General features: G+C 44.9%; 1 protein-coding gene across 2 annotated transcripts; it reads left to right on the top strand.

Moving 5' to 3' along the window:
- The first annotated feature begins 49,344 nt into the window (after positions 1–49,344).
- Positions 49,345–71,104, top strand: VEGFA (vascular endothelial growth factor A). Of its 2 annotated transcripts, none has more exons than XM_036766430.1 (8): positions 49,345–50,449; positions 54,421–54,472; positions 58,841–59,037; positions 60,447–60,523; positions 61,089–61,121; positions 64,399–64,470; positions 66,491–66,622; positions 66,822–68,939. In XM_036766430.1, the coding sequence occupies exons 1-8, from the start codon at positions 50,384–50,386 to the stop codon at positions 66,943–66,945; spliced, it is 753 nt and encodes a 250-aa protein (XP_036622325.1). In that variant the 5' UTR covers positions 49,345–50,383; the 3' UTR covers positions 66,946–68,939. The 2 variants fall into 2 exon arrangements, with proteins under 2 accessions (XP_036622325.1, XP_036622327.1); XM_036766432.1 differs by lacking the exon at positions 66,822–68,939 and adding an exon at positions 68,948–71,104 and having other exon boundaries at positions 49,346–50,449.
- The last annotated feature ends 341 nt before the right edge of the window (positions 71,105–71,445 follow it).

The following is a 71,445-nucleotide window of genomic DNA, read 5'->3' as shown; positions in this document are numbered from 1 at the left end:
GATACATCTATACTGTTCAGTATTATTAGTTGTATTTTCATCAACCGACAGGCATTTGTTAAGTGCCTACTGTATGCTGGGGTACAAGTTCATGTGTTAATGTCTTGTTTTCCTGACTAGGTTGGAAGCTCGCTGAGGGCTTGAGCTATGTCTTATTCATCTTTCTATTTCTCATAATGCCTTGCATAGGAGTTTCTACACAATAGATATTCAGTAAATATTTGATCACCTTTGTTTTTGTTACTCAGGTTGTCCAAGTCTAACCCAGCTTATGGAAGTTTTCCATATTATCCACATTCCCCTCTGTAGATCTGAAAGGAGTGAATGTGTGTGTGTGCATATATGTACGTATGTACGTGTGTGTATGTGTGTATAGGTGTGTGTATGTATGTGTCTGCATAGATGTGGATGTGGATGTGGATGTGTGCGTGTATGCATGTATATATATATGTGTGTATAACAGTGTGTATATGTATGTGTATATGTGTGTGTGTATATGGGGATAGCTAGGTGGTAAAGTGGATAGAGCACCAGTCCTGGAATCAGGAAGACTCATCTTCCTGAGTTCAAATCTGGCCTCAGACTCTTTCTAGCCATGTGACCCTGGGCAAGTCACGTAACCCTGCTTGCCTCAGTTTCCTCATCTGTCAAATGAGCTAGAGAAGGAAATGGCAAACCACTCCAGTATCTTTGTCAAGAAAACCCCAAACGGGTCCGTGAAGAGTTGGACAGGACTGAGAAATGACTCAACCAGGCTGTAAGATGAATGGGTGTGTGTATGTATGTGAATATGTGTGTGTGTATAAGTGTATATGGATGTGGGTATGTGTGTATGTGTACGTATGTATGGGAGTCTGGGTGTCCAGGTATCCAGGTGTTTATGTGTGGCCACTTCTCAGCACATCTACACACAGTGGGGAGAGAAGGGAGCTAGAGAGAAACCAGTGGTAGGAGACAGATAAGTAGCATGGTTTCATAGAATGATTGACAGATCTTCTCGGAGTCAGGAGAGCTGGGTTTGAATCCTGATGCTGACAGTAACTCTCAGTGTGATCTGGGAAAATTATTTGATCTCCCTGAGCCTAATTTCTTTTCTTGTCATATGGAGATAATCACACTTGTACTGCCTGTCTTACAGGATTGTTGTGAGGAAATCACTTTGTATGGGAGAAATAAATTACTATTACGACAGCATTGTAAAGATTTCTCTGTATCTCAGATAGACTGAACAAGAGGCCAACCTGCACAATCTGTGGCCTGTGGATGTTTTCCTCTATACTTTTCGAGGGCCACCGGAAATCCTCTAGCGAGCCATAGGTTGTGCAGGCCGGTGGTAGCCCAATCTTTTCCTATAAACCTCTGCCCACTGGCCCACTTCTGATTACATAGATATCATCTCTCAGTTTCCTCCCCTGTAAATGAGAGGCTTGCACTAGAATGTTAGAGTGAAAAGAGCACCAGTTCTTAAATTAGAGGCCTTGGCTCCAAACTCTGCCTCTGACATTTGCTGCCCATGTGACCTTGGGACAGTCACTTGCCTTGGAATTCATTTGCCTAATTTGTGACATGAGGGATTTGGACTAGGCAGCCTCTGGGGTTCCTTTCAGCTCCAAATCAAGAGATCCTGTGCCCTACTAAGAAGGTCTTTTTTAGGTCTAATGACCTGTGGTTCTCTGATGCTATCTGGTTTGTGGTTTTGGAGGAGGTGATACCTTCTCAGAGACCCTCACAAGATATGGGGCAAAAGCCCACTGTAGTCTCGTTTCTGCTAAAGGGAGGGTGAGGAGACAGGTCCAGTACCGGAACAAACTGGTTTCTCTCCTACTTCTTACTGTTCTTTCTCTGGCCTCAGTTTCTCTCCCTGTCCAACTCCATGAGACTCCCTGACTGGGAAGGGTTTGATAGCTTTCTCCTTCATGTTACCAGAATGCCAGTCGATCTCTTATTCTGTCTCTTATTCCTTCCTTGCTTCCTAAGCTTCTCAATCATAATATGTTTGCGTGGGGTGGAAGAGAAGAGGAAAGGGGAGAACGTGCCTTCTGCCCCACTGTCCGGAGGGATCCAAATCCCAAATCCCCATTTCCTCTTCCCATTTGACTTTTATCCTGTGGGGAGGGCCAGGGTGGAACATAATATGTACTCTGTGCTAGTGTTGTTGGTGGTTCAAATGCTGACTCCAGGGGCCTGCGGGAGAGAGGCCCACACCTCTTCCCCTCCCACAGTCGCCTCCACATTCAGGACTGAGTTGTCCCCAGCTTTCCAAGAATGGGCCTCTCTTGATGGTTCAGTTGTGAAACCCTCCCTGCTGTGGGTTCCTCTGAGGGATGAGGACATCTATGGGCTGAGCCCCAGTGTCCACCCTGTCCTCTCCCCCACCCCCAATCCCACTTGGCTGCCAAGCCCCTTAAAGTTAGGAGTCAGGAAAGTTGCTGTTTGAGAACACAAAGGTCCTGGAAACCAGGAATCACTGTATGCCAGCCAGTGGTGGTCTGTGGCCTGCTGACAGCATTGAGGAAGATGGGTCCAGAAAAGGAGATGGAAAGAGGAAGTCCCCATTTTATGATCTCCTTTTTTTGCACTGTAACTCCTCAGTATAGCAGAATATGATGCTAGGGGCTGGAAGGGGCCATAAAAACTCATCTAGTGTGGGGAAACTTGATGTCTTTGAGGATGAGGGCCCTTTGGTGATGTCACAAAGTTTCAAGGGGTCTCATCCTCATGTCATTGTGGTATTGTTACATTATTACATATCATATAAGTAACTATCTTATTATTATGTTACTACTAATAATAGCTAGAATTCATATTGTACCTACTATGTTTGAGACACTGTGCTAGACACTTTACAGTGTGATTTCATTTAATCCTCGCAACAACCCTGGGAGGTTACTATTTTTATCCCACTTTATGGTTGAGGAAACTGAGATAGACAGCAGTTAAATGACTTGCCCAAGGTCACATAGCTAGTAAGTGTCTGAGGTCAAGTTTGAACTTAGGTCTTCCTGATTCTAGACCCAGGACTCTTAACTACTATGTTATGTATCTGCCAGTTATTATGTTGATTTGAGAAAAAACAAAACAAAACACATCGTGACCAAAAGTGACTATGAATTCAAGTAGATAAGGAGCATTGATTAAATGATAGCTGTATTCTAGCTAGGGGTGGGAACCTGCGGCCTTGAGGTCTCATGTGGCCTTCCAGGTCCTTGGGTGCGGCCTTTTGACTGAGTCCAAGTTTTACAGAACAAAATCTTTTTATTAGGGGGATTTATTCTGTGGAGTTTGGGTTCAGTCAAAGGGCTGCACTTGAGGCCCTAGAGGGCCACAGGTTCCTCCCTTCCCCCACTCCCCTCCCCCCGTATCTAGGCACTGTGTTAAGTGCTGGGGACATACGTATTGTTATTTGTTCTTCGTTTCTGAAGAGGACCGATGATGTCATGGGGTTATTTCTTGACTCATGAGTGAATTGGATTTAAGTGAGGCAATGTTGTCCAAAGTCATCAGCCTCTTTCTCTCTTCCAGCGTCATTGAAGACCAGGGGCAGGACAGAAGTCAAGAGGACCAGAGGTGGCCCAGGATGCAGTGGATGACATTGGCATCTTCATTGTCTGACCAAGCTCTAAGCACTCTTCAGCCTTCATGGCCAACGAAATAAATTGTTCTCATCTTCTCGTTCTGCTAAGGAAAGTCCTCACCTGCTTGGGCTAGACACCCTCCAATTCGCTGATGGGTTTAAAGCTTGTCAGGTACCTGCAACCTTGTTTAGTCCATCTGCTGAGATGTTTACTGGGCTGTGGCTGCTACATGTGCTACAGTTTCTTGGAACTACAGATGAGAATTGGGTGACCAGCGGACCCCAAAGGTGGATGAGCAGCCCCGAACAGCGTAAAAAGACAGTCACTGAAAAAAAAAAAGACAGTCACTGCCCTCAAGGAGTGTACTTTCTAGTGGTAGATTATACACAAAAGGAATTGAAAAAGCTGGTTGAGGGGCAGAGTGTTAACTGAAAGGGACATTATCTGTGATATAGGCCAACCCTTTCATTTTTCAGGTCAGGAAACTAAAGCCTAGAGATAGATAAAGCATTTATTAATTGCTTACTATATGCCAGGTAATGTGATAAACACTGGGAATTCAAATACAAGCAACAAAAGACAGTCCCTACTCTCAAGAAGCTTACATTCTAATGGGAGAATATAACACATGAAAGGAAGCTGGAAATCGAGGGAGGGGAGGCTGCTGGGAAGAAGGTGGAAAAGTCCACAGTAGAGCTGAGAGTGAAGCAAGAAGGAGTTACTTGTTGAAGGTCATGTAACAGGGTTAAGGTTTCTGGCTAAGCAGAAAGTCATGCGGTACCATCTTGCTCTATCTCTTGGCTGTCTATGTAACCTTGAAGGGTGGGGGGGGGTGCCCTTCTCAGGGCCCCATCTATAAAATGTGTGCATTTTAGTATAAGACCACTGAATTCTTTTGTAGCTCTAAATCTGTGATTCTAAGGCTTTAAATCCAATGTTAAATGTATCATTCCCCCCTTCCCCACCCCACTCTTTGGGGTGTGTGTGTGTGTGTGTTACTTTTTCCCTTTGACGTTTTAAGGGAAGAAAGGTCTTTGTTCCTATCAGTCTGAAAAAGGTGGGGAAATCTGGCTAGCCCTGGGCCCAGAGTGGGATTAGTGGCAGCTGGAGGAGCGAAGTCACTGTGTGGTAGATCTGGGCCCATATAGTCTAATGGAAAGTAAATGAAGTTTCTCACTGTTCCTTGAACCAGAAACTCCATCTCCCATCTCTGGACATTTTCCCTGGCTGACCCTGTGAACTCTCTTCCTCCTCATCTCCACCTCCTGGCTTCTCTGGTTTCCTTCAAGTCTCAGCTAATATCTTACCTTCTTCAGGAAGTCTTTATGGGTGCTCCATCTCAGTGCTTCCCTCTGAGGTTACCTCCAATTTGTTCTGTCTATATCTTGTTTCTGCATACTGGTTCTCATGTTGTCTGCTCCAGTAGTCTGGGAGCCCCTTGAAGGCAGGGACTACTTTTTGCCTTTTTTGTATTTTTAATGATTCTTAGGCACAATGCCTAGCATATAGTAAGTGCTTAATAAATACTAGTTGACTTGTATCTTGCTTGACTATCGTTGTTTTTTTGTTTCTTACCATTAGGCTGTAAGCACCTTGAAGGCAGGGACTGCTTTTTGCCCCGTTATCCCTGAGGCTTAGGCACATAGTAAATGCTTAATGAATGCTTGTTGACTAGGGAGTTGACCGGAGATCAGTGGCTTGTTTTATCTCTCTTTCCTCTTAAGGTACCACTTCAAAGAGTTCCTTTAGGCAGAGACCATGTCTTCTCCTTTCCCATTTCTGTGTCCCCACACCAGTAGTCAACTCTGTATGTGGTGATAGTGAGGGAAGAAGGGTGGTCAAGACTTGCTATGGATGGGTTGGCCTGTCTACAGACACAGAGATTTTCAATGAAATCCATGACTGGCACATTTCCCTCGGCAGATGCTGCTTCTTTGATGGGGTCTAGGGTGCTCAGGAAGCCAGAAGGTGGGAGATGGGAATGAGTGGACAGGGCAGCAGGAGGGGCAAGATGGTCTACAGAGCCGATTCCTTCTCTAGTCCCCCCTGCTGGATTCAGGAACTCAGCAGCAGCTATTTCCAGAGGTGCACAGTCAGCAGCCTTTCTTGAAGCTACGTCATTGCAAAGATAACCTGCTGTCCTATCAGCCCTTCCTCCTTCTTCTGCTCAATCCCTCCTTCACACTCCCTCTTTTTCCATCAGCCTTCACAGCCTTTCTTGCTCTCTACTCCCTTTCCTCTCTATGTGGTTTACCTTATACTGACCCCTAGATAGAACCCCTATCCTCTGTGTCTGTGGGGGAGAGTATAGCAACCTAGGGTCCTTAGCAACCTAGGCCAGTGGGAATTTGGTGGTTGAGGTGGTTGGAGGACAGTAGACTAAGTGGGTGAGGGGTGAGGGGAGAGTGGAGGAGGAGACATTCAGCTGTAATCAGTCCTGGAGATGTAAGTTTTGTGGCATAGGGACAGAGGAGGGGAGAAATGAGGGAATTTGAAGAATACACTGAGTCAGCACCCCTGCCCCCCCCAAAACCCCTGCTTGTTCTCAGAGGGACAGAGAGTTCAGTTCAGGGAGGACTAATTGCTGAGGACACACAGATGGCTATGGCACTCCAGCTCCCTGGTTCTTGGTTCCTGAAGCAAGGAGGGAGTGTGTGTGGGTTCATGTGGCGGTTGGGCGGGGTGGGACTAGTGAGAAGGAAGGGAGCCTTGGCAAGGGTAGAAGCTCAGAGCACTGCAGAGAGGCCCAGCTAGTTACTGTCTAGGTAGGGCTGACCCAACTCAAGAGTATAGGAGCCAGAAAGGATTCTGGGGAGAGAGGAAGGGATTGGGGGGCACTGAGGGAGAGAGGGGAGAAGGCTAAAGGGAAATTGGAGAAGCAGGGTAGAGATTGGGGCAGATTGGGAAGGAAGAGAGGGGGCTTAAGAGAAACTGAGGAAGAGGAAATGGAAGTAAGGAATATGAAAAAGAAGAAAAAGGGTTGGGGAGAAATTGAAAGATAAAAGAGAAGGCTGAGAGATCCTGAAAACATCTAACCTCCCCACTCCACTGGCTAATGCCTGATATTCCATCATTAGAGCTTTATTCCTTTAACTTGTAACTTTCATCCCTATTAAAGGGCAGGTGACTTGGGGGACACTGGAGAAGGGGGTATTGGGAGAGAAAGGAGGAGGCTAGGGATACTGAGGAGGAAGGGAGGGGGAAAGGATCTAGGAGGCATTGAAGGAGGGAAGAGAAGGCTGGGGGATATTGGAAGAAAGGGAAAGGAATATTTTGATAATTATGTAGTCTAATTCATTCAATCCATACCTATTTTCCTTTTTAATTCCATATCTGCTTGGCCTGGGCTTTGTTTACTACCTCTCACCTGGGAGCCATTAACAGGGGAATTCTCTTCATTCACTTGCCCCTTTGTCACCTCTTAACCAGAGGGGTCACCCACCTGGCTGAAGCACTTTTATTTCTCCAGAAGTCATCTTATTTGTCACCCTGTTGCAGTGACAAAGTATAAATAAACCTCCTCTCCAAAGTATAGATGAAGCCCTCCCTGGGTGACATGGTCCAGCCAGTCAGGAAGTCCCACTTATTATCTAATCTCAATTCTTCCTGCTGCAAATAATGTCTTTCCTATTCCCCCTTGCTCTTTCCTCCTAGTGCTCTCACTGGGCTCTAGGAGCCCCCTTCTCAAGCTCTTGAGTCTGTGTTCCTGGAAGTGGGGGCAGGGGGATGCCTTAACTAATTCCTGAACTAGCTCTCTTGAGCTAAGGTTGGCCAGACCAAGGCATCTACTATTTCCTGGTCCCCAGGGTGGATGCTCCTTGAGGAGAGGGACGTGCTGAGAGAGCATTTGTGAGAGGTGGGGGCTGGGGAAGAGGGTCAGGGGTCAGAGTGTTTTTTAATTTCTTGTTAGTGGTGACAGCTGGAGAACTCAGGCAATTAAGGAGGGAGACTCCCCCAGGATGCCAGAAGGCCAGTCCCCACTCCTTTCCTCAGTCCCTCCCCTTATCCCACTCTGTCCACAATGCCCCCCTCCCCTTTTTTCCCCATGGGCCCTGAAGGAAGCTGTCTCTAATTATAAGGAGAGTGTTGGATGCTGAGAGGGACCCAGTCCCTGAGATGGACATGTGTGTGTTTGTGTATGTGTGTGTGTGGGGGGATGGAAAAGGCAAAATGACAACTATTGTTGGGGAGGGGCACCTGAGCTCAGTGTCTGTTTTGACCACTATTGATCTGAGCCTGAGATTGAGAATATGAAGAGTGGGTTTATGGCATAGGGACTAGTGTTGGATCTGGAATCAGAGAGACTTCAAAGCTTAATAAAGTATAATTTATTATTGTTATTATTTATTCTTTCTAGGACTTGGAGGTAGGGATGGAAGGGGATATGAAGAATCTTAGCCTTATTTTATGGAGGTCATTACTTTCATTCCCCTGCCTCCAGGCTGTCTGATCGTTTGACCAACATGCAAACAGATATGAGGGATAGGTGTAGAGGTGTGAGTGATAAGAAGGCAGCATGCTAGGATATAAAAGAGCTCCTATTTTCTGCAGACATTCCAGTGAGGTAGAAATGCACCAGTCTAAAAAGAAATGAGAACACTCTCCTGTGCATTTCCTACTCAGCGCAGGTATCCTTAGAAAGACCCCCCAAATCCTGGAAGAAACAAGCTGGGGTAGGCAAAAAGTGAAGTACTGGGCAGTGGTATGAACCAAGAGGTGGGAGAAATTCCCTAGTCAAGGACCAGTCAGGGGTCTCCCCAAAGTCCATGAAGTCAAGAGCCTAACAGGGAGGAACAGGACTTAGGGGAGCTCCAAGCAAGGTCTAGCACTGAGGTTGAGGTGGTGTGCATTAATGGACCCAAAGGTTGGGGAAAGGACTTAAGTAGAGGCTGGCTATAGGCATCTCCAAAGTTGTGTTGGCACCCTAGGAGAGAGAGTATTCTCTGAGCCCAGCAGCAGGGTCAGAAGACCTCAGGGAAAGCCTAATACAGGAGGAGGGCATCAAGCTTAGTGACAGGAGGGAGCTATTGGGCAGAGCCAAGCACTGGCACAGCCCTGGAGGCCCTTGAAGGAGGGGGCCTTGGACATCATACTCAGGACCAGGCAACCTTACCCATACCATTCAGTTCTGGAGTTTAACCCAAGTACAGCCCCTTCCTCCCCCTGGTCCCCAACCTAGATATTGAAATTGATGAGATGAACAAACCAAGGAAAACTCTAAATACCATGAAGAAATACCATAGTTTGAGAGATGACCAGAGAAGTAAATCCTGAGGAGGATAGTGGCCCCCCAGCAAGTTGAAGCAAAGATCTGAAGGAAAAATATCCTGTATATGAAGGAAAAATATCCTGTACCTGGAAGAAATGAAACAAGATACAAAATTCAACAGCTAGGGAGGACATAATAGCAAGGAAAATTGATACCTTAGAATAGAAGGTAGAAAACATCATCCAAGAATTAAATGCCCTAAAAATTAGAATAAGTCAGACAGCAATGATTCAATAAGACAAGAAATATTTTTAAAAATGAAAAGATTAGAAAAAAGAGAAAAAAGTGTGAGTAATATAGAAAAATAACTCATCTGAAAAACTGGTCTTCAAGAAATGATAATTTACTAATTTTAGGACTGTCTGGAACTCATGACAAAAAAGCTAACTCCTACATTTCAAGAAATTATAAATGAAAACTGCATAGAAATCTTAGAGGTCAAAGTAAAAACAGAAAAAATCTAGCAGTCATCTCCTGAAAGATACCCCAAAATAAAACCCCCCAGTAATGTTATAGCTCCAAACCAAAGCTTTCAGGTCAAAGAAATAATACTACAAGCAGTCAAAAAGGAAGAATTCAAATACCAATGAGCCTCGGTATTATCATACAAGACTTGGCTGCTGCTCTGTAAATAAAAGGAGAACTTGGAACACTTCAAACACAAATTCCAGGTTCCAAAGGTAATATTCCATAAAGCAAAAGATAATGATTACTACTAAGGATGACCTAAAGTAAATATAATCCTATAGGGAATATATGGATCTTTAATGGAATAGAGGATTTCCAACTATTCCTGAGGGAAAGGCCAGAACTGTGTAAATATTTTCAAGTGTAAGTGTGAGAGCCGAGAGAATCATAGAAAAACACACGTATTTGTTTAATTGGAAAGAAATACGTAAGGATGAATTATTTATATTTTAATAGAGAGATGAGAAACAAAAAAAAATCTTCTCTGAGTCCTAATAATTTAAGGATCATAGAGAAAACCAAAAATGACAGAAGACCCATGGATGGTTCTGCTCTATTTTGATGGTCTTTGAAGAAGACAAAAATGGTAGGGACAAGGGAACTTTACTATGGAAGAAAGGAGGAAGAACAGGAGGGAAATCACTATCACATAATGTTGGGTTGATTCAATCATGTCCAATTCTCTGTGACCCATTTGGGGTTTTCTTAGCAAAGATATGGAGTGTTTTATCATTTCCTTCTCCAGCTTATTTTGCAGATGAGGAACTGAAACAAATAGGGTTAAGTGACTTGCCCAGGGTCACATAGCTGGTAAGTGTCTGAGGCTAGATATGAACTCAAGTCTTCCTGACTCCAGGGCCAGGGCACTATCCACTGTGCCACCTAGCTGCCCCATCACATAATAGAAGTGCATAAGGTGAAAGTATATAATTGTGGAGGAAGAAATGTGGAAGGATATCTTATGGACCTCAATTTCATCTGAATAATTACATTCCTTCCACAAAATACAGACATTGGGATAAGTTATAGAAATAATAGAAAATTTCATCAAAAAATGACAATAATGAGACAACATAACAAAATTTATAAGATGCAGCTAAAGAAGTTACTAGGAGAAAATTTATGTTTCTAAATGCTTTCATCAATGAAAGAAAGACCAAATCAATGAATTGGCAGACAACTAAAAAAAACCTTAACAACAAATGAACGATTTCCAACTAAGTAACAAAATAGGAATTCTGAACATTAAAGAAGAAATTAATAAAATTAAAAACAAAACACCAATGAATTAATAAAGCTAGGAGGTTCTTTTGGGAAAAAACAATTCAAATAGATCAACAGTTGATCTAAATAAAAAAGAGAAAAAACTAAATTGCTTGTATAAAAATGAAAAAAAGAGAACTCAATAACTGGAGAGAAAATAAAGGAAATCATTAGAAATTATTTTGCCAAATTACATGCTAACAAAACTGAGAACTTAGATTAAAAGGATACTTACAAGATTATAAAATACCAAGATTAATGAAAGAAAAAATAGACTATTTAAATAATCCAAAGTTAGAAAAAATGAACAAGCCATACAATAATTGAAAAAAAAATTCAGGACCAGATGGATTTTTAAGTGAATTCTATCAAACATTCAAAGAATAATTAATTCAAATATTTTAGAAACAGTTTGTAGTGGTAGTAGTAGGAGGAGGAGTAATAATAATATTAAAGGTACCTTTCTAGTCTCTTTCTCTGGTACAAATATGATCTTGATATCTAGAGTAGGGAAAGATAAAGCAGAAAAGTATAGACTATTATCCTTAATAAACAGATAATTTTAGATAAAATATTAACAAGTGATCTACAACAACATATTTGAAAGATTACAAATTATGACCATGTTGATTTTATACCAGGATGCAGGATAGTTTCAACATAAGGAAGACTATAAATATTATAAAACATGTTAATAACATAAATAATAAAATCATGTGATTATGTTAGCAGATGCTTAAAGGGCTTTTGAAAAATTCAGGACTATTTTTAAAAAATTTCAGAAAGCACAGGAATAAGTGGACCTTTGCTTAATGTAGTAAAAAATATTTATCTAAATCCAAGAGCAAACATTATATGTAAGGTAGAAAAGTTAGAAGCTTTTTCATTAAGATCAGAAATAAGGCAATTATGTTCATTATCACCACTACTATTTAAGATTGTGCTAAAATGCTAGCAGTAACAATAAGATAAGAAAGATAAATTGAGGTAATAAGTCTAGGCAAAGAGGAAACAAAACTATAACTTTTTGTAAATTATATGATGATTTACTTTGAAAAACTTAAAGTCAACAAAAAATGAAACAATAAATTCAGCAAAATTGCAAGATATAAAAGAAATGCCCATAAGCTATCAGCATTCTTGTATGTTACCAGTAAAACCTACTAGGAAGAGGTAGAAAGGAAAATCATTCAAAATAACTATGGAAGCAATAAAATATTTGGGACTGTATCTACCAAGATGCACCTGGGAAAGACATGAATCCAATTGCAAAATATTCTTTGTAGAAGTAAAGAAAGAACTAAACAATTGAAGAAACCTTAATGGTTCATGGGTAAGTCATGACAACATACTAAAAAATGGCAATGCTACGTAAATTGATTTACTTATTCATTGCTATACCAGCCAAACAGCCAAAGGAATATTCTCTAGAGCCAGAAAAAATAATGAAATTCATATGGAGGAACAAAAAATAGTAGAAAGAAAGGTGGGGAGAGGAGGGTATTCTCTTAGTGCCAAATCTCAACTGTATTACAAAGCATTAATCATTAAAATAATTGGTGCTGGTTAAAAAATAAGAGAGGTCAATCAATAGAGTAGATTAGCTAGACAACAAACTGAAACAAACACAGTAGTATAATGTTTCATAATCCCAAAGACCCCAAAGACTCACTATTTGACAAAAGCTGCTAAAAAATCAAACAGCACTCTGGTAGAAATGAGGTTTAGATCATATCATATCATATCATATCATATCATATCATATCATATATAAGCTCCAAATAAGAACATGACCTCAACATAAAAAGTCACACTATAAACAGAGGAACAAGGAAGAAATTACCTTTTGGGTCTATGGAAAGGAGAAAAATTCGTGACTAAACAAGTTCTAGAGAGGATCACATAAGATAAAATGGACAATTTTGATTACATAAAAATAAAAAGTTTTTTGCACAAATGAAACCAATGTAAAAATTAGACAGGAAACTGGCAAAAAATCTTTGCAGCAAATTTCTCTCATAAAGGTCTCATATCCATGATATATAAGAAATTGATTAAAATTTATAAGACAGAATGCTTTTCTCCAGTAGACAAATGGTCAAAATATATGAAGGCAGGTGGCATAGTAGATAGAATTCAGGACTTGGAGTTAGGAAGACTTGAGTTCAGATCTGGCCTTAGACATTTACTAGTTGGGTGACCCTGGGCAAATCACTTAACCCTGTTTGCCTTAGTTTCCTCATCTGTAAAATGATCTAGAGAAGGAACTGGCAAACCACTCCAGTATCTTTGCCAAGAAAACCCCAAATGGGGACATGATTGAACAACAAAATATATGAACAGGTAGTTTTCAAAGGGAGAAATCTAAGCTTTCAACAACCATATGAAAAAAATCTTAAATCACTAATAATTAGAGCTCTTCAAATTAAAGCCACTTTGAGGTTCCACTTCACACCCATCAGACTGGCAAAGATGACAAAAGAAGACAACTGAGTCAATAAGCATTTGTTAGCAGCCACTGTGCCAGGCACTATACTAAGCCCTGGAGATAAAAAATTATCAAGACAGTCCCTACTCTCAAAGAGCTCACTTCTAATGGGGCAGACAGTTGTCTATAAACAAACTACATTCAGGATAAATTGGAAGTGACCAACAGAGGGAAGACACTAGCATTAAAGGGAATCAGAAAAGACCTCTCGTAGAAGGTGTGATTTTAGCTGGGATTTGAAGGAAGTCAGGATTTGGAGATGAGGAGGAAGAGTACTCTAGGCATGGGGAACAGCCAGTAAAATGCCCACATAATGGAGATGGAGTGTCTTAGGGGAAGAACAGTAAGGAAGCTGGTGTTATAGATCTCAGGCATGTGGTAGGGAGTAAGGTCTAAGAAGACTGAAAGGGAAAGGCATTGAATGGCAAACAGAGAATTTTATATTTGATCCTAAGGTGATAGGGAAGTAGTGGAATTTATTTAATAAGAGTGTGTGTGTGTGTGTGTGTGTGTGTGTGTGAGAGAGAGAGAGAGAGAGAGAGAGAGAGAGAAAGAGAGAGAGAGAGAGAGGGAGAGAGAGAGAGAGAGAGAGACATGGTCTGATTTACACTTTCCAAAGACTGACTTGATAGCTGAGTAAAAGATGGATTGTAGTGGGGAGAAACGAAGCCAGATGACCAACCAGCCGGCTATTACCATAATTGAAGTATGAAGCGATGAGGTCCTACACAAGAGAGGTAGCAGTGCCACTGGAAAGAAGATGGCATATGAGATAGATGTTATGAAGGTAAAAATCAACAAGACTTGACAACAGATTGGATAAAAGGAAGACAGAGCCAGGAGTTGAGAATGACAGCTAGGTTGGGAGCTTGGGTGACTAGGAGAACCATTGAGAGAAATAGGGTTGTTCAGAAGGGAGGAGGGTTTGAGCGGAAAGATAGAGTTTAGTTTTGGACATGTTGAGTTTAAGATGCCTACAGACATCCAGTTTGAGATGCCTTCTAGGTATTTGGAGATGCAAGTCTGGAAGTTATGAGAATGGTTAGGGCTGGATAAGTAGATCTGAGAATTGTCAGCAAAGAGATGATAACTGAAACCACTGGAGCTAATGAGATCACCAAGTGAAATAGTTTAGAGGGAGGGGAAAAGAAGACCCAGGAGCCCCGGGGCACACCCCAGTTATATTGAGTATGAACTGGACAAAGATCCAGCAAAACAGACTAAAAAGAAGCCATCAGGTAGGAAGGAGGAGAAATAGGATGGAGTAGTATCACAGAAACATAGCTAGAAGAGATTGTGAATGAGAAAAGAGTGATTGATGATGTCAAATGCTGTGGAGAGGTTGAGAAAGATGAGGAATGAAAAGAGGCTATTAAATTGGACAATTAAGAGATCACTGGTAACTTGGGAGAGAGCAGTTTAGGTTGAATGATGAGCTTGGAAGCCAGACCATAGAGTTAAAAAGAGAAGGAAAGGAAAGGAACTGGAGGTACCCATTGTACATGGCCTTCTCAAAGAATTTAGCCACAAAGGAGGAACAGATATGGGACTATAACTAGTGGAGATGGATGAATCAAGTGAGGGATTTTTGAGGATGGAGAAGACCTGGGCATGTTTGTAGGCAATAGGGAAGTAGTAAGTAGACAAGGAATGAGTGAAGATAAATGAGGATGGGGGTGGTGGTGATGAGAACAATCTGTTGGAAAAGATAGGATGGAATTGGATCACTTGTGCATTTACAAGGGTTTCCCATGGCCGGGAGAAGAGCCATCCCTTCATGTGAGATAGGAGTGAAGGAGATAGTTGCACAATGCATCTGAGTGATTCAAGATGAGGAGGCAGAGAGAAGAAAGGACTCTCAGGGAATAACCTCAGTTGTTTTAGTAAAATATGAGTCCAGGTTTTCAGGTGAGAGGATGAGAGTGAGAGGGAGCCAAGGGAGCTTTGGGAGAGGCACTGTGGTGAGTGGGATAGTGAGTTAATTGGGGAGATGTGAAATGATTGCCATGTTGAGGACCCAGTTGAGATTATATAAATGACAAATGTTAGAAGTACTGTGGGAAAACAGGCACATTAGTGAACCTTTTGATCTAGCAATTGTGGAAAGCACTTTGTAGTTATGCTCCCCAAATTACCAAACTATTCATACCTTTTGATGTAGCTATACAGCTACAGAGCCTATACCCCAAAGAGATCAAAGAAAGAGAAAAAAGATCTATGTATACAAAAATGTTTATGGTAGCTCCTTTTGTGTTAGCTAAAAATTGAAAACTAAGTCAATATCCTTATATTGTGGAATGGTTAAACAAATTGTAGTGTATAAATATAATGGAATGTTATTATGCCATAAGAAATAATGAAAGTTTCAGAGGCGACCAGGGAAGACGTCTATGAACTCATTGCAAGGCATAACCAGGAGAACAATTTATACAATGACAATAATATTACAAAGAAAATAACTTTAAAAGACTTTAGAACTCTGATCAATTTAATGGTAATTTATGAGTCCAGAAGACTGAAGATGAAACCCGCCATTCACCTCCTAACAGAGACGTGATTAACTTAAAAGGCAGAGAAGATACACATTTTGGGGTATTTGTTTTGCTGGACTATCCATATTTGTGATGAGGGTTTTATTTTTTTTTGTTCATTTTGGGGGACATTGGGAGAGATAGATTATAAATGCATGTAAAAATATTTTTAAAAGAGGAACCATGCATTCAGAGGAGAGTTGGAGGGGGTTCAAAGATTTATAAAAGATGAAATTCCCATGAAGCTTGAGGCTTTGATGAAGAACAAAAGAAAGGTGAGCTCAGAGTCAAGAGACCTGTGTTCTTGGTGCTGTCTCTGCCACTAATTAACTATGTGACCCTTGGGCTAGTTACTTCATACTTCCTGGGCCTCAGTTCCCTCATCTTTCAAATTGAGATAATAGTAATGATGATGATGATGATAATGATGATGATGATACCTTCACTACCTAGATCGCAGGATGTTATTTTCATTGGAAAGGACATTGAATTTAAAAGACCTGGGTTTGAATCCTGCTTCTGCTTCTTAGTACCTAACCTCTCTGGGCCTCAGTTTTTTCCTCTTTAAAATGATGGACCTACATGCAGGTCCCTTCCAGCTCTAAGTCTATGATTATATTCTATGAGGAGGTCATGGAAGTGAAAATTCTTTGGAAAATGTAAAGGGGATGTATGAGAAAGGTGTGAGATACCGTGAACTCTGTAACTATCTTCTTAGTCTAGAAGCCCTTCCCTATGGCTAATTTTTAATTCCTCTCACTGAATGAACTCTTCATGGAATCATAGATTCGTGGGGCTGCAAGAGACCTTAGGCATCATGTAGCTCAATTCCTTTTATATTTGAGCCATCAGAGGTTCAGAGTAGGTAATCAGTTTTCCTGAGGTTACATGGCTAGGAATTAGCTAAGCCAGGACTTGATTCCAGGTCATCTGACTGAAAGATAAAGATTCTTTCCACTATGCCACAGAATCTTCTTCTTCTCCCCTCCAATAATATTTAATTTTTTTTCCAATTAGATATAGAAACAATTTTTAACATTGATTTTTAAAAATTTTTGAATTCCAAATTTTCTCCATCCCTCCCTCCTTCCCTCCTCCCTGAGACAGTAAGCAATTTGATATAGGCTATACATATACATTCATGCAAAATATGTTTTCCTATTAGTCATGTTGTAAAAGAAAACACAGGACCCCCTCCCCCCAAACAAACAAAAAACAAAACATAAAAAGAACATGAACAACAGTATGTTTCAATCTGCATCAGACTTCACCAGTTCTTTCTCTGGAAGTGGATGGCATTTTTCATCATAAGTCTTTTGGAATTGTCTTGTATTGTATTGCTGAGAATAGCTGTCATTCACAGTTGATCATCAAAAGATATTGCTGTTACTGTATAAAATGTTCTCCTTGTTCTGCTTGCTTTGCTTTGCATCAGTTTATGTCTTTCCAGGTTTTTCTGAAAGCATCCTGCTCATCATTTCTTATATAGCACAATAGTATTCCATCACAATCTTATATTACAACTTGTTCAGCCATTCTGCAATCGATGAGCATGCCCTCAATTTCCAATTCTTTGCCACCACAAAAAGAACTTCCATAAATATTTCTAAACAAATAGGTCTTTTTTCTTTTTGGATCTCTTTGGGATACAGACCTAGTACTGTTATTACTGGGTCAAAGGGTATGCACAGATTTGTAGCCCTTTGGTCATAGTTCCAAATTGCTCTCCAGAATGGTTGAATCAGTTCACAATTCCACCAATAGTGTATTAGTGTCCCAATTTTCCCAATCCCCTCCAACATTATCATTTTCCTTTTCTGTCATATTAGTCAGTCTGATAGGTGTGAGATGGTACCTCAGAGTTGTTTTAATTTGCATTTCTCTAATCAATAGTAATTTTGAGAATTTTTTCATATGAGTATACATAACTTTTATTTCTTTTTTACTTCAACTGAAGCATAATAGATTCTCCTCCAGCCCTTTAACTTTACTCTGTGTGTATCTCTCTGCTTCAAGTGTGTTTCTTGTAAACAGCATATTGTAAGTTTCTGGTTTTCAATCTACTCTGCTATCTGCTTTTGTTTTTATGGGTGAATTAATCCCATTCACACTCATAGTTATTCACTGTGTATTTCCCTCCATCCTGCTTTTTCTCCCTGTTTGTCCTTCTCTCTCTCTTTCCTTTCCCCCATCCCTCCTCAAGTGTTTTGCTTCTGACCACCACCTTCCCTAATCTACCTTCCCTTTTATTAGCCCCCTTCCTTTCTTTTATCCTGCCCCCCACCTCCTTTCTTCCCTCTAGGGTAAGACAGATTTCTATACTCAACTGAGTGTGTATATTATTCCCTCTTTGAGCCAATTCCAATAAGAGTAAGTAAGGTTCAAATGCCCACCATCTCCACCCCCCCCCATTTTTCCCTGTACTGCAAAAGTTCTTTTGTGCCTCTTTTATATTAGATAATTTTTAACCCCATTCTCTCCCTTTTCCATTTTCCCAGTGCATCCCTTTTTCTCACCTCTTAATTTTTTGGGGGGGATATCATCCTATCATAGTCAACTCATACATATACCCTCTGTCTATGTAGACTCCTTCTAACTTCCATAATTAAAAAAAAATTAGTGGTAACAAATATTATCTTCCCATATAGGATGTAAACAGTGTAACCTTATTAAATCCCTTATGATTTCTCTTTTCTATTTACCTTTATGTGCTTCTCTTGAATCTTGTGTTTGAGTGCCATACTTTCTGTTCAGTTCTGGTCTTTTCGTCAGGAATGATTGAAAGTCTTCAATTTCATTAAATACCCATGTTTTTTCCTCCTGAAGAGTTATACTCAGTTTTGCTGGGTAGGTGATTCTTGGTTGTAATCCTAGCTCCTTTGCCCTCCAGAATATCATATTCCAAGCCCTCAGATCCTTTAATGTTGAAGCTGCTAAATCTTATGTTATCCTGACTGTGGCTCCATGATAATTGAATTGTTTCTTTCTGGCTGCTTGCAATATTTTCTTCTTGACCTGGAAACTCTGGAATTTGGCTATAATATTCCTGGGAGTTTCATTTTGAGATCTCTTTCAGTAAGTATTTGGCGGATTCTTTCAATTTTTATTTTAGCCTCTGGTTCTAGGATATCAGGAAGTTTTCCTTGATAATTTCTTGAAATGCGATATCTAGGCTCTTTATAAAATCATGGCTTTCAGGTAGTCCAATAATTCTCAAATTATCTTTCCTCAATCTATTTCCAGGTTTTTCTAATGAGATATCCCATAATTTTCTTCTATTTTTCATTCTTTTTATTGTTTCTTGATGTCTCTTGGAGTCATTAGCTTCCACTAGCCTAATTCTAATTTTCAAGGAGCTATTTTCTTCAGTGCATTTTTGTATCTCCTTTTCCATTTGGTCAGTTTTACTTTTTAAAGAATTCTTCTCTTCTGTGGATTTTTGTGCCTCTTTTACCATTTGGCTTATTCTGTTTTTTAAGGTGTTATTTTCTTCAGTATGTATTTGTGTCTCTTTTACCAAGCTGTTGACTCTTTCTTGCACTAATTTCATTTCTTTTTGCTCTGTCTCTCTTATTTGATTTTTAAAATCCTTTTTGAGCACCTCCAGGGCCTGAAACCTATCTACATTTTTCTTTGAGGTTGTGCATTTAGCTGCTTTGATCTCATTGTCTTCTCCTGAGTGTGTGTTTTGATCTTCCCTTTCACCATAGTAACCTTTTCTGGTCAAGTTTTTTTTTTCTTTTTATTAATTTTTCAGCCTTTTTCTTGACTTAACTTTATGTTAGAGTTGGGCTCTGCTTAGTGGAGGAGATGCTGTCCCAGGCTTCAGGTTTTTCTTGCTGCTGTGTTCAGAATTAGTACTAGGGGTCTATAAGTTTCAGTTCTTCCAAGGTGGTATGATCTAAGGAGATATGTGGTCAATGTTTTCCTGGCCTGTACTCTGGAGGGACCGTAAACACTTTTTTCTGCCCTGGAGTTGTGATCAAGGTTCCTGTTCCTGCTAGTCCCCTTCCTTGCCCTGGAGCTGGGACCCAGAACCATGTATGGGCAATGTAACAGAGTCCTGCATCTAGTGCTAACAAAGTTCTCTTCTAATCTTCTTCTGACCAGTTTTCTGACCCCCTTACTGTCTGTGAGCTGAGAGCTCTGGAAACTAACCACTGTGCTGACTCAGTCTCCCTCAAAGCCTACTGCTGATTGGCTGGGGGGTGGTATCCTTCTCTAGCTCAGGCTGGACTGCATTCCATTCTCACTCCAATGAGACACACCTTTATTGCTGACCTTTTAAGTTGTCTTGGACTGGAAAATTGTTTTACTTTACCCTTTTATTGGTTCTGCCACTCTAGAATTTGTTTTTTTTTAATGCTTCATTTAGTATTTTATTCTTCCCCAGTTACATGTAAAAAACAATTTTTAATATTCATTTTAAAAACATTGAGTTCCAAATTCTCTCCCTTCCTCCCTCCTCACCCCCCTTCATTGGGAGGGCAAGCAATTCGATATAGGTTATACATGTGTAGTCATGCAAAACATATCCATAATAATCATGTTGTGAAAGAAAACACAGACCAAAAAAAAACCTCAAGAAAAATAAAGAAAGCAAAAAAAAAGTGTGCTTCAATCTGTATTCAGATACCATCAGTTCTTTCTCTGGGGATGGATAGCATTTTTCATCACAAATCCTTCAAGATTGTCTTGGATCGTTGTATTGCTGAGAATAGCTAAGTCATTCACCGCTGATCGTCTTACAATATTACTCTTACTTTGTGCACAGTACATTTCACTTTGCATCAGCCCATGCATATCTTTCTAGATTTTTCTGAGAGTATCCTGCTTAGCATTTCTTATAGTACAATAGTATTCCATAATCACATGCTACAACCTGTTCAGCCATTCCCCATTTTATAGGCAACCCTCAGTTTCTAATTCTTTGCCCTCAGAAAAGAGAGCTATAAATATTTTTGTTCATATATATCCTTTTCCTTTATTTTTTTTTTATCTCTTTTGGGATACAAACCTAGTAGTGGTATTGCCAGGTCAAAGGGTTTCATGGTTTCATAGCCCTTTGGGCATAATTCCAAATTGCTCTACAGAAGGGTTGAATCAGTTCACAACTCCACCAATCGTGCATCAATGTATCATTTTTCCCACATTCCCTCAAACATTTGTCATTTACCTTTTCCATCCTATTAGCCAATCTAATAGGTATGAAATAGTACCTCGGAATTGTTTTAATTTTTATTTTTCCAACCAATAGTGAGTTAGAGTATTTTTTCATATGGCTGTAGATAGCTTTGATTACTTCATGTGAAAACTGTTCATATCTTTTGATCATTTCTCAATTGGGGAATGGCTTTTATTTTCATAAATTTACTCAATTTTCTATATGTTTGAGAAATGAGGCCTTTATCAGAAAGATTTGCTTCAAATTTTTTCACAGTTATGGTTGCTAACTGTATTTCCCTCCATCCTATTCCCCCCATCCTGTTCCCCCTCCCCCATTTGTTCTTTTCTCTCTCTCCTTTCATCCTGTCCCTCCTCAAAACTGTTTTGCTTTTGACTACCCCCTCCTCCAATCTGCCCTCCTTCTATCACCCCCACTTCTCTTATCTTCTTCCCCTCCTACTTTCGTGTAGGGTAAGATAGATTTCTATACCCAATTGAGTGTGTATGTTATTCATTCTTTTTTTTTAATTATGTTATTCATTCTTTGAGCCCATTCTGATGAGAGTAGAGTTCATTCTATCCCCTTCTCCTCCCCCATCTTCCCCTCCACTATAAAAGCTTTTTCTTGCCTCTTTTATGTGAGATATTTTACCCCATTCTACCTCTCCTTTTCTCTTTCTCCCAGTATATTCCTCTCTCACCCCTTAATTTTATTTTTTAGATATTATCCCTTCATATTCAACTCAGACCTGTGACTTCTGTCTATATATAGTCCTAACCACCCTAATAATGAGAAAGGTCTTATGAGTTGCAAATATCATCTTCCTATATAAAAATGTAAACAGTTTAACTTTATTAAATCCCTTATGATTTCCCTTTCCTGTTTACTTTTGTATACTTCTCTTGAGTCTTGTATTTGAAAGTCAAATTTTCTATTCAGCTCTGGTCTTTTCATCAAGAATGCTTGAAAGTCCTCTATCTCATTGAATATCCATTTTCCCCCCTGAAGGATAATACTCTGTTTTGCTAGGTAGGTGATTCTTGGTTGTAATCCTAGCTCCTTTGCCCTCTGGAATATCATTCCAAGCCCTCAGAACCTTTAATGTGGAAGCTGCTAAATCTTATGTTATCTTGACTGTGGCTCCACTATGCTTGAATTGTTTCTTTCTGACTACTTGCAGTATTTTCTCCTTGACCTGGCAACTCTGGATTTTGACTATAATATTACTGGGAGTTTTCATTTTGGGATCTCTTTCAGGAGGTGATTGGTGGATGCTTACAATTTCTATTTTACCCTCTGGCTCCAGAATATTAGGGCACTTTTCCTTGATAATTTCTTGAAAGATGATGTCTAGGCTTTTTTTTCCTTTTTTTTTTGATGATGGCTTTCAGGCAGTCCAATAATTTTTAAATTATCTTTCCTGGATCTATTTTCTAGGTCAGTTGTTTTTCCAATGAAATATTTCACACTGTCTTCTATTTTTTCATTCCTTTGATTTTGTTTTATTGTTTCTTGATTTCTCATAAAGTCATTAGCTTCCATTTGCTCCATTCTAATTTTTAAGGAACTGTTTTCTTCAGTGAGCTTTTGAACCTCCTTTTCCATTTGAGCAATTCTGCTTTTTGAGGCATTCTTCTCCACATTGGCTTTTTGTGCCTCTCTTACCATTTGACCTAGGCTGTTTTTCAAGGTGTTTTTTTTCTTCAGTATTTTTTTGTGTGTCTTCTTTATCAAGATATTGACTTGTTTTTCATGGTTTTCTTGCATCACTCTCATTTCTCTTCCCAATTTTACCTCTACCTCTCTTACTTGATTTTCAAAATCGTTTTTGAGCTCTTCCATGGCCTGAGACCAATCCATATTTTTCTGGGAGGCTTTGGATGTAGGAGACTTTATTGTCTGCTTCTGAGTGTTTGTTTTGATCTTCCTTGTCTTCATAGTAACTTTGTATGGTCAGAGTTTTTTTTTCTTTTCTGTTGTTTGCTCATTTCCCCAGCCTATGACTTGACTTTTAACTCTTTGTTAAAGTAGGGCTCTGCTTCCAGGGTGGAGAGCTCACTGTCCCAAGCTTTAGGGGTTTTGTGCAGCTGTTTTCAGAAATACTTCTAGGGATTTATAAATTTTCAGTTCTTCCAAGGAGAGGTGTTTACTACTCTCCTGGCCTGTGCTCTGGCCTGTGAGTGACCACAAGCACTCTTTTCTGCCCTGGAACTGTGGTCTCTCCTCCATTGTGGCTACAACTCTGATGTGTTAGTGCTCCTTCTCACCCTGGGACAAGCAACAGAGTCTTTCCTCAGTGCTAGCAGAAAGACCTCTATAAATCTCCTTTTGACCAGTTGTTCCATACCCTTACTGTCTGTGGGCTGGGAACTCTGGAAGCAGATACTGATACCACCGCGGATTCAGTCACTCCCAAGGCCTGCTCCTGGCTTACTGTGGCTGGTGTAGCCTGTGCTGGACTGTGCTCCTCTCTCACCCTGGTGTGATCAGATCTTTCCTGCTGGCCCTCCAAATTGTCTTGGGCTGGAAATTTGTTTTACTCCATCTTTTTGTGGGTTCTGCTGCTCTAGAATTTGTTTAGAGTCATTTTTAAAGGTATTTGGAGGAGTTTGGGGGAGAACTCAGGGGAGTCTCTGCCTTTACTCCACCATCTTGGCTCTGTACCTTTTTTTCTAGGGGACAGAGAAGAAGCAGGAGACTGTGGGAGCCAGCCTGAATACTTTAGAAGCCAGCAAATGCTACAGATCAGGGCTTGATTTATTATTTTGTTGATTGGCTAGATAAGCGATAGAGAAAATATTAGGAATGCAAATTAAACTTAGAAGTGTGTCCTACTCTCATTTCTTCCCCTGAGAGCTGGTTGTTAAACATTTATCAGCACACTCCTAGAGAAGTATCCCAGGTCAATGCCATTCTTTTATTCAGCACTGGACTTTGCTTCTATTGTGTGTGATTCCAGGGTCTGACGAAAACTCTAATGTCTATCTTTTCCCCTTACCTCCACAAATCCTCTCTCCCATACCCATGCCTGATAACATTAAAACCTCATTCTTTTAACTTATTACTTTTATCCCTGTTAAAAATAAAATGCTGTGGAGAGATAACACTCCAAGTTATCATCCATTTATACCTTGTGCTAAATGAAGGATCTGACAGTGGTGGTTTTTTTTTTTTAATTTCAATTTTATTTTCGGTTCTAAATTCTCTCCCTCTCAGGCCCCACCCACCCTGACCCATTGAGAGGTCAAGAAAAACAAAGTCGATTACAAATATGTATAATAATGCAAAATAAATCCCCTCATTAGCCATGACAGTTTTGATAGAGAGAAGAAGGCACTAATGTAGAGAGGGGTACATGCAGGGGAATTGAAGGGGTTCTTATTAAACCTATCTAACCTTATTAGTCCCTTTCCCTCAATTCTCACAAATGCTTTCTTAGCACATCTGTCTTTTAGGGGAGTATGTAGGCCAGGGATGGTGTCTTCTGGACCCTCCTGATTCCAAAAAAGATGATTCAGAAGACTTTTGAGAAGCAAGTCTGAGGTTCCCCCTCAGATGTCCTTCTTTACCTTTGCTAATAGGACACTGGCACAGGGATCATGGTGCACATGTCATGGAGCCATCCAGGGGTCAGTGAGACCTCATGTCCAATTAGGAAGCCCTGAAGTCAACAAGAGGGTCCACTTTTTGTAAACCTCTTTAACCTCAAGCTGCAAAAGAAAGGAACTGTATGTTAGAGGTAGAGTAGTTACAGCTGATTATACACAATAGAAGACCCTCAAGGTAAAACCCTCATAAATTAATATTAGAGGACTTTTGTTCTAAGAACTTTCACTCAGCACCCTTCATTTACTCGAGTGAACACGAGCAAACTATCAGGCTCGAGCCTGGTGGGGTTAAGCTATAGTATCAAGCTGTTCTATGATAGAACTGGGCAGCTAGGTGGCCCAGTAGATAGAGCGCCTGGAGTCAGGAAGACCCAGGTTCAAATTCAACCTCAGACACTTACTAGCTGTGGATACAAACGCTCAGGTTCCGTAAGGATCTACCTAATACGGTGAATTTGAATTAACTCTATTTTTTCTTTGGCTGAAAGAAGGCTTGGGTCTAATTCATTTTGGCAAGACCCAGCATGTCACTATTTTGGGGTTCCAGAACCCCTAAAACTCAAAACTACCAAAATGTTGGGTGGGACTGTGGCCATGCCTGCAGACTGTAGCATATTGAGAGCTGAACTCCCCCTTCCCTCCTTGCTTTAGAGCAGGGAAGAACATTATTCATTTAACTGTCCTATTTCTCCAGTCACTTGCTTTCTTCCCCACTTATATGGAGACTGTTACCTCAGTTTCCTCATCTGTAAAATGAGCTTGAGAAGGAAATGGCAAACCCCTCCAGTATCCCTGCCAAGAATACTCTAAATGGGGTCATGAAGGGTCAGACATGACTGAACAACAAAATCCTCTATACAATGTCTGGCCAGAGGGTGGGGATCCCCCTCAGCAGTGCCTCTGCCTCAATGTGTCCTTACCCCCCCCCCCCAAAAAAAATCCCAACCTCTCAGATTCTGACTCTGTTCAGCTACATGAAGGAAAGGAGGAGAGAGAACAGAAGGCGTGGGGCTAAAAAGGAGCAAAATACATAACGGGAAAATGACTAGAAAACCATTTGGGCCCAGTCTTTCCACCTTTCTTCCTTCCCTCCCTTCCCTCCCCATTTTCCCAGGCAGCAGTTACTTAGAGCAGGATTGGGCCCAGCAATCCCTTTATCTTTCAATATGAGGAGGCTGGTACAGTACTACAGGCCAGTTTTGGGGGTGGAGGGGGGATCTGTAAATAGAGAGATTAGCCAAAAAGTTCGTGACAGTAGTGGAGAATAAAAGAAAAAGACTGAAGCTCCGAAAATATTAAGAGAAAAAACACTGGTAAAAGTTTATCATACAAGCAGATGATCCAACACAGAGGATCCTAAAAACAGAAAGACGAATGTGTAAAACATCAAAAAGAAACCAAAACACATTAATCAAATTTATTATGCCAAGGAAAGATAGTCCTGTAGATCTGTCAGCAACTGTGGAACTACAGCAAGAAATTCCAGAATGGTTTAAAATAGAAATAAAAGGTCTCATGATATTTACAGTATTCTACAACTGTTGTCCCCACCTCCCATCCCCTTTTGTAAGGAATTGGAGTGGAGGGGATGATATTTTCTTATATCTTTTGTTTAAGGCCCGGTTTGGTCACTATAATTTCACAAAATTCAGTTTTGCTAGAACATATGAATTCCATACAAGCCAAAGCAATTAACCTTAAAGATGATTGCAGAGATAACCCAAGTATATATCATAGAAGAACATAACAAATTTTAAAAAACCTGAATACCATAATACAAAAAACAATATGAGAAAACTGTTCAGGACTTTCAAATACAAAGAGCAAAGCAGTGACTAAGAGAATCCATAGAATGTCAGGAAAAAAACCCTAACAAACCCAAACTTCAAACTCTAAGATATTTTGTGGTTAAATTTAATGATTTAAATGACAAACAGCAAATTTTATAAGAAACCAAGAAAAAGACCTTCATTTATAAAAGGCAACTTAAATAACACAAGATTATTCTACAGTCACATGATATCAATGGAAGAATGGAATATTATATTCTAAAAGCAAAGGAGATCAAGCTGCAACCCAAAATGACATACTTTGCAAAGCTGAGTCTATTTTTCAATGAAAAAAGATGGATGTTCATTTCTAGTGGGTACAGATCAAGAGGAAATACCTAGGAAATTGCATTGGAAATAATTATTGGTAAGCAAAAGAGGATTTTCTTGTCCTAGAGATCTTGTTAATCCTTGAGATACTAAGATACAGGTAGGAAACTTCAAATTAGCTTAATTTTTCTTTGGACCCTGTGAAATCATTCAAAAAGATTTAGAGTCAGAATACCTGGGTCTTAGATCCTGCTTCCCGGTTCTAGTTGTGTTACTATGGACAATTAATGTCACCTCTGTGAGTCTTAGTTTCCTCTACAAAAAGGTGACAATAATACTATGTACTTCATAGTTTTGTTGGGAAGAATGTCCTTTCTAAGTCATAAAATGCTGCAGAAATGTGAACATCTGTTATTGTTTGAATTTGAGTTTATGAAACTAGCAAAGATGGCAGAGTAGGAGGAGCAGTACAACCCAGCTTTCCCTACAAATACTTCAGCAAAGATCTAAGAAGAACACCAGACTGAGTAGTGATCAGGAAATATAAGGATAAACCATAATAAATATTTTTTTCCAGTCCAAGGTCATAAATTAGTCCCAGAGGCAAGTGACCAAGGCAGGAAGTATAGAACCAAGGGAGGGCTAGCAATTCAGTTGCTCTTATACCAAAGGAGGATCTCCCAGGTTTAGGGCAGGTATAGGCAACCTGAGCAGTTGTTTAGCTTCCCTGGGGTTGGGTCAGGGATAGGTTAGCTGCATTATTGCTCTGAACCGGCTAATTGACTGGGGTGGGGGCCGACTATGTACCAAAGCTCAGCTGAAAATCCAGTTTGTAGTTGTGTTGCCTAAACTCAAGCTGAGGTCTGAAGCTTGGAAAGTCTGGGCGGACAGTGATCAGACTGTGCCCTAGATCAGAATTCTTAGGGACTGCTGAAAGTTTACGCCCTGGCCCAAGCCTCCCATGTGATTTCTGAAGAATACATTGCTCCTGGAGGAAGCATCAGCAGGACCCCAGGGAATACAAATCAGGACTAAACAAAACCTTGACATTCCCCACAGAAGCTTGTAGATCTTGGCCCTAATACAAATTTCCAATCCATGAATTAAGGCTGAAGGAATGATTTTTTAAAAAGACTACTAAAATAAAGAGCTGTTTTAGTTCCAGGGATGTGAAAGAAACAAACCTAGAATAGAAGAATCACTCCAAAGCCTTGAAGAAAAATATGGCTTGGCCATAAGGGCAATTGGAATTCCTAGAAAAAAATGAAGCAAGAGTTTTTTAAAAAAGTGTAATCCCAATAGACCATTTGTAAATCTAGTACCTAGCACAGTGTCTGGAGTACAGAAGGTACTTAATAAATGAATGCTTGTTGAACGAATGTTGAAATGATGAAGGCTTCTTTATCATCAATGATAACAATAAACATCTACCAAACCCCTACTATGTGCACGGTGCTGTTTCAGGAAGCAGGAATGCAAAGAGTTATGAGGTTCAGTTCTAGCCTTCTAAGAGCTTCCAATCTCATGGGGGAGACTCAGATGCATTCGCTCCAACATATACTTAGAGAGCATCTGTGTACAAGATACCATGCCAGGTACTGGGGTGGGGGAGGAGGAGGAGGAGGAGAAGAACGGATAAAGAAGAAATAAAGCACTTTTTTATTTCCAGGAGTTTGCAGTCTAATAATCAAAACTAAGCATTTACAATTTAAAAACATATAATAAATTTTTTCATCTGGCCTTTTCATAAGGAAGTTCATAAGTGATGATCTTATGTAATAATGATACTAACAATAGCTTTAGACTAAGTTCAATCACATTCTCCCCTCTTTTTATTATATTCGATTATATAATACTTTATATAATATTACATATATGCATATATATATATTATACTTTGACTATATAATAACATAATTAAGAGTACTCTTGATATGTGAAAAGATGGGGGGAGCTAGATGATGCTGCAGAGAGAGCCCCAGACCTGGAATCAGGAAGACTAATCTTTCTGAGTTCAAACCTGGCCTTAGACATTTCCTAGCTGTGTGACCCTGGGCAAATCACTTAACCCTGTTTGCCTCAGTTTCCTCATCTGTAAAATAAGCTGGAAACGGAAATGGCAAACCATTCTAACATCTCTTCTAAAAAAACTCCAAATAGGGTCATGAAGAATCAGATATGATTGAAAAAACAACTCAACAACACATGAAAAGATAACTAGAATTACAGAGTAGTAGATGCCAGATGCCAAGGGGTATAGACGATGTACTATGAAAGCTCTGGGAGGGAGAATTCATGGTGAATTGGGATAGCCATGGAATGTTGGAAGAAATTTGCCTTGATCTGGAACCCGAAGAGTAGGTAACATTTAAATAGATAAAGTTATAGGGGGAGGGGAGATATTCCAGGTAGGGCTCAGGAGTTAAATAGGATAAGCAAATTGGGTAGGAATTAATTCGTGGGAAGTTCTGGGCTTATGAGCTCGTCAGTAGAGGGAACTTCTTGTGTATAAGCTCTCTGTACTGATAAATAACTCTTCTGTAGCTTGGGATCCTAAATGTAGAGCTTCTGGAAAGAAGCTGAAGAGCTGTCTAGTTCAACCCCTTCTTTTCACAGTAGAGGAAACTGAGAACCAGGGGTGTTTTATGACTCACTAAAGTCTACATAGAGAGTATGTATTAGAAGTAGGTCTCCCTGACTCCTGACTGTCCTTCCATCCCTTACGACATAATACCACAATATTATCAAATAATAACAATAACATAATTCTTAACATATCCCAAGGAGAAATAGACTGAAGGCTTTCAGTTTGAATCCAGAGGTCACATTGAACTAATGAAAGTGACATCTAAAAAAATTCCTTGGTCTCTGTCAAGCAAGACACATAGAACATAAAAATATCAAAAAGTTAGTATTTATTCAGTCGTGTCCAATTTTTCATGACCCCATTTGGGGTTTTCTTGGCAGGGATACTGGAATGGTTTGGCATTCCCCTCTCCAGCTCATTTTACAGATGAGGAAACTGAGGAAAATGGGATTCAATAACTTGCCCAGAATCACACAGCTAAGGAAATGTCTGAGGACAGATTTGAACTCAGGAAGATGAGTCTCTCTGACTCCAGGCCCAGAGCTGCTCTATCTACTGCACCACCTAATTATCCATAAAAGAGAAGGCTATGGCTAAATATTCTAAGACTTATTGACATTCTGAAATCAAAGCTGAATGGGAAGAAAACATTTAAAGCATTTTAAAAAATATTTAAAAACACCCACGCGATTGCAATCTTAATGTATACTTTTGGAATTGTAAAATGGGCCATAATAGATTTGGAAAGTGTTCTCACAAACTTTAACAAAACATGGGGCCTATCCCCCTAAAGCATCTACTGAAAGATGAACACTTCCTCCACAAAGGGTAGGAAGAGGATTGATAGACATCCTTAGAGCACATGATAAACAGGTCAGAAACTTGCAGAAATAGATACTTTCTAATAAGCAGACATTACTTTATTGAGTAACAGTAAAAGGTAAAAACAGTTACAAGCCATTGGATTTGCCAAATGTAACAAAAGTGGTTTACCTTCAGATGAGTCTATGAAATAGACTAAGGTCCGTGAATAGAATTAAAAGGCCCAACATGTGTGGCTTTTTCATGGACTCAGTCAGCTCAGGGTCATGTGGATTTGTTTGTGGAAATAGAGGGATTTACAATAGTAATTCAGGACTGAGTCATTGCCACCAGAAAGGAAGAGAAGGGTTATCCTTAAGGAGGCTGGACTTAGTAATCAATGTAGATTATGCGATAAAACATTGGAAACTGTGCAGCATAAATTTAACACCTACTGAATACCTAGCAAGACATGACCTAGTGGCCAAAATTATTCATCAGAAACTATCATTCATGACAAATCCCCACACTACAAATATAGATTTCAAAATATCCCAGAGAACTCAACCAGTAAATCACCTTGGAACCAGATCGTTATCACAGACTGAACTGTGACCAACAATTGCCCTGACATAACAATTGATCCATCAAAACTTAAGAATGACAATTTTTTTCTGATGACAAGAAAAATTTTTTTATGCTACACATGGATGCTGTGCATCTGTATGTTGTCTCTTTCCACACACCCTCAACTATTAACTAACTGGTTGGTCTCTTCTAGTCACAAATACAGGTGAAAGTTCTTGCTCCACTGTTCTAGAACTTCTGGATTAGTATTGCAGAAGCATCACTTCTCCATTGCACATCCTTGAAATACCATACTGTCTTTGTTTCAAGGCACGGACCATGTGACCAACAATTCTTGCTATAGACATCCCATTTGGGTGTCCTAAAGAAACAGCACCTCCGTAGATGTTCACTTTTTTTGGGATCAACACCCAACATTTTCATATTTGCTAATACAAGTAAACTAAAAGCTACATTTACTTCCCACATTGAAGTATCTTCTTTTTTCTTTCCCTTTTTTTTTAAAATTATTTATCTGTATAATCCTGTATCTAAGTATTCATAATCTCGAAGCTACTATGGAATGAAAGACTTTACTCAGTTTACTATGTTACTGCTATCTGCAGTACTCATAATCTCGAAGCTATTACGGAATGAAAGGCTTTGAAAATTATAGAATCTGAGAAGAGGAAATCAAAAGCATGTGGGAACAAGATGTCTGGGCCATTCCTTTTGTCCGGTCCCCTACTGGAGTTGTACCAAGAATGCTTACTGTGAGTCTCCAGAGTATGAACCTAGATCTTAATACTTTTATTTGATCATGAAAAACAGTAATTTTTATATATCTATGCTATAGTACATAAAACACCCAATATAAAAGCATAATAGCAGGATAGTGACATGGCCCAGGATTGTTTCTATCTGGACCCCATCAAAAAGGTGAGAAAAGTGAGATAATAATGATAATAATGATAGTAGCTGACAATTATTTAATTCTTTGTTTTACAAAGCACTTTATAACACGTGATCTTATTTAATTCTCACAACTCTGTGAAGTAGGTACCATTATTAGCCTTTTTTTATAGAGGAGGAAAAAATCTGAGTGAGATTAAATGATCTGCATAGGATCACACAGCTCCAGAATTGTGAATTGTCCTGGGGATGGTGAACAGACAAAACCAGAGGCCTGGATTGGTGGGAAATATGATGCTTGAGAGATGGAAAGACTGTGAATGCAAATTAATGAGTTAGGACTTTATTCCTCTGAACTCTTGCTCCTCTCCTTCTGCCTGTTGCTCATGCCTCTGTCTGTCCAGGTTGGGCAAGGGAACCCAGTTTGGAGGCAGAAAGATGAATGTTAAGACCTCTGGAAAATGAGTCTGTTGTTCTTGCCGTTATTTTCCCTTTAATATCGGTCCTGATCACTGTTGGTCCAGACGTGGTGTTGAGAAGGGTATGAAAGCTAGCTAGAGCGCTAGACACGGGATCAGGGAGACCTAGTTGTGGATCCTGACTTTTATGCTTGCTGGCATGTGTGATCATGAAGAAGTCAACCTTACCCAGTCTTTAGGTGGTCCAATGGATAGAACGCTAGGCCTGGAGTCAGGAAGACTCATCTTCCTGAGTTCCAATGTGACTTCAGACACAAACTAGCTGTATAACCCTGAGCAAATCACTTCATCCTGTTTGCCTTGGTTTTCTCATCTGTAAAATGAGCTGGAGAAGAAAATGGCAAATCACTCCGATATCTTTCCCAAGAAAACCCCAAATGGGGTCATGAAGAATCACACAACTGAAAATGACTGACCAATAAACAAAAAGTCTCACTTTCCTCATCTGCAAAATAAAGTTAATGGTTCCTACAGTGCTGACATAACAGTATTGGGGGCTATACAAAGTTTCTGAGAGGAGGGACAATGTGATATGGGACAAAGAACAGAATCAGAAGTTGCTGTGCAGTTGTTTCCGTCGTGTCTGACTCTTCATGACCCCATTGGGAAATGGGGTCACAGGATGCTGGAATGGCTTGCCATTTCCTTCTCTACTCATTTCACAGATGAGAAAACCAAGGCAAACAGAGTTAAGTGACTTACCCAGGATCACAGTTAAGGAAGCGTCTGAGGCCAGATTTAAATTCAGCAAGATGTATCTTCCTGACTCCAGACCCGGCACTCCATCTGCTGCACTGCCTCGCTGCCTGGGCTCAAATTCCAGATTTACTACTTTCAGATGTGTAACTTTGGGGAAGCCTCTTCATCTCTCTGGACCTGAGCCTACTCTATAAAATGAGGCTGTTCTGGTCTAGGCTTGATTCAGGCCATTCCTCTGACATTTTATGTCCAATACTGGAACAAAGTAAGACACATGTAAGTTACACAACAGTTAGCAAAAGGAGGTTTACTTAGCCAAAACAAGGGAAGAATGTTCAACAAGGATAGGCACAGATGACCCCTCAGGTTGATTCAGTTGAGAGATGCTCCTTTGCTTAAATTGCCCATCATTTTTTCACCAAACAAGTTTCAGAGGGTGCCTAGAGGTCCTCGTGGCTGTTTTATACTCAGGCAAACAGGAAGTGATATCTGAGCCTTTAGTCAACCTGAGTCAACCAAATCTCAAGGATGGTCTCAATACCTTTTAAAGAAAAACTAGCTTAACTTGAATAGTAGCCAAGGGTTAGGGTATAGCTCCTACCACAGAAAGGTTTGGATGAGATGATCTCTAAGGTATCTTCTAGCCCTAAATTCTAATCTGGCAGTGGCATGCAATCTGAATTGGAGGAGAAAGAGATTAAAATCAGGGAGACCAGTTAAACTATTGCAATAAAGTAGTTTATTAAGGTTTATTGAGAACTAATGAGGGATTGGACTAAGGTTACGGCGGCAGAAATGAGAGGAAGGCATGGATTTGAGAGAGGAAGTTTGGAAGTATACTGGGCAAGACTTCTTGGTGAGCTTGGTGCTGTGGAATGAGAGGGAGGAAGTGTGAGAAGTCAGAGATGACCCCATGACCCTGGGTGATCGGTAGAGACCATCCTAGAGCTCTGGTCACAGAAATGATTCACTCAGGGTCACACAGGTAATAAACATGAGAGGTAACATTTGAACTCGGGTTATCTGCAGAGTCAGTGCTCATTCCAGTAGGACATACTGCCTTTTGTCTTTAGGCAGAAAAACTGTCTGTATTTGAACTCTGGAGAGAAGAAGAGAGAAGACTTGGAGACAAAAGAGGTCTGACCATAAGGTAATTTGGCTAACGTTTTACTAGACAGAGCGTGTGTAATATCATCTGATCCTTACAACAACCTTATGATATGGAGACTGCAAGTATTATTATTTCTGTTATCTAGGTGTCAAAACTAAGGCACAGAGAGATTAAACAACTTTAAACTGATTAAACGGTGCCCAGATCACACAGATAGTATCACAGGCAGGATTCAAACCCAGAACTCTCTTCTGTAGGTCTGGCACTCTTTTTACTATACGGCATTGGCTCCCGGTGAAGAGCATTTTTTTGAGAATGGATTGATAACCACCCTGGAGATAGGTAGACCTGGGTTCAAGTGCTGCTTCTAATGCGTGCGGTCTGTGTGACTGAGCAAGCCACAACTTCTCACTGTCTTAGACATCTCTCTAAGACTATGCGGTATTGGAGATCGCTTCTTACCCAGAGCTCCCCACACTGAAGAAATCACAGGTCAAGGTTCCCCCCGCCAATTCATTGCCTTTTATTCCCTTAAAAAAAACAATAGGCCACTTAGTCTTTGGCATTCTCCACTATTCCCTACAACCCCTTCCCTTCTCTCCTGGTGCTCCTCCATTCTCTTCCCCAGTGCCCAGTCTCGGTATCCTCGCCCTCTCATCCCTCCCTCAACTTCCTTCCATACTCCACTGTCCATGGAATGGCTCTTCTGTGACCGATGGAGAAATGCGGGTAGGGTGCTCAGGGCCAGAGGAAATGTGGTAATGGTGGTGTATGGGCGGGTAATCCAGACTGGATGGCATTACACCTTCTGGGGGGAGGGCAAAGGGAAGAAAGTCTGCATGGCTCTTTTGATTGCCCTAGGGCATAAATAGCCAAATATTGCTCTCCAGTGCCCTCTAGGGATCCAAGATGAAGCTTCTCTGTATGGCTGGCACTGAGGGAGAGGGCTCTGGGGAGAGGGACCCTGGGATAACAGGAAGGAACCTGGAAGTTGTTCGTAAGCAGGCTGTGACATGGCCTCATAAAATAGACATGGCCTGAAGGGACCCAGTGGAAAGATTGAGACAGTTGGAATCAGAAGACCCGGGTTCAAATCCACCGACTGCTTGTATGACCTTGGATAAATCACTTCCTCTTTCCAAACCTCAGACTCCTCATTTGTAAAATGAGGCAGATGGGGACCCTTTGACCATGGAATTTGAAGGGAGGTCCATGTTTCATGTTTCTGGAAAGCTTCATCAACATGAGCATCTCCTTCCCCCCACTCCAGATTTGTTCTTGACAGTTTAGTGCCAGAGGAAATTTGCAAGATGAGATGGGGCCTTCCAGTCTCATTTAGTTAGACTAGTCAACTAAATTTTATCTTTGGTATTTCTTTGGGGTCTAGGTATTGTTCTCTTTTGGGGAAATGCCCCCATTCCTTGATCTTCCTCTCTTCTACTGAATTTGACCAGGGTCCTCTTCCCAGAATTCTGGAACCACCATGGTACTGTTGGAATAGCACTAGGTAAAATCAAAAGACCTGGGTTCAAGTTCTGGCTATGCCATTCACTATCTGTGTGACCTTGGATGCTCCTACCTAGACTTCCATTCCCTCACCTACAAAGTGAGGGTGGGTTGGACTTGATGACTTCCAGTGTTGTTGCTGGCTCCATCAGCCTGAGTCCATCAACAGAGCTGTTGCCAAGGTTACTGTAAATCAGGGTCATGGGATTTAGAGCTGGCAGGAACCTAAGGGATTATTTAGTCTAACCTTCTCATTTTGTAAGGGAGGAAACTGAGGCCCACAGGGGGGAAATGATTTATATAGCCAGGGTTACTCAGCCCCCGAATTGAAGAGCTGGTAATAGAACCCGGGTTTCCAATGATCTTTTTTTATGATGCCACCGCTGGTGCCTCTAAGGTCCCTTCCCCTTCCAACACCCATAGTTTTAATCTAAAACCTCTCTTATTTACTGCTCTGTGTGTGTGTGTGTGTGTGTGTGTATGTGTGTGTTTGTTGTGTGCAAGCATGTGCCCAGCATCTCTCTTTGGCAGTAGGGTAGAAAGGAAGGAGGGGTTGGGAGGATGAATGGAAAAGGAGATGCTGGCCAGATCTGGAAGAGAGTTGGCAGTGGTTGGGGGGCTCTTCCAGATCACTCAAGCAATTTTGCTGGGCTATGAGGATTAAAGTTCCCTTGTGATGGGGATCAGAACCAGGGGTGGAAAAGGGAAGGGGGTTGACCTTTGCTCTCTTGTTGATGAGCATGCTCATTTACATAAACACCAGATCTGCTTATAGGAGAAGTATGATTTTCCACCCTCCCCCAACTCCAATCCCTGCCACTTTCATACCCCGCCAGTACCAGGATGCTCCTGAGGTTGGCACCTATCTTTCCCCACAAAAATATGTGACTTCTTACTTTGAAGAATATAAACCCACTCAATCTGCTTGTGCCTTCTCTAAGCAGGGAGAGGGTAAAAAGGTTAGATGGCAAGGACTTCCTCACCAGCTGGATTTTTTATTTTTTATTTATTATTGATTTATGTTATTATTGATTATTATGTTATTATAATTATTATATTATAATATAATCATATATTAAATAATTATCAATATATTATTATATATTAATATATTATATATACACTACATATAAATATATATATAATTGTTATAATATAATATTATTATATATTATATTATAATTGATTTAGAATCAAAAACAGAATTTCAGAGATGAAAGAGACTTCAGAAGTCCAACCCCTTTATTCTATGGGTGAAGAAACTGAGGTTTAGAAAAGATTAAATAATTTGCTGAAGATCACAATGGCTAATATATGCTACAGGTGGCACTTACACAATGAAGTTCCACTAGATAACTAACCTCTAAGCTCCTTTCCTACTCTGGTCCTATGACACTACAGTCTCAGGTCTCTAAATCCCCCATTGAAATGCCCCATTTTCTAGCCTCGGTAGCTACTGAGGAGGCCTCTGTCTCCCCAGGAGTTTTCCGGAATCCACTCCCCTTGTTTGGAGAGGGAAGGGAGAAGGGACCTTGGGAGTGAGTCTTGGGTTGATGTAACACTTATCCTACCAGGCCCAGGAGAAGGCAGTAGAGAACCACCTGCCCTACTACAACATCCCTAGGGCAATGGGACTAGTGCCAGGGGTCTGCCTCATTTAACTTGTGGGGACCCAGGAAGAAAGGGAGACAGAAAAGGTATGAGTCTCGGTACACCCCGAGGTGAATGCAACTTGTTCAGAGAAGGGTCTATCCCCTTCATTCCCACCAAGGAGCCTGGTGCCCCTTTGCTTTGCTTTTTGACAGGGTAGGACCCTGCTAACATTTTTTCTGCCCTCTAACTACCATCCCTGCTCCCTTACTTCTATGCCAGGCCCTAAGCAGGAAACCCTCCCAGTAGGGGGCTGTCGACACCTCTAAAAAACTGCTTCCCTGTTCCCCCCAAAAGGAGCTGATAACATGAGCTCCGGCGCCAGGGCCTCAGCCTAATGCCTGTGTCTCTGTCTCAGCTGGAGTGGGGCCAGGTTGGGGGGGGGACTGAGGCAGGGTGTCCAAAGTACAACCCTCTTTCCCCGCATCCTTTCCTCACCAGGGAAGGGTCTTGTCTTTTTCTCATTTTTCCTCAAATACTTGCCAAGCCACTCAACAGCCTTCTCATTCCTTTCCTTCACCCCCCCCCCCCACTTACCCTGCATTCTGCACCCAGACACTTCTCTCCCTCCCTCCAACCAAATTCCTTTTCCCACTTCAGTGCTTCAGTACAGGGTAGCCTGGATGTTCCCAACCACATCTGCCTTCTAAGGGGGATGGGGACCATAGCCCAGGAGAGAACTGAAATCCAGCTTCCTTCCTTCCTTCCTTCCTTCCTTCCTTCCTTCCTTCCTTCCTTCCTTCCTCCCTCTTCTCCCTCCCTCTTCCCCTCACTCCCTCCTGTCTTTTATTTCCCTTCCCCCCAATAATCATCAGATGTTTGGATTGTAAGAGACCTCTGAGATCAGCTAGTTTATCCCATTATACAGTTTTGGCCCAGAGAGATGAAATGACCAGCCTGACTAGCCTGAAGTCAGTCACCCTTCGAATTCACAGTAGAGCCAGAACTAGAATCCAGATCTCATGACTACTCCTTAGACTAGTTCTCTGTCCTGGGAGGACTTCTCCCTCAGCCCCCTACCTTTGCAGAGGATGATGCGTTGTCCCAGCAGGCCTTATCCCATGCTGTTTACATAAGAGAATACATTTGAGGACTCCCTTTGGGGAGGAGGTGAGGCATCTTTGTTCCGTGGGAAGAACAATGACTCTGGAATCAGAAGGCCTGGGTTCACATTCCCACTTTGGGGACAAGACATTATCTTATGGGACTTTGGGCAAATCTCTCACTTCCTTGGTCTCAGTTTCTTCAAATGTAAAAAACTACTCCCTACTCTGCCATTCGGTAGCTGTGTGACTTTGGCTATATGAATCACTTCCCCTCTCTGGGCTTCAGTTTCCTTCTTTATAAAATGAGAGGGTTGGATTCTGAGGTCTCTGATGTCCCTTCCAGGTATAAATCTGTGAGTCTGTGATCTAGCTGTTAATTCTTCTGGTTGGTACAACAGGCAAAGCCAGTTGGGATGAAGGCTATCAAGAAACTCGGGATAATATGGTCTGTTAGGAGAAGGTCCTTCTTTTCTCTTTTCACTCAACCGCCCGGAGAATCCTTATGGCCCTTCCAGAGTAAGGATGTTAGGGAAGAGTGACTCAGACCACTACAAGGGTCAGGGCCTCCCTCTGATTATCCCCCATGAGTGAACAGACACCCGAATATGGTTGTCTTCAGATTGAGGATGGAAATGGAGAGTCTCCCTGCCTGGAGTGGGCAAAAGGTCCAGGGCCATTGGTAAACAGTTGAGGAAGCAAGAATGCCAAGTGGCAGGCCCTTGGAGAAGCTGTTTGCGTCAGGTGCTTTCAAGGTAACTCCCTGGGCTGGGGGTGGGGAAGAACAGCACTGGAGGAGAGGGGGAGCCTCCGGAAGCATCTTGGAAGCATTGGAGGTCGTGGTGACCCAGGTCAGCTCACAGGGAACATCTGGATTTCTGGAAACACTTCTTCCTCCCCCAGAGAGTTGGTCAGTCCCTGTGGGCTGTCTGTCTGCCGTGGGTCTTGGGAGGAACCTGGACAGAATATTAGGAGAACGGAGTATATATACTAGGGCGAGAGTAGGGATGAGTCTAGGGGAGGGAGGGATCTATTTACTCACTCTGATTAGGAAGAAACTTTCCTTCTGGCTGCTGATGGACTGTGTGGCCCAGGGGTCACCTAGAGGGGAGGGGGTGGGGAATGCTAGGCTGCCTCTGGGTGGGGAGTTCTTTACTAGCATGGCTGTCACATGACTACTCCACCTGGCAAACAGATGGTCTGGCATGTTTGGATTTCTTCCCAAGTCCCCAGCCCCCTCTACCTAATCCCCCATGAAAGTTTTCCCAGAGTCCCTAAGGATCTAGGGTAGAGACTTTAGGGGAATCATAGAATTTAGAGCTAAATGGGGCCTTAGACATCATTCAGTCCAGCCCTATTTTACAAAGGAGAGGAAGCAACTTGATGGACATCATGCCCCTGTGAAGCAGCAGGGTCAGAATTTGAATCCAGGTCTTGTGGTTTTAAGTCTAGCGTTCTGACTGCTATACCATGCCATTATCTCTCTAAGTAGCAATGGCCCTCTTCCCATTTGTGGTGCCAGGAAAAGGGTTTGGGGGACTCTGGGAGGGAATGGGGTGAGGGGAGAGGGGAAAAGACGATGGGCACTGCTGTGGATGGTTTAAAGGTAGATCCTTAGGGGAAAGTTAGGTCCTTTCCTCTTTTCCTCTTTTATGTGCTGCTCTGGGCCAAGTCCTTAGACAGTCACAGGAGGGCGCTCAATAAATAGAAGTGATGAAGGAGCTTGCACTAGAAAGTCTCCTAGGACTGGGAAGGATTGGGGTAGAAGCAGGAGATGTAGGGATCCTTTTTGCAGGGAGGTTATAGGCATGGGGAGGGGAAGGGATGAAGATGTGGTGGGGAGGAAGAGAGAGGAGCAGGTGAGAGAAGGGCTGAGGGGCCAAGAGAGAAGTCGAGGCAGAGAAGGAGAAGGGGACAAAAAGACAGAGAGGGAAAGACAGGTGGGGAAAAAAGAGAAGGAGGGAGGGAGGTGAGAATTGAGATTAGGGCAGAAGCAGACGCAAAGACAGAGAGAAAAAGGGAGAGCGTCTATTTAGATTCATCTTCATTTTAATGGTGACAGCCCTCTGATGGTTTGGGCATTGGGCCTGAGGTTTCCCTAGGGGAAATTAGAGAAGGAGGCCAGACCTCATAGCAGCATCCTGGGCCCCTGGACCCCATCCCATGGCTTGGTTTCCTGAGGTTGTTTCAAGCCAGCTTTGGCATATAATGTCCCAGGCTGTCCCGCCCCCCCCCCCCCCAGGGAGAGAAGAAACTGGGAGGGAAGACTGTTCCATTTGGGGAAGGGATAGGGTGAGAGATGTTGAACCCCAATACTTCTACTCTAGCATTTCAGAAAGTACGCCACCTTAGACATAAATAGGCTGGACCGGGAAGGAGCTGGCAAGAAAAATGTTTTATGACCAAGACTTTAAAATGTTAGGCAGATAGGGTGAAGGGAAAGTAGGAAAGGTTGACTAGATTCCCCTCTCCTTTATAACTTTTCAAGTTAAGTCTCCTGGGGACCCTGTGTGTTGGGGGTGGGTGGAGGTTAATGAGGGGAGGTACTCACAGTAGGCTGTAGAGGGGCTTTTGAGGAGGGGAGGGCAGGGGGTGAACTTGAACAAATAGGAAATGGCGTAGGCCCTACCATACCCCATAGGATATGCAGGTGTAGCCAACACCTTTCAGGAACTCTGGCAGAGCACACACATACACACCCCTTTATACCTATGCTGATGGTGCCTGGTTTGCCACTTACTACCTAGATGACCCTGGGCAACTTACTTCACCTTGTCTGGAACTCAGTCTTCCCACTTATAAAGTGAAGGGGCTGAGCTAGAACTAGGTGATCTCTTTAAAGGTGATATTTGCACGGTACCTGGCACAGAGTAGGTGCTATATAACTACTTATTTCTGTCCCCTTCAAGTGATAACCTTCTGTGATTGATTGGAGAGTCCCGGGAATGGGAGCATGATGGATGGGGAGAAAACCCTACCCCTTGCTTTCTGGGCCTAAGGAGGTAGGCAGAGTGGTGGTGACTTCCCTAATTGGTGGGCCTTTTGTCCTTGACCCTCCCTGAGGGTAGTATGTCTGTCTGACCCAGGCCTCTGGCCAGCCCCTTCCTTCCCAAATTGATTTTGCTATCCCAGAGGAGCCCACTTCATATTCCCCACAGAAGCTTTATCTTCAAGAAAGACCCCTAAGGTCATTTAGGGGATGATGGAGTACTGTCCTCTTAGTTGACAAGGGACAGACACAAAGGCCTTGCCAGCCCAGGGATATGGGTTTTCTTATCTATTTGGATTTATCTTTGGACTGCATTATATAATTTTTAAAAATCCCACCAAATGTCTCTGCCCCGTGTTTGCAACTGATATAGCTTATAGGACCACAGATTTAGAGCCAGAAGAGGCCATCTAGCTAAACCCTTACTTTTATAGATGAGAAAACTGAGGTCCAGAAAAGTTAAGTGATCGTCCAAGTCACCAAGGTACTACGTCAAAGATGGGATCTGAACCTTAGTCTTCTGAATCCATATACGGCGCTTTCCCCATTGCTACAGGCTTGAATATCGGGGGCTGGATGTGGGGAGGACTGGGAAAAAGCTGGGGATGGAGCCCTTGCTGTAGAGAATCCAAGTGACCAAGTGGGATCTTATTTTTCAGCCATTTTCTTTCCTAAGATAGAGAAGTAGTAACAGATCACGATTTAATGTTTACAAAGGTTTCTTTTCCCCTACCATGACAATCCTGTGAGGCAGGCAGTGCAGGTATAATTACCCCTATGTACAGACGAGAAAACTGAGGGCAGGGAGGTTAAGTGACATTCTTGGCCATACAGCTAGTTTCAGAATTGGATTTAAAATCCACATGCCTGATTCAAAATCCAGAGTTCTTTCCACTATAGCAGGAGGCCTACTCACTCTTTCTTAGTAGGTCTGACCTCAGAGTGAGGCCAGGGGTGTTTCTGAAGGGTTCTGGGAAGGACTCCCCTACAAAAAATAAAAAATAAGAAAAAAATTAAAATAATTATTCCTTCCTACGGCCTAAAATCCATCTTTAGAGATAACATTTCTTTGTGTTAGGCTTTGCTCTTCCCAGGAATTCTCTTGGGCCCTTAGGAGGGGGTAGCATATTAAATCATTAACACCTCATTGTGAATGCTTGTCATCTACTTTCTTGGAAGCTCAGTTGTTAGGGCAGGAGGAGGGAGACCTTAGAGATAATTTAGGCCAACCTCCTCATCAGATTGAAGTGAGTAGAGCTTTTCGACGTGGTGCTGACTTAGGGGGGGGTTGTATCCTCAAGTGAAGGACACAGTACAATCCCACCCCCACGTCTTCACAATAAAGAATCACATCTTTTCTCTGCCCCTTGTAGTTCCCACGTCCCTTCCCCTCCACATTCCTGCCTCTGCCCCACTCCCAACATTGTACCTGAGAGGGCCAATTGCCAAGGGATGCCTGTTCTGGGGGACCCAAGCCACTAAGTTACCCAAGCTAATTTTACAATGGCAGTGCTCTACGGGCCTGGCAAATCCTGGGATTTCTGTCTCCCCTATGTTTCATCTCCTCCCCTCCACAACTGAATTTGTCCCAGGTGCTAAAATTCCCACTTATGGCCCTGTTTCTGTTCTAGTGATTCACAAATAGTCACTGCTTAATAAATCCTTCATTCAATCATTCATCCATTCACTCTTCACTTTACTGAGGAAGAAATTCAGACTGAGATAGGATAAGTGACTTACCTAGAGTCACACCAGCTTTGACAGAGACAGTACCAGACTGAACCTAGCTCTTCTGATTTTGTAAAACTTTATTGCCTTGCTGAACAGAACAGCCAGTATGTGGGCCCTAGGCACTCTATGGGGAGAGAGATAAGGGTGGGAGACATTGAAGCTAAATTCTCCTATTCCACAGTGGCCCAGAGCCTCTCTCTGCTCATCTGGAATTGTTCTCTAAATCTCCAGGATGCCCGGCACTTTGGCTGAGGGAGACTGGACTCCTCTCCATTCCTGTCTTCTCCAGAGGCTGATGTCCTCTGCCCTCCCTTTTCACCACCAACACAGAAGGCAAACAGCGATGAGAGAGCCGGACCTGATTTACCCTCCTCATGTTTGTTTAAATTCTCTAGGGGAGACTTTCTGTCGCTGAGGGCGGGGAACCTGGTCTGTGGCTCTCCACCAGAGGTAGCTGCATTTTCCCCTGTACTTTGGCTGAGGATGTTTCTGAAAAAACTCTGCTTCCCCAGAGAGTCCCTTCGAGGGCAGCCAGGTGGCCCAAGGCAGAGAGCAGTGAATCAGAAGTTAGGAGTAAACCGGAGTTCAAATTCAAGCTTGGCCATTTGCTAACTTTGTAACCCTGGGGAATTCACTAACCTCTATATGCCTCAGTTCCCTCATCTGTAAAATGGGGAATAAAAACAGCATCTACCTTCCAGGATTGTGGTGAGAATAAAATGAGATGTTAAATGTGAAGTACTTTGTAAATGATAAAGCACTATATAGTAAATCTCCTTGTTACTATCTCTCTCTCAATTCCTCTGCTTTCTTTTGAAATCCTAAAGACCATCTCAGATCTCAAGTAGACAAGGTAGAAAGATCTAAGTCCTAAGTAAGGGACAAGGTCAGGTTTGGGGGTGAGCATCATGATTCCCCCCTACCTCACAGAATACTAATCCTGGCTAGACCTCCCTCCTTATTTTTTTTAGATGAATTTCATCTGGAAACTAAAGCTCAGGGGGAAGAAGAGATTTACCCAAGGTCCCAAGTTTATGGCAGAGCTGGGATGACAACCCTGGGTTTTCTGACTCTCAATCCAATGCTGTTTCTGTGAGGCCTTGCTGCCACCCAAATTTCCTCTACAACCTTGCCTGAAGGCTGAATGAGTCACTCTGGGAAAGTGGAGTGATGAGGGCAGTTTGCAAGGGGTTTGGGTGAAAGGCTTCCTGGTGGGGGAAGCCTTCTCTCTTTGACCAGCTTGGGGTGTAATGCTTGCATTTGTTACCTGTAGCCTGTCCAGGATAGAAAAGGGGCATGCCTGGCATCCTAGAGGGACCCTCCGGGACAAGGTGATGTATCTCCTAGGCCCCTAGTGTTCAACCTTATTTCGGCCTTGAAGGGGTTGAAAGGAAGGGTGCCTAGGAAACAGGCATATTCCTAGGAGACACTCCCAGTGCTGGATCTCTGGCCCTACTCAGTTTCTCACAGGCCTTCTATAATCTTATGTTTCAGGTTGTCACCTGTCACCTCACCTTCTCCCTTTCTCACCCTAGGGACTCAATCTTTACCTTCCTTCTCGGTTTATTCTTCCTTCCTGGATGGTTCTTTTCCTGTTGGTCTCTGTATCTACATTTCCCTCATGATTTTTTCTCCTGTGTTTCTGTTTTGCCTGTGTGTCTATCTCATGCTTAATTTTTGCAGGGGCTGATGGAGAGAGTGAAAAAATAGCAAGACCTTTCCTTTTCCAGACTGAATCATACCCTCCAATTCAACAATGAATAATTGAGCTTTTTTTTTCTTCCATTTAGAGCTGTTCTAGGTAGGGCTGGAGGGTGTTTTGGGGGTGGAGTGGCGGGGGAGGGTTGTGGGAAGGAGGGACTGGGAATACCAAAGAGAAGTAGAAGACATCATCCCTGTCCTCCAAGAGTTTGTATTCTAGTTCCATACATAAAGCACCCCCAAGAGATAACTAGGGGCAATATGGTATTGCCAAATTGGATTCTGAAGAAACCTGGGTTCATATCTCACTTTCCCCTACTCTAGGCAAGTTGCCCTGTTTGAGCCTAAGTTTTTCTGTCTACAAATTGGAGATAATACCTAACTACCTACTTGCCTATCACTTATGGTTGTTGTGACAATATAATGAGGGAAAATGTGTATATATATATATGTGTGTGTATATACATATATACATGTATAATACATACATGTACGTATGCACACATGTATATAAAATATATATCACATATATATTACTTTGCCAAGCTTAAATGGATTTATAACTGTCAGCTATTAAAGTAACATCAGTGCAGTTTGGTGCCTTCACAGCTCCTATTGCCCAACTCCAATAGTATCTCCCTGACTTCCTCGCTGGTCATTGCCCCTTTGTATTTTCTTTTTCCCACCCCACGAGAAGGGGCCAACCTTCTCCAGCTGTGTCCTTCTTATTGCTCTGGCCATGGTCACCAAGTCCCACCTGCCCAGGCCCCCTGTCCTTCTCACTCTTGGATGAGAGGGATTCCTATCTTCTCTCTGTCTCTTCCACCCTCCCTACACCAGGATATGGCTGTCCTCCTCCCCTTACTGTGAGAGGTACTGTCCTGTTAGGAGCCTCTTCAGGAGGTGAGAGGGCTTCACTACAAAGTACGGTTATTATACTTATGGGTTGATCACTACCTCCTTTGTCTATGGCTCCGCTTCTGGCTCCCAGCCTCTTTTCATAGTCTGCCCCACCCCCTGGCCCCCTTCCCCCCTTCCCCCATCACCTGGAACAACCTTCTACTTCTTACCAGCCAAACATCCTTCTCTTTCCTCCTTGGAGCCTTACTCTAAACCTCTTCCTTCCACAGGGCCTTCTCTGCTACCCTTGCCCCTGAGTTGCTGGTTGGGTTGCTGCCTGCTCACGTTCAAGGGTGAGTAGCTACTGATGCCTTGTGATATGAGTGGCAAAAGAGTGTACCTTGTTTCAGGTGAGGTGGGGGGAAGAAGATGTCAAAAGGTTCTTTGTGTGTGCTGATATCTGCCTTACCTTCCTACAGTACTGGCCTTTCTTCATTGCCGTATGACCTTAGGCTAGTCACTGTCCATCTCTAGGTCCCTGAGAGATTCTCAGGGTGTGTCTGTGTGTATGTGTGTGTGTGTGTGGACAGATCAGTAATCATCACAACCTCTCCCTGCCCAGTGGGGATGTAGGGAGAACTAATGAGACTGACTTTGTACAAGGGGATTAAACACACAAGGGAAGAATTAAGAATTGGTGCTAGGGACACACAATATGGCCTTTTTAAAAAAATTCTTTGTATATTCTGTGTTGTCTTTATATAGCTCAGGTAAAGTTGGTCTTGCTTCGTTGTAACAATAGTGGGTCTATAATAGCCAACCCTCCTGGGAAAGACAAATCACTAAAGCTAGGTGACAATGGTGAGTCAATGTTAGTCCTTGTCAAAAAGTCTCCAGTTTCACCCCTCGGACCTGACTGGGCTCATCCCTAGGAGGCCAGGTCCCAGAGGTACTGAGGGGGCTAGGTTAATGCCATTTCCTTCCCTCCATGAAAGGGACTGCTTATCTGGGCATGTCATCCCAGCCAGGAGATATTCTCCCCTATCATCGTCCTGGGAATTGCACTAAACTTGGCGTTGGATCAACATTATACAGTGAAAGCGAACCAGAGGACTTGGGTTCGAATTCCATGTATATGACATCTTACCACCCTGGACCTTGTTTTTCTCCTCTGTCATGTAAGAGGATTGGACTGGGTGATCTCTAAGTTTCCTTCCAGCTATAAATCCTATTATTCCATGCCCATGGTACCTCTGGTAGCTCTGGTTTATCCCATTCCTCTGTCAGCCTCCCCCACTCACCAAAGAACCATTGGGGCAGCTGGAGTTCTCCCCTTCTTTAACCAATTCACATCTCTGGGTGTTTGGGGGGAATTGGAGGGAGCATAGGAAGGAACTATGGCTAAAGTGAGTCATTCTGAGGCCAGACACTCTCACTCTGGGTTTGGAGTCAGGGGGATTTGTCCTGTGAAGCTATTGTACCCAAAGAGCTCTGGTTTTGGGCAGGGGTCCAGGACAGAGGGAGCTTCAGAGCCAGATCTAGACTCACAATGGGGAACCTTAGCACACTCTCCAGTCTCCCCACACCCACCTCATGACCCTCTCCCCAATCCTGCCAGCCAGAAAATTATCCTGGGCAAGGAGGCCAGTCCCTGGGAGGGGGACCACTAAGCCAGATAATGTACATTTATAAAGTGTAAGAAGAGCTAGTCCCTAGCAGCTGGGGGTCTTGCCAGCTGGTTGAGGGGGATATAGATGGGAAGGGCAGAAACTATGTCTCTCTCCCTCTACAGAGTTGCTCAGAACCCTATCTCCTTCCATGGTGAGACTGGGGTGGCTTGGTGGGAGTGTCTGGCATATGAGTGTATGATCTTGACCACCTTGGGGCAGCATCTTGTGTAGGGCAGAGGGGGAGAGGTATGTTGGGGACAAGGTAGGGGGCAGGGGAACAGAGTCAGAGGAATGGATAAGATCACCTTTCAGGATTCTCTTACCTTAAATTGGACCCCAGCCTGTGCTCCTGGCCCTGCTAAGCCTGTCCCAGCTGTACTACAGTGATTTATGGGGTGGTGGGTAGGGGCTGGAGGGGGCTGACAAGAGGGATCCACTGGATTTAGAATCCTGCTTGGCCTCTACCAAGTCACTTCCTTTCTTTGGACCTCAGACCTGTAAAATCGTGGAGTTCGACTAGGTGATTTCTGTGGTATCTTCCAGTTCTAAATTGATAATCATTCCTGTGACGATCTCTGTGTGCTTTTAGGGTAAGCTCTATGGTAGGCAGTGGGACAAGCTAGCTTCCTTTCTTCCCACAGGCATCTGAGCCCCTAATTCTTTCCAGAGGAACAGTCCAGGAGGAGCTGGGTAAAGCCCAACCTGAGGACTGGCTGAATATTGGGAAAAATGAGAAGGCAAGGGTCTGGAGGGGGGACCATTGAACAGGAGAGGAGAAGAGGCTGGGAGAACACAGGTGAGGGTGGGTGCCAGAAGGACATTGGAGGAAATAGGAGGGACTGAAGGGGAGCAGTATTCTAAATCCCATCCACATAACCTAGAAATGTAGCTGGAAAGGGGAAGTAGCAGATAATCTCAGCCTTAGACCCTAGGCTAGGGGGTGTGTAAGGAGCAACTCTGGGCAGCTGTGTGTAAACGTGCTGAACTACTGGTGGGTTAAGCCTGAATCATCACGTCAGGCCCAGGCTAGGCTTTCCATCACCCGGTGTCCATGCCAGTCCCCACAGCACCATGAACAAGGGCCTCTGTCTCCTCAGCTGCTTCTTCCTCCCAGCTGAGCCAGACTCTGCGGACAGTCTGGTGTGGACGTGGGCTTCAACAGCTCTGCTTCCCCTCAGGGTCATAGCTTCCACTCAGTTCAGCCCAGTCAGGCCTTGATTCTTTCCAAACTTTGCCATCTTCCAAGAAGGCTGCCTGTATTCATCCCACAGGAATCAGCCCCTGTCTCTCTGCACTAATGTGACAGGGGCTGAGCCATTCCTGTTATTTTGCACGGATAATGCTTCCTATTAGTTCCAGGCTGGGAGTTCTCCAAAGGGCAGGGGTCCTTGGTCTCCTCCATCAGTCTTTAAATTCCTTCAAGGGGAAAGAACTGTATCTCCTTTCTGGGCCTCTTCCTTCAGTACCTCTACTACGGGCCTCTGTGCTTGCATCCACTCTATCAATAACTGTGTAGCTGGGGGAAGAGGAAGTAGGCACTTTTAAGAACAAATTACCCTCTCAAAAACTGAATTCCATCAGTAAACCCCCCCCAACCAGGGCTCAGCCAGCCCTGGGGCTAGAGCTTCAGGGTCTCCCGTCTATAGCCACTAGGCGGCGCTCCTTCACCATGGCCAGCTTCATTAGCCAGGTGAACTTGGGAGAAAATAGGCAGTCTGCTTCTCCTTCCCTTCTTCCCCGACCCCCACTCACATCTCTCTTTACTAGGGGTGGGGGGAAGTGGGGTGCGCAGGAAGAAGGTCAGGGGTCACTTCAAGGTTCCCACTGATTATGGCCATCGCTCTACTCTGCAGAAGATTCCCAGGAAAGTGTGGGGGGGGGGCGGGGAGGAGGTCTGACTGCTTCTGTCCCTGTATAACCCTAAATATCTCCCCTCCCTCTTTCTTTTCCCCTTCCCCCAACTCTGCCGGGGGTGGGGGGAGAGAGAGAGAGAGGGAGAGGGAGAAGAGAGAGAGAGAGAGAGAGAGAGAGAGAGAGAGAGAGAGAGAGAGAGAGAGAGAGAGAGAGAGAGAGAGAGATTGTAACTGAATTTCTTGGGGACGAAGGTAATTCTCAGTTTTGATTACTGGGGCGGGGGGGGGGGAAGAAAAGTACCCTCTTTAACTGCAACAGGTTTCTCTGGGGAAGGGGAGGTGGGAAAGGTCGGAACCCTAACTTTCATGCCTCCCCACCTGTAGGGAAGTCCCCTATTGAAAGAAGGGTGTCTATACACAGATTTCTATAACGCTAAGGAGGATATAGAAGGGGTGGGGAGACCCCCCCCAACCCCTTGTCAATAGCAGGAAAGGAACAGGGGAATAGGTTGGTAGGGGACTGGGGAGGAGGGGTTACTAGACATAGAGGAATAAGCGAAAAGGCTTTTTTTTTTTTAAATTCCACTTTAGCTTGGGGGGGGGGTGGGGGTTGGCTGGAGAGGAGGCGGAGAAGGTATGGGGGGGGAGGGCAAGGGCGGAGCTAATTTTTTTTTTAAAGCTTTTGAGGGGCGCGGAGCGGGGAGGCGTTCCTGAAGGCCCTGTTAAATTGACCGAGAGGCGGAGAAACTGGGCCGAGCAGAGCCGGGTACAGACAGCGAAGAGAAAGGGAAGGACGAACGACATATTCCCCTGACTGCACATTGCGCTTGACTGTTGGGGTTGCTCTCGTTTGCTTCTCAAATTTTTTCACCGTCTTCTCTTTTTTTAAATTTATTTTTCGATTGATTCCCTCCTTTCTCACTACAATCGGGAGGACTTTTTTCTGGGGGGATTCCCCCCTTCCTTCTCCCTCAGATCTCTCTGGATTTTGGAAACCAGCCGAGGGGGAGAGAGAGAAAGAGCAAAGAGTGAGAGGGAAAGAGAGGAAAGTAAGTGACCTCGGGTTTTTTTTTAGGGAACGGACCGCAGAAAGAGGACTGAGCCCTGCCCCCCCAGCTTTGAGACCCGGGGACCCAGCGGCTCCGGGGCTGACACTTCCTCCGCACCACCGCCAGCAACCCCGCCAAACACCGACAAGAGGGGGGACCCTCCTCGCACGCACACTTTCCTTTCTCCCCGGCTTCTGACGGCGGCGGGCTCGGTTGCAAGAGAGCCGGAGCAGAACCCCGGTCAGCGGCTAGGGGCGGGGTGGAGGGTGCAGGGGTACGAGACTATGCACTGAAACTTTTTGTCCAACTTTTGGGCTGTTCTCGCTCCGGAGGAGCCGTGGTCCGCGCCGGGAGCGCCGAGCCGTGCGGAGCGGAGAGCAGTGCTCGCTCGGGCCCGGATCAGCAGCAGCAGCGGCGGCAGCTGAGGCGGCGACAAGAGGAGGAAGAAGAAAAAGAAGAAAACGAAGAGGTGCGGGGGCCGCGGGAGCGGCAGAGGCTCGGCTCTAGAGAGCCGGGCTCATGGACGGGTGAAGCCTTAGAGAGTACCGTGAGCGCCCAGCCCGCTAGCGCGCCCCAGGCCCTGGCCCGGGCCTTGGCCCCGGGGGAAAAAGGAGACAGCGAAGAAGGCGCCGGGGGGACAAGGCCACCGACGCCGCCGCAGCAGAAGAGCGAGAGAAGGAGGAGAGGGAGTGAGAGCCTCACCGGCCCCGACCGGGCCTCCGAAACCATGAACTTTATGCTCACTTGGGTACATTGGTGCTTAGCCCTGCTGCTCTATCTCCATCATGCTAAGGTAAGCGAATTGGTGCTGGCAAGGGGTGCTTGGTGGTGGTGGTGGCGGCGGCTGCGGCCAGTGTCCGGCAAGCTGGCGGGGGTGGGGGTGGGGGTGGAGGCACAGTGCTTGGCGGTGAAGCATGGAAGGAAGCTGGGGAATGGGGGGCAGCGGGCTCCTTTTCCTAACCTTGGGAGTGGGGATGGTGAGATCTGTGCCCATTCGTATTGGTGGGCACCGGGCATTGGGGAGTAATTTCCCCCCCCAAGTGCGGAGCGGGCTGGGGAGGGGGCTTGCTAGGTGGGAGAGCATCTGGTTGGGGTCTCGCCGCCCACGCGGGCCCTGCCCACCCACCGGAGCCACACGCACGTAGGATCCCAGCCGAAGGGAGGGGAGGAGGAGGGAATCGGAGGGGCTGGGCTAATGCTTTGGCGGCTCAAGTTTGCTCCTTGTCGCCGGGTCCCCCAGCAAACAGACAGGGCCGAGGGGGCGCCGGGAGCCGTGCCCCCTGGTGGGGGGGAGAGATGGGGAGGTGGTCACGGATCTTAGATTGGGGAGGGAAGCAGTCTGAGAGCATGCTAAAGAGAGAGCTCCAGGGGCTCAGGTCTGTCACTTTCTCTTCCAACCTCCGCCCTCAACCCAAATGAGTTTGGAGAAAAGTTTGTGGGTGGGTGAGCTTCTGGTACCCCCAGGAGTGCAGCTTGTAAAGCCTCCATTCCCCCCGCCTCTCTCAGGTCTCCTTCCCAGTCCCCTCCCTCCCCCTCCTCGGCGCCGGGGGCGCGCTGCGCGAAGCCGATTACATCAGCCCCGGGACTGGCCGGGCCGCGTGTTCCCCTAGAGCTGCCTGGGCCGGGGCTCGGGGTCCTTGGATTGGGAGAGCCTTTTCACAATTCCCCAGAAAACACACGGACACACATCCCGTACCCGATCTCCCCCCAGGGAAGGTGACCCCAACTAGCCACAGCCTTGAGCCGCGGGTAGCACCCCTTCCCCCCACCAGGCCCCCTCCCCGACTCCTTTTGAATACGAGGGAAATTTGAGTACACCCCTTTTACCAACTTCCCAGAACTGAGAGCCCCCCCACCCCTTCCCCTTTTTTTGAGCCAAGAGAGAAAGTCTCCAGCTGCTGTCTGATCCCATCAGCCCTCCCCACCATGTCTTGTATTGTTTTTAATCGAGGAGGGAGCATAGTCCCCCCCCCGTCTCCTCTTTATAGCGCAGTAAGACACCCCCCCCACTTTCCTCCCCCCTCCCCCCCTTCTTTCCTTCCCGCCCGCGGGGCCTGGGAAAGGGACGGTCACTGCCAGTGGACCCGGCCTGAGAGAGCCCGCCCAGGGCGGCGCTTGGTCTCGACTCCGCCCTTGTAGTGACCTGGTGACAGCCCGCCTCCTGTCCCCTCCCCCCACGGCCCAGTGTGTAGCCGGACGACGGGGGCTTTCAGATTAGGGGGGTGCAGGGGGGCGCTGAGGAGAGGTTTATATGCTGAGGTTTGGTTCTCCCAGCTGAACTCCGTCTTCCCTGCACCTCCCACTTTGTTGAAAATGTTTCCAAAATGCTGTGACATTTGAGTTTCAGGGCTAGCTGGGCAGAGTGGGGTTCTTTTGCTTCTTCGGCATACATGCCCTTGCTTCTCCCTCTTAGGGGCAAGCTCTAGGATGGTAAAAACCGGGGATCCGGGCTGCTTCCCACTATTCCCCATTCCTTCTCCTTCCTTATAGCCTCCATATGGTGATTGGGGGAAAGAACTGGAGGGAATGAAGACCAGGCTGGAACCCCTCCCTTCCCGCAGGCCCTGTGAAATATGCTCCCTTCTACCTTAACATGCAGAAAGGGGTGTCATTCTCTGGGTTTGAATGCTAGGCCCAGACTACCCTGGAGGTCACTACCATGAAGGTTGGGGAGGTGCTCTTGCCAGTCCTAGGGACAATTACTTGGACACTTTGCTCAGGTACTGGGTACTACTAGATCTTATTGTTGTCCAGCCACCCCCCTCCTCAAAATCACATTCCCTACCTTCCCAGAAACTAGCAACAAAGACCACTCCTTCCCCCCAGGAAGCTTTTATTCCTATGAACTCTTAAAATCTCTCCTCTACCCTCACCCCAAGCTGTAGGCCTCTGGACTAGGACTTGGGAAGGGTTGTCTAGCTACAGTTATGACCTTCATAGGCCCCCAGAGAAGGGCACCAGCCTCTCAGCCCTTCCCCCACTGGGCACCGCCCCCTCTCTGTGGCTGTGGTCATGGTGGTGGTGGTGGTGGTGGAGGTGGTAGTGGTGGTGGTGGGGAAGTCTCCCTCTGCCCCATGGCCTTGGGGACTTGGGAGGTGGGGACAAGGTTGCTTGGGTTCTCAGCCTCTCAGTAGGTCACTGAGAGGATTGGAATATTAGGGAGCCATGGGAGCTAATGGACAAAGGGGAAACAAGAGAGTGTAATGAGAGCTAGTTCATGGGGGGACATGGGGTGGAGAAGACTGCCTGGGAAATCATAGGATTTAGAGCCAGAAAGGATCTTGGGCATATCTAGTTCAAACCCCTTTTTCAGCTGAGATCAAGTTATAGAAAGGGAAAAACCTTGATAAAGTTGGGGGTATGTGTTAGGGTCTTTGTGATCCTTCCTAGAGAAGAGTAGTATCTGCTTTTGGCATGGTAGAATTGAGGGGGGTTATGTGGTGTGTGTGTGTGTGTGTTTGGGGATTTTATACTGGAGGAAAAACCTAGTGAACAGAGAGGACTGGGGTGTAGGACTCTCTGGGGTGGAGGAAACCCCACCTGCTGCTCAGTTGGCCCCAAAGGGTCTCAAGGTCCTTGAGGGGAGATAATAAGGAGGGGCCTGGCACCCCTTCCCTGATCTCCTGATGTGGGGGTTGGGCCTGAAAGGGGGCATCCATTTTGTCAGTGTCCTGGCTCTTGTCTGTTGACCTTCACAGTCAGTGGGGAGGGGCTGACTGCCAGGAGTTGGGGGTGGGGGAGACTCAGTGTCCAGAGTGTTCTGGAAGATAAGCAGCCTTCTTGGGACTGGTTAGTATCAGGGTACAATAGGATCTGGGGGAGCTGGAGAGGGGAGTAACAGGTATACATAAATAGTAGAACCTGGGAACCCCCAATTCCATGGGAGAGAAGAGACCAGGAAATAGGGAAATGTTTGAGAGAGAACTTGGAAATAAAGATTAATTTGTACTTAAGGGGTGGAATGAGAAATGACAATTTGGAAGGTATGGGCCCTGTAGCCATATTACTAAGCTTCCCCCTTTAGTTCAGTATGGCTTTTCCCCCTCTTTTCTTCAAAATAAGCAGCCCCTCACCATTGCCCCCTGAGGGTCAGATTGAGCATATCTGGGGGCAGGGAAGAAATGGGTCTTGGTTATCCAGGGGTGTCTCAGCTGTCTTCCATTTCCTCCCTCGTCTGACACCACCTTACCCCTGGCATTTGTCATGTCAACTAGATAAGGTCACCGGTGCTGTTTTTCTTGCTGGATCCTTTCCTTCCTGCCCAGACTAGATCATGTTTTTTCCCCCTTTAGTTCTAGTCAGTGCCTTTGGACCGGTGTACATGTATTGAGGAGGGGTAGCTTGGAGGATTGATTGGGTGAAGTGGTAGGAGTGAGGAAGGAGTACAATAGGAGAACTGAGGAGGGGGTTGGAAAAGGTCCAGAATCTCTTCCCTCCCTGCCTACCTAGCTAGTTAGCTTCTCCTAGTTCTATCTCTGGGGGACCCCCATGATTCTCTCCTCTAGGCTATGCTATGGCTGGAGGAGGTCCATTTCAATGCACCTTTCCCCAGTGCAGGACCTCAAATATTTTCATGAGGGGATAAGGGTTATGACCAGCGCAATTGAGACACTGGGGTCTATAACTCTGGGTTGTATGGGGACACCAGGGAAAGGGCTAGAGGGAAGCAGGGTGAGGGTCTGGCTCAGCCTGTGCAAACCCCACCTTTATGCACCCTTCTCCTGTTACCCCATGCCCCTATCTCACTCTCTGCTTTGTTTACAGTGGTCACAGGCAGCACCTACCCCAGAAGAAGGAGAACGGAAATCCACCGAGGGTAAGTCTGCTCATGCCATGTGCCCTAACTCCTTCCACATCTAGGATGGGCATTAGATGGAGAAGGGGCAGAGCAGGGAACCCTGACTCCTTCAGTCCTTGCCCTTTACTCTCTGGTCTAGGTCCCTCCTGGGGATGAAGCACAGGGAAAGAGAGTAGGGTTGGTGGGGGCCAGAGAGAGGGCACCATGCTATTTATTTAAGCTATTAGTTTTCTGTGAGGTCCAATCTATTTCTTGGCTGGGCAAAACCTTCTCAGGCACAGGTAGGAAATGGACCTTTTATCCTTTCATCCTCAAATTTGAATTTTTAAGAGAGGACAGTGGTCAGGTAGGGGTCCCAGGCCAAGAGTGATTTATCCAGTCCCAGAGTCCCCCATGCAGGGAGAGGGTTGGGAGTTTTTTTTTTTCTTTTCCTCCCTTACCTTCCCCCCAAAGGAACAGGAATGTTACTGGGGTAAACTTCCTTTTGGTGCCAGCAGAGGGCTGTAGCTGTGAAGCTGACTCACCACCCCCTTTTGCCTCCTAAACCCTGCCTGTCTTTTGTTTGATAGGGCCCCTATTCTCTGGGTACTCCCCGACTTTTCCTACAACCCTTGAACACTTACTCTGCTCTCCTTTGGTATTTTAATGGCAGACATCTCCTTCACTTTCACCCATCACTCTGCATCTCTGTGTCAAGACCCAGGGTATGGTTAGGATTGTTCTTTTCTAAAGGGCCACACTAGGCTGCTTTCCCATTCTATTTGGGCTTGGAATCCCTGATTAGCTGCTCTTTCTCCCATTGTTGTGTCCCTTGCCTTCTTCATCAGCTGGAGAATGGTTCTCTCACCTCTGTCCCACTTACAACCACACTGGATCCCGTTAGAGATTCACTCTTCTTCCGCTCCCCCCTTTCAAGAACCTTTCTCCTGCTCCCCCAGCTTTTCCTAGTGGTCTTTGTGGCTTGGGAGAAGCAAGACAAACGGTCTTTGTTTGCTTTAGAAAAGGTTGTCTTCGATAAATAAGGAAAACCCTGGATGTTTGAGGCTGGTGAGCATGTGTACTTGTGTGAATGTGGATATATTTGTGTTTGTATGTGTGCTTGAGTGTGAGGAAGGTTTTTATTTGGAGACAGTGACAGGAGGGGGTTAGGATGGGTGCTAAGGGGAGTTTTCTGACCAGTTCTAGGATGACAGGCTTCTTCCCTCTCTGTCTTGGAGAGCCTAGAATTCCTTTTCCCTTGGGTGGGGTCTCCACTGGCTTGTAAGGGTCTATGATCTCCCCAGCTTATAGGCCAACTCTTTTTTGTACCACCCCCTGGCTTTCGGAGTGGGGCATGCAGGGTAGGGGTCTGTCAAGCCAGTCAGAGATCTAGCTACCTCTTTCCTCTCCCCCTCCCCAACCCAATTAGAACAAGGGCCAGAAACTCCCAAAATTAATTATCTTTCTCAGTGCTTGATTTTAAAAAATTATGTCCTTTAAGAACATTTGTTTTCCTAGCCATCCATCAGGGATGCAGAGAACATTCCTACACAGAGATGGCTGACAACTAGCCTGTGGCTCGCTAGGAGTGGCTCGGATAAGAACCCAGGTTTTCCTGAGTTCCAGCAAATTGTTCCCATCCTCCCTCCCCACCAACGCATTTCAGTCCTCTATCCATATGAACTTGGCAGGATGAAGTAGAGGAAGGGTCTACCATCTCCTCCTGGCCTCCAAATATGTATATATTATGCGAGGCAATTTAGCATAGCATATGGAAAACAGAGGGGACTGGACTCAGTAAGCATTAAGTTCATGTACTGCCTATGCCACATACTGGCTGTGTGACCTTCCTCAAGTCACTTAAACTCAGTGCCTCAAGCAGCTCTTAAGACTGAAAGTGGGGGCAGCTACGTGGCAAAGTAGACAGAGTACTTGCCCTGAAGCCAGGAGGGCCTGAGTTCAAATATGGCCTCAGATGCCCACTCACTCCCACACATAGGGTCAGTTGGAAAGCCAGAACTAGCATCCAGGCCTCCTGATTCCCAGTCCAGGGTTCTGTACATTGCACCATGATTGACAGGACGGGTAGGGGTCCTAGTGGTCAGAGACTGGAACCATGTGGATTTGACTAGTGGGATCATAGATTTCAATCTAGAAGGACTCTAGGGGACATCTAGCACCCTCATTTCACATATGAAGAGGCTGAGGCCCAAGAGAAGTTAAATGGATTCCAGTGCTTAGCTCAGTGCCTGGCACAGAGTAGATACTTAATAAATACTGATTGGTAGATTATTGATTGGATTGCCCAAGATCACAGTAAGAAGCACAGCTGAGATTTGAATCTAGGGCTCTGAAGCCAGCGTTTCTGTGACTGGATTGTCTCTCCCTAGGTTCTGTTTATACTTCTTCCCTGAGTGTGCTTTGCCACCTCTGAGTGCCCTGTCCCCTTGACCCTGAGTTACCCTTTCATGCTTTACTGCACCCCAAGCTCTCTGCCCCGTTACCTAGCCCAGGGAACCTTTGTTGCCTCTTGTCACCTGTTCAGTTCCTCCAGAAATACTTAGCCAAGGGAGCGGTAGCACAGCCTTTTTTTTTTCCATGATGCAAGCAGTTTCCTCTTATCAGGCAGTGTTATTGGTCTCTCACCTGGCACACTTAGCCGTGCCCACTGGCCGCTGACACTCAGGACTGCCTAGCTGAGGCCTCCCCTCCCTGTTTTTTTTCCCTTAGCTTCTCCCTTTCTCCAGGAAGGTGGGTCTCCCAGGCACATGCTTGGGGTGTGGAAGGCCAGTTTCTTGCCCTGTGGCCCTGTTCCCCAGAGACCTCCCCACCCTCTGGCATTGCTTCTCCCCTTGTGTTGGGAAAGTGTTGGGAAACCCTAGAGGTCCACAACAGGGGTGAGAGTGGAAGGCCTAGGCATATGAAGTTTGGATTTTCCTTCTCTATTTCAGGCTGATCATGTGCAACAGTCCTCTCTCCCTATTTTATCTTGACACCCCTCCCCACCCTGTCACCCTCCCTAGCACAAATATCTTTCTTCTGCTAGGGACCCAGACTAGGGAAGGGAAGCAGCTGTATAGGTTCAGGGCGTGGAGCAGAGTGAATAAAGATTAACTCTTAACAGAGAGAGAGGCTTTGCCCCCCAGGAAGAAGAGGGGGTTTGGGGCAGTACTGAAATATGTGGGACTCCTAAGGCTCCCCCTCTAGGAAGACCATTGTCCCTTTTCTCTCTCTTCACACATGCTTCTTCATCTACATCTCACTCCCAGGCTTTCTTCTCCAGCCTTCTCCAGCCTGTCAGGTGTGGCAGAAGGTGTCCCAAGAACTAGCACCTTGCTGGGGTTGGCCAGAAGAATGAGGGGTAGAATCCAGGCCAGAGTTCTGAAGGGAGTTAGGGTTGGGGAGTGGAGGAGGGTGCTTAAGAAATGGACTTTAGTGCTGGGAAATTCCTTAGAGATCCTTGAGTCCCTTTGAGTCTCAAAACTGAGGTTCTGAGAGGTAACATGACTAGGGGTCATGGAACTTAAGGGAACCCTCAGGGATTCTGAATTTTTTTTTACATCATGGACCCCTTAGGCAGTCTGGTGATGCCCATAGACTTCTTTCTTAGGATGTTTTTAAATGCATAAAATGTATAGGATTATAAAGGAAACCAATTATGTTAAACTATATTCATCAAAATAAATTTTTAAAAAACCCAACAATCACCAAGTTCATGGACCCTTAGTGGATGGAGTGCTAGGCCTGGAGTCAGGAAGACCTGAATTCAAATGTGGCCTCAGATACTTATTAGCCATGTGACCCTGGGCAAGTCACTTCACCCTGTTTGCCTCAGTTTCCTCATCTGTAGAACGACATGGAGAAGGAAATGGCAAACTACTCCAGTCTGACTCAACAACAACAAAAACATATACATACATATATATGTATATATGTATGTGTGTGTATATATATATACATACACACACATATAGAGAGAGAGAGAGAAAGAGAGAGGGAGAGGGAGAGAGAGAGAGAGAGAGAGAGAGAGAGAGAGAGAGAGAAGGGGAGGGAGAGAGGGAGAGAGAGAAGGGGAGGGAGAGAGAGAGAGAGAACGGGAGGGAGAGAGAGAGGGAGGGAGAGAGGGAGGGAGGGAGAGGGAGAGAGGGAGAAATTTCATACTTTGGAGAGAGTAATTGGAGAGCAAGAAAACCCCAAGTGGGGTCACAAAGAGTTAGATACAACTGAAAAATGACTGAAAGACAACTGTTCTTCCCTTCCCCCTTCCTTATTGAAGGTTACGAAGCACTGGGGCCAAACCCTTTTACAAAGGAATACTGGCTGGTCAGAAGACACATTTCGATGTTTCTCCGGTGTCTTTCACTTTACACATTCATTCGAACTCATAAGTTGCCTCTTCTCCTTCAGTGGTGAAGTTTCTGGATGTCTATCAACGCAGCTACTGCCGGGCCATCGAGACCCTGGTGGACATCTTCCAAGAATACCCAGATGAGGTGGAATTCATCTTCAAGCCGTCTTGTGTACCTCTGATGAGGTGTGCTGGCTGTTGCAATGATGAGGGGCTGGAGTGTGTTCCCTATGAGGTGCACAATGTCACCATGCAGGTGAGGAAAGCTGCCTTGGGTGGCTACCCGTGGGGGGAGAAGCTTTCTCCCAGGGCAAAGGAGTTCAGACATTTATTTAAAATTTAACTTATTTTATTATTTTTAAGTTTCTTTTATTACAATTTAAACATTTTTAAGGGAGATTTTTTTGACAGCAAGAAGGTTTGAGATTTGAGATCTCTTTTTCTTGATAACAGGATAGGCAATTGTCCTGGTGTCCTGTTTTCCTGAGGTGCAACTGGTTGAGCGGGGTGGGGGGGGAGAGGAGGGGCGGGAATCCTGCTTGGAGGCAGGGGCATAGACAAGATGACCCAACTGGGACCCAGGCAGGCTGGAAAGATAATGTTCCTCTTTAGAGGAATGGAAGTCTCCCTTTAGGGCCATCCCTCTACCTGTTTTCCTGTTGCAGTTGAAGCCCTGGCCCTGACCCTTGACCCTATTCTACCTCTTCCCCTGTCCTGGCCCCTAGCTCCTTGTTTCTGGAGGCATTCAGGGGCAGGAGGCACAGTGTCTGTCCCTTTTCTCCCCACCCCCTGCTTCCCAGAGGCATTTCCCTAGTGTCCTTGAGATTCTGCTCAGCAGTTGTGGGACAGCTCTGGCTGGCCAGGACTAGGAGGCTCACCTTCTTCTTCCTAGAACTCCCTCTTTTCTGTACCGTCATAGTGCAAAACCCCAGCCCAAGTCCTCGGCCTTGCCCCTGTCCCTTCCCTCCTCTCCTTCCCCTTCCTGTTTTGACTCCTCCTTTCTGCCCTGAAGGTCCTGCCCTTGGCACTGATTGCCAGTTCTGAATCTCGTCCTAGGGAAACTGGCAGCATTGCCCCCTGAGGCACAGACTTTAAGAGACTAGGCATTTAATCCCTTGTTACTCAGGTCCTTGAAAATATTGAACTCTTGCTTCTCTCTTCCTCCCCCCTATCCCCATTTCTTTTCCTGACAACCTAGGAATGTGTATCTGGTGAGAGATTTGTTCTTCTTTAGGCCAATGTTTTTTGGGGAAATGAAATTATTCCCTCAAATGGGGCACGAGCAGGGTGAAAAGAAGAACCAGATTTTTAAAATTTTGTGGGTACCAGGAGTCTGGTTGTGGATATGGTGTTGGGGAGGGGGGATAAGGGAGGGGCTGGAAATGGTGCCAACCCAGGACCCAAATTCCCAGCTCGGCCAACCCGAAGTAGCCACATCAGCTCCCTGAGGTTACTGGAGTTAGGAGGTAAGGGGAGGAGGGTCCGGGGTTCTGTGGCTTTGTCCTATTGACAGCCATTAACTACCCCCCCCTCCCCCTTACCTCCTTAACCCCCTGGGGACTCATCCCTGGAGACCCCTGGGTGTTGAGTGGCAAGAGACAGGGGGGTGTCGGGCGAGTGGCTGGCTGGGTCACTAACTACTATGTTCTCCTCCTACCCTCCCAGATCATGAGGATTAAGCCTCACCAGGGCCAGCACATTGGGGAGATGAGCTTCTTACAGCACAGTAAATGTGAATGCAGGTAAGGGGAGATTCATGGATAAAGGTGCTTTTGGGGAAGAGAAGGGAAGCCTCAGGACTGGGAGGAGGTCAGAGAGGGAGAGAAGGGGTGCCAGAGGGAAATGCTTTCAGTAGGTACACACCAGTAGGCTGAAGCACAAATGAGAAGGTCCTAGAAGTCAGAGACACAGAAACAAAGGGTGGAGTGGGTAGGGAGAAGAAGGAGACGTGGTTCTTTGAAGGCGACCTTTTCTATTAAGGGCCTCCTAGTAGGGCTGAGGGTACAGCATGGTACAAATGGAGGAAATGATGAAGGGGCATGCCCATTTGCCTCCTCCACTAGACTGTCAGCTCCTTGACGTCAGGGGCTGTTTTTCTTTGTTTTCCCAGTGCCCAAGCTGATTGGGAGGTTGAATAGAAGGCAAGAACATGGAAGGGAGGATGGGTTGAATGAGGCTGGGAAGAGGAAAAGGAACACTAGTTCTTGGGTGCTCTCCTAGTAGTGGGGGAGGGGGAGAATGTTGGAGATGGGAGGAAGCCAGTTCTCTTACCTTCCCCCTGTGTTCTCTTCATTTTCTCATTTTTAGACCAAAGAAAGATGTCAAAGGAAAACAAGAGAAGTAAGTGGACGTGACTTTGGATGATTTTTTTCCTTCTCGGCCGGTTGTCTTGCTGGGTTTTTTTTTTTTTTTACTCTTTGTCCCTTCAGTTGGTCTGTTATTCAGGGTCATTAATTATTCAGCATTATTCAGAACTCACTAAGTCTAGGCATAAGTGTGGAGAGCTGATTGGTGGGCCCAGACAGGTTTGGAGGTGGAGTGGAAGGAGCCCTCTTTCTTGTGTGGTCTAGATGGTTCCCTTTCTGCCTTGTCAAATGGAGAACCCACCGGGTTCCTCACAGGATTAATTAGGTTCTGAAATCTGGCTGGAGGGTTACTGGGAAATCCTGGCCCAAAGCATTTACCTGCTGAGAAGAGCTGCTAGCCCCTGAGCCTGGGCTCCATCTTCTATATGGCCTTGCCTGATGTTGTAGTGTCCTAGTGCCCTGTTTGCTCACTAGTCTGACCTTCAGGTGGGTTGTTAACCCTAGAACACTTGATATCCTGCTACAGGGTGGGGGTGTGGGCAGGGGGTTGGAGCTGTCAGGGAAACAGGTGGTGGTAGGGGTGTGTGGTACATTTCCATTTGCTATCTTGTGACTCAGTTTTGGAGGCTGTACTTGGAGGGGAAGCAGGTTCTCCTGGGGTTTCTACCTTGTCACTGCCCCTGGATGGTTTTGGGGTCAAAGTGAGAATGTGATGCTCTTCTGGATTAGATGGTAGATTTGCTAGCTTTGTTTAGTAGATGTCAATATCTGACCTGATTAGGTCCCTCAGTTTGCAGGTGCTTTATAATCTGGGAATGGGATATTGTTTAGGGTGGAGGGCTGACTCCAAAGGCACAGCAGTATTAGGCAGGAACTGATGAAGGGGGTGGTTATTAGGCCACCAAATGGAAACTAGACCCCTGAAGTCTGGGTCCAGCTGCCGTGAGCCTGAAGAAGATGGACGTGGAGACTGAGAGAGAACATGTTTTCTCCCTTGTCTCTGTGCCTACCCTTACTCATTGCCCTAGGGGCAGTTGGTCTCACAGATGGACAAGACAACCTCCTCTCTCCTCTCCAAGGCCATCATGTTCTCTTAGTGCCAGAGCAATTTAAGTGGTGATGGGGCAGGGGGCTGGGATGTTGGAAGTGTTCTGTGGAGAGACTGTGTGGATGAATGAGCCTGGTTTCCTAGGACTCTCCCTTCCCTCCTCCCCACCTCTACTGCTTATTATTACCCCCTGTGCATTCTCCCCAGGAGAATAACAGAAGCCCCCCCCCCTTCCCCTCTTCTCCTCCTTTTCCCTCCTTTTTGGCAAAACTCCCTGGGGTGTATCCACCTCTCCCAACTGCGGGACAGTGTGGGTAATGATGGTTTCCTTTTGATGGGGGTGAATCAGGCCACAGCCCACCACTTCTCCCCCACTTCCTTATTGCCTATGAGTCCCAGCTCCCTATCCCCTTCCCCAGCCTGTTCTCAGGATATCAGCCTTGCCTGCAGCTAGAGAGGGGGAGCTTGGAAGAAAAATTTGTGAGAAGGCAGACAGGCTCTGACAGGGCCTGGGGAGGATACCCTGCCAAGTTACGCCCCAGCCTCTCTCCTCCCACACCCCCTCCCCCTCAAACTCACAAACTCTCTTTCCCCCAGGCTCTGGGGGGTGGCCTCTTCCTGGAAGTGGACAGTTGCTACTGTCCATGGAATGGATCCCCACATGGTGGCTGCGCTCAGCTCCTTCCTCAAGCATATACACCATGCTCACTCCCCAGTCGATGCCTTGGGTTTTTGAACCCATCCCCCTTAATGGTGATTCTTTAGGTTGCTGAGTGGAAAGCCAGGAGTGTGAGTCAGGGCTGTTGGCTCAGCCCCCTCACAGTTCATATACTGTTCTATATGGAAATGGGGTTGGAGGGCATCATTCCTCCTGGCCCCCTCCAAACCCTGTGCTGCTACACACTTTCCCCCTTGTTGCCTTGCATCCTTCCTTAAGGGCATTTCTACGCCAGCCTGGAATCCTGGAGCCTTTGCTCAGCACTGGCCCCCTGCCCCCTGCCCACCTCCATGTTGCTGGGGCTGAAGGAAGCACCCTGATTTGGTAGAGGTGTGGTATTTCCGCACCACTCCCCCCAGGGTGCCTGTCTCCAGAGGTCTGGAGTACCCTGAATGGTAAAATTAATTACTCATTTTCAAGGCTCACAATGTGTTTTCCTCTTAACGACCTTGTGAGGGAGAGTGGTACAAGTGTTATCCCCATTATAAAGGTGAGGAAACTGAGTCTTGGTGAAGTGGCTGATGGGACTTGAATCTTCTGATTCTCAGTTCAGTGTGTTTTCTACTAGACCATGTTCCTCTAGGCCCCAAGAGCCATGACTGGCACTATGTTGGTAATGATAACGATGTTATTATATAATTACGATATATGCATTTTATTATTTATTAATATTTAAACCAAAATGTATATGCTGTTTATTGTAATTATAACATATGATGATGTTATAATGATAAATATAATAATAACCAACCTCTGCCTCAGTTTCCTCCTCTGGAAAGTGGGGATAATAATAGCACCTTCCAGATTGTGGAGATCAAACGAGAGAGTATTTGTAGAGCACTTTGCAAACCTTAAAGAGATCCATAAATGCTGGCTAGTTTATTATTGTTATTGTTAATAATGATGACAACAGCAGTAAAAATTCCCATCTGTGAAGCAGAGGCTCATAGAGGCCCGGGAGGTGGGAAGTTCAGGCACTATTATAAGGCCATTTCACACATGAAGAAACTGAGATACAGAGGAATAAGTGAGTTGTCCAAGGATTACAGAGTCAATAAGAAGCCAAGCCAGGATTTGAACCCGGGGCTAACCATTGAGGCCAATGCCCTTTCCACTCCCGTCACATATAGACAGGGGTGGGAGAAATTGCCAAAATATGGGAACAAATTCTGCCTGCAGCCCCACTCTCCTTGGATCTTATGCCCTAACGAAGGGAGTGATGAGGGTGATTGTCACTTGTCATCTCTCTCCAGCTCCTCGAAGTCAGCAAAATGAAGAGGAAGGACTTTATTTATGGTGCACATGCATATGTGGCTAAACTGCAGAGCCCCCTCCCCCCACCCAGACCCTCATCCCATTAAACCTCTTCCTTCTTCTCTTGTTCTCCCCGAGTGTAGGGAGAGAAGCCACCGGGATGTTGGGCTTAGGAGGGGATGTATATTTCCCCTCACCCCAACCCTTTCTGCTTCCTTCCCTTTCCTCCTGCCCCTCCTTGGCCCCGACCTGTTCTCTGTCTGTCTCTGTCTCTGTTTTTTTATTTTCCAGAAAATCAAATCGAGGAAAGGGGAAGGGGCAAAAGCGCAAGCGAAAGAAATCCCGGTATAAATCCTGGATCGTGTACGTTGGTGCCCGGCGCTATTTAACCACCCCTTCCCCTTAATCCGCTCTCCCCATAATCAATCCCTCTATTTGTAGCACCCCGTGACACCCCTACCTATCTTTTCCTTCCCTAGTGTCTCCATTCTTTCCACGTGACTAATTGGCACCGATGGGGTCAGAGTGGTGGTGGCTGTCTGGCTAGGCCCTGGGTTCTTGAGGACCAGTGTGGGAGGCTATGGCTTGGCTGGGCACAGACTTTCTTACCCACTGGGCACTGGTGGCGGGTCTCTGTTGGCATGGGCACTGGGATGTGGTGCCTGCCCAATCTAGCTCTTGGCTTATGCGTTTGTTTGGAAGTCTAAGACCCCCCCAAATGGGGGTCTTAGATAAGGATGGGTATGGGATCACTTGAAGAGGGTTTGGGGAAGGAGAATGTGTACATAAGTGGATGATGTTGCGACGATGTGGAAGGTGGAATGGGCTAGGACTGGGGGTGGAGAGAGGTTCTCAGGAACATTATGGTTGCCCTCTTTTCTCCTCCTGTCCCATGGCCGGAGAGGGGCCAAAGCAGGAGACGTTTCTCTGGTTGCCAGTTTTTCTAATTCAACCTAGGCCGCAGTGATTAACATGGACCTTATCTCTTTGAAGAATCTTTTCTCCTGTTGTATCTTTGAGGGAGCAATGAAATGTATGCCTGGGGTAGAGGGTATACCCTGGCTTCCTGTACTTAGGAACGAGAGAGGGAGCAGTAGTGGCTTGAGGCTCTGGATGCTCCTGGCCTCTTGGGATTGTACCTGACTGGTTCTGGGAAGGGTGCTGTGGCTTGCTTCCCACCTCTCCTCACGCTACAGGTTGGGAAGTGGTCTAAAGCCTGTATTGACCCGGGGTCATTGGAAAGGTGATACTTGCAGCATTGATTCCTTTTTGGGGGAGAAGTTAGCCCCCTTTTGGGATCAGCTCCCTATGTTAAACAGTAGCTGAGAATTGGTGGGAAGGGACTTTGCAAATGAGAGTCCCAAATTCTTTTGCTCCCCAATGGAGTTTCTTGGATTAGACTTTCTGTCTTCCCAGAATCATAGGATTACAGATTTAGAGCTGGAAAGGATCACCTGAAACTAGTCCCAAAGAGATTAGGTGACTTGCCCAGGGTCACACAGCTAGTAAGTGTCTGAGGCAGGATTTGAACCCAAGTCTTCCACAATATATCTGTGGAGCTGGAGCCATTCTTGAATTTGCAGGCTAGCTCCATGCCCCACTGTACCCCAGGCCCCAAAGTGTGCAGGATAGTGCCTAGTTGCAGGTCTTTCTGTGGTCTGTAGCATTTTGGCATGTTAAAGGAGGAAGGAACCTTAGAGGTCATCTAGTCCAACACCCTCATTTTTTTTTTTTTGGAGGAGGGAAGGCAGGGCAATTGGGGTTAAGTGATTTGCCCAAGGTCACACAGCTAGTAAGTGTGTCAGGTGTCTGAGGTTGGATTTGAACTCAGGTCCTCCTGACTCCAGGGCCAGTGCTCTACTCACTGCGCCACCTAGCTGCCTCTAACACCCTCATTTGGTAGGAAACTGAGGCCTGGGGAGGCAGGTGACTTGCTCAAGTTCGTGCAAAACCAGAACTTGAACTCAGTTCTCCTGCCTCCAAGTGTTGTGCTCTTGGCCCTATACCATGCCACAGGAGGAAACCCCACCTCCATTTCTGGGAGTCCTGAGACTTGCCTTTGCTCAAGCACGCTGTGTCTTCTCTCCTTTTGCCCCGTTAGACCAGCCTCTTCTTTCTGGACTCCTCTCCTATCTTGCTGCCCGATTCGGCTCTTCTATGCAGGCCTCTCTGAAGCTGCCTCTTTGCCTCTTTCTGCTGCAGCTCTCTGATATTGGGAATGGGGAGTGGGGTCAGTCGAGCGCACGACTGGGAGAGGGCCCTGAAGGGAGGTGGGAGCCCATGATGGCGATGTGTTAGGGGGTGGGGGTATATTGCACGGGGATGTTTTTTTTCCCTCTGCTGAAGCTCTAGCTTAGATCTCTTTCCTTTTGCCTTTTTGCAGTCCCTGTGGGCCTTGCTCAGAGCGGAGAAAGCATTTGTTTGTACAAGATCCGCAGACGTGTAAATGCTCCTGCAAAAACACAGACTCGAGGTGCAAGGCGAGGCAGCTTGAGTTAAACGAACGAACTTGCAGGTTGGTTTCCCGAACAGAGAGAGACAGAGAGATTGAGAGAGAGAGAGATAGAGAGAGAGAGAGAGAGAGAGAGAGAGAGAGAGAGAGAGAGAGAGAGAGAGAGAAAGAAAGACAGACAGAAACAGACACACAGAGAAACAGACTGCTCGCTTGGCTTTTAGCTCCCTGCTCTATGACTGCTACTTTCTCCTGCTCTCAGGATCCCCTCCGTGGAGGGTGGAGTGTCGGGGCTCTGTCCTGGCCAGGCGCCAGGGAACCTGCCCCCGTTGGCAGTGTGCACAGACTGGCGTGGCTCCATGTGGTGGTGTTGTCGTGGAGGGTAACACCCTGTGATGTGCTGTGTTGTCTGGGTCCAGGTGGTTGTTATTAATAATAATAATGTGTGTTTGTGTTGCTTTGTTATTTCTCATTGTTTTTTTTTTTACCAGCATTGTCTTATGGGACCCTCATTACACCTCCCCCCACCCCTGAAGTAGGCACATATTTGACACATAAGGAAACTCGAGTCCCAGAGAATGGAAGAAAGCCAGGACTAGAACCCAGGTCTTCTCACTCCTTGTTTGCTGCTCTTTGTACCATACCGTGATGTTGTTGGGGCAAATTGGGTGGCTCCTATCTGCCTCTAATCCTGCAGCAAATAAGGATTCAGGGTGGGGGAGGTTAATGAAAACCCTAAGTTGTTTTCCTCTCCAACTTGGTTTTTCTCATTTGTTATTACTAATAAAGACCTAGATACAATGTCTGCCTGGGCTGCCTTTTTTGCTGACTTACCTAGCCTTCCTGGGATGGTGACTGCCCAGGGGGCAGGCATACTGAGGACTAAGACCTTGAGATGTTGGTGTGGGGGATCCATTTGTCCCATGCAGCGATATGGAACCCAGAGTGTGTGTTGGTGGGGAGGAGTAGGGGACAGCTGAGGCATATTCTAATCTGTGCTTCCCTGGGGTTCTGGGAACAGAAGATGTCCTTGCAGATATAGCCAGGTAGAGAAGATGTATCTGTTGCTTCTTCCAGTGGGAAGAGGTTTTGATGTAGTTGGAGGTGGGGACAGAATATGTAGTTTGGAGCATCTGAGGCTACTGGGTACATGAATTAGACCGAGAAAGCAAATTAATGACCTCAGACACCACAGGCCCAGCCTGATCGGCCTACTTCCACTCTCTGACCCCACCCCTCTAGTCTACCAGATGTGATCTCAGCCTAACTTCATCAACTGCTCTGCAGGGATGTTGTGGGCTGATGGATAGGTCTTTTTAGGATCAGGAGGGTGGAAGAGAAGATCTGGAGTTCTCTTCATTGAAAGCATTCTACAGCAGAGTTTCCTCCCTTTTCTGTTCACTTTTTCCTTTGCCCCTTCCCCTAAAACCGACAGACAGTAAATTGGGGGCAAGAGGACACCTGGCATCAGTCTGCATATAGTCTTCATAGAAGTGTTTGCCAGACATGCTTCATTAGCTCTGCTTCGACGTAACCCACAGACTGAGGTGGGGAAGAGAGGCACTCCCAGATAATGCTTGGCTTCTTTGTGTCACCTGCCCTGCCAAAATTTAAATGTTTTAGAGGCTGGTTTTTGGGGACTATCCATATCTTCCTCCTCACTTTTTACTCTTCAATATGGTTCCTCTATGGTTCATACTTGATGCCTGGAATGCCCTCCCTACTCTCCTCTATTAAACTATGTATTACCCTTAAAACCCTTAGCTCGCACCCTTGAGTTACCCCTTCCTGTTTGACTCCAACTAACTTCGATCACTCCTTTACTTTGTCTTGTCCATCATTTATTACTAACAAATAATAATAGTAAAAGCTGACGTTTTTGTAGCACTTTAAGGTTTGTAAGGGTGCTTGACATATATAATTTAACTAAGTTGGTTCTCTAATTGTTGGTACATGCTGGTATGTCACTTTGTAAACGTGAGTCATGTCTGTTTCATCTCAACCAGAGTGGTAGCTCCTTGAGGTCAGGAACATTGTGTCTCCTTCGTCAGAACAGGAGTGTGTCCCCCATCAGATTTGGGGTTCCCTGAGGGCAGCAACTGTCTCTCTTCAGACTTGGGGCTCCCGGAGTGCAGCAACTATGTCTCCCCCATCAGCCTCAGGGGCTTCTTGAGGGCAAGAACTGTATCTCCCCAGTCAGATGTGGGGTGGGGCTCCCAGAGGGTAGAGACCTTGTCACATTAGAAGCTCGCAGAAGTTTCAGACCACATCTCCTCCCCCAATCTTTATTTGCCAAGTGTGGGACTGTGCATGGGAAGGTGGATAGTAGAATGCTTGGACACAGTTAATACTGTCTATAACCTTTCTGGTCTTTGTCTCTCCTGGCAGATGTGACAAGCCAAGGCGGTGAGCCCCCTTCGGCATTTCCAGAGCCAGACCTCTCAGACCTGGAAAAGAAAGAATCAGAATAATTAAGAGAAACCATAAGCCACCACCACCGCCACCACCGTCACCAACACTGACAACCCAATGATGATGAAACTAACACTAATCCAAAAGAAACCTTACATGAAGGATGAAGAGAGGCGCATAGCACTTTGAGTCCGGAAGGTGTGACTCCAGCAGAAGCATTCCCGGGCAAGAGACCGAGCAGGGGTCCCTCTTCCAGTTGGATTGCAATTCTGTTTTTCATGCTGCTAAATCATGGAGCCAGGAAGATTAGAGGGTTTTATTTCTGGGATTCCTATAGACACACCCACACGCGTACATGCATTCATATATATATACATATATAAAAATAAATATATATATTTTATATACGCATATAAAATATATATATTCTTTTTTAAAATAATTAACATTGCTAACGTTATTGGTGTCTTCACTGGATGTATTTGACTGCTGTGGACTTGACTGGGGAAAAAAAATACCCACACAGAATCCAGCTGGGGAAAGATGGGAGCAGTGATATTGGCACGGCCACCTTCTTTTGGGGGAGGCCAGAGCTATCTATCTGTGCCTTCCACTCTGTCCCTCCCTGGCCTGCCTTGTCCTGCTGGCCCCAGGAAGAATGACTGAACGAGAGGTCCAGCACCTGGAGGTTGAATTTGATGCCTGGCTCTGGGTTTTGAGGGCGTGTTGACACATACCCAGCTGTGGCCCCCATATTTTACTCCTCTATCGGATTGCACCTTGGACCTGTCCCCTAGGTTGTTGTTGTTGTGGTTTTTTTTTGTTTTTTGTTTTGGGGTTGTTTTTTTATTTTGGTCAAGTTGGGGGAGAGGGTTGGGAGATGGAAGACAGGAAAGAAGCAGCATGGTTAGGAGGAATGGGGACCAGAGAATGCTACAGTGCTGGGGTGCTCTCCAAACCCCCCTGATAACAAGATATCTTATCCCCTGGGTCTAAATTGCCTGGGTGCCCTTCACACCACAGTGGAACATTTCTGGAGAGGGATATTATGATGAGGTGGAGATAGGGGGTGGTGCGTTTTATGTGATAATACATCCCTCTCCCCCAATGCAATCCCCTTCCCCAAACCTTTTCCCAAGGAGGAGAAGCTATTCCCCTCTGTCTTCCTCTTGCTCACTGAGGCAGGCTCCAGAAGGCAGAGATAAACCCTCAAGACTACTAAACCACTAGGAAGCTTCCCCCAGAGTGTTTGAGTTGGCTTGTCTGAAGGTAGGCAGGCACCAAGGGTGAAGGGTGAAGGGCGAATGGGTGGCTGTGGGTGTGGGAGTGCTTCCCTGACCCTGGACCCTGACCTTGCCTCCCACTCCACAGTGGATAGAGACAGAGCAGGATCCATATGCCTGGTATGGAGGCAGAGAAAAGAAAAGTGTTTTATATTACTTATTTAATATCCCTTTTTAATTAGAAATTAAAACAGTTAATTTAATTAAAAGAGTAGGGCTTTTCAGTATTCTCGGTTAATATTTAATTTCAACTATTTATAAATATACCTCTTTCTCTCTTTCTCTCTTACTCTTTTTTCTTCTATTTGTATTTTTTTTGGGGGGGAATAAAGTTCATGTTTCCAGTATCTCCCCACCTTGACTGGGGCGGGGGGACCATTGGCGATGGTCAGTAGCATGCCCCGAACAGATATTTAATTTTTCTAACACTTGCCCCTCCCCATTTTCCCTGCTCCCCCCACACATTCCTGTTGAAATAAGGTTTCAATATACATCTACATACTATATATATATTTGGCTACTTGTGTTTGTATATATATATATATATATATATATGTTTATGTATATATGTGATTTGGATGAAATAGACTTCGCCATTCTGTTTTTTTTTATATGTAAAAAACAAAATAAGAAAAAAATAGAAAATTCTACATACTAAATTTCTCTCTTTTTTAATTTTAATATTTGTTATCATTTATTTATTGGTGCTACTGTTTATCCGTAATAATTGTGGGGAAAAAAAGATATTAACATCACATCTTTGTCTCTAGTGCAGTTTCTTGAGATATTCCGTAGTACATATTTATTTTTAAACGACGGCAGCAACAACAAAAATACAGCTATATCTTAAAAAAAGAAGCTTTTTGTATTAAAAAATTTAATTCTGATCTCAAAGTTCCTCCCGTTTCTACTTCTGGTTTCCATTTAATTCCCTTTACTTCCTTCCCTTATATTCCTTTACCTCCTGTTAGGAACCTGGGGTTTCTACTCTTGCCTTGGTGGGTAGGGAGTTGTGGAGGTCATGTGGCCCTAGTTTCTTGGAGGACATCATTGTATTGGGCTCAGGGTAGGGGGCGTCAGTCACTGGGTGTCTGGCTGGAAGCCACTCTGGGCGTAAAAGAATCTGGGGTTAACTAGTCTGAATGGGAGCAGCAGGAGGTGTAGGGAGTGAAAGGGTAATTAATGTTTCTT

This window comes from Trichosurus vulpecula, chromosome 7 (assembly GCF_011100635.1).
Source record: "Trichosurus vulpecula isolate mTriVul1 chromosome 7, mTriVul1.pri, whole genome shotgun sequence".
NCBI classification, from domain to species: Eukaryota; Metazoa; Chordata; class Mammalia; order Diprotodontia; family Phalangeridae; genus Trichosurus; species Trichosurus vulpecula.
This window is presented reverse-complemented; position numbering and strand designations above follow the sequence as displayed.

Bases quoted from the DNA above. Each gene is read 5' to 3' on its own strand.
- VEGFA (XM_036766430.1), top strand. From the start codon at position 50,384: ATGAACTTTATGCTCACTTGGGTACATTGGTGCTTAGCCCTGCTGCTC. The intron at 54,473-58,840 runs GTAAGTCTGCTC...CTTCTCCTTCAG, and splicing joins AGAACGGAAATCCACCGAGG to TGGTGAAGTTTCTGGATGTC. The intron at 66,623-66,821 runs GTTGGTTTCCCG...TCCTGCTCTCAG, and splicing joins TTAAACGAACGAACTTGCAG to GATCCCCTCCGTGGAGGGTG.